Raw genomic sequence first — 63361 nt, 5'->3', positions numbered from 1 at the left:
GAATGGAGTCACCGCGAACGCACGGGGTGGCGAGGGGGGAGACACTTCTCACATCGCACGCGTTTGAGTTGTTGAAAACCGCTCCTGCGGGGTGCTGCGGAGGCCGAGGGGGGAGATTGTCTCAGAAGAGTTTTGACGAAGTGCTGAGGGGCACAGCAGTTCTCAAGCGGAGGCGTCTGGCTGTAGGGTCCAGTCCAGGCTGACCCGAAGCTGTTCGTTGCTGTCCAGCCGGGTGGAGGATCACCCCTACTTGGGCTGTTTGGTTTTTTTTTTTTTTTTTGTCAGCGCTTGACACTTGCCCCAGGACCCTGGGTAGCTGGACCTTTGATCTTCTTAAATGTAGCTGTTACTCTATGGTTGTGAAAGTAGGGTTTGTATTTTTTTCCAAAGTATTTCTTCATGATCAAGAAAAGGAACAGCTTTGGCTACAAGACCCCTTGGTTCCCAGGCAAACAAATCCAAGATGAAGTTAGCCATAAACTTGTAAAATTGAGATTGAATATCTGTTGGAAGGGTTTACTGAAGGACGTGTACGTACTGGAGTGATTCTTTCTGAAGGTCATCACAGACTGTGCTGTAATGTAAATATTTTTAAGCCCAGGACTAATTTTATTACCTCTGTTCTTCACACTAAAGAAGGAAGCCTGGAAGATGTGCTGTTCTGTGCCCCCATCTTTCCCGTAAAGGCAGGCTAGCAGCGCAGAGGGAAGAATTCAAGAGGAGAGGCAGGTAGTCCCCAAGCTGTTTGCTATTGAAGTGCTGTGTGAAAGGCTGGGTGCGTTTTTCTTGGTGGTGGTCTCATGGCTTTACCTCACATGATCTGATGCCTACATCAGGAAATAAATTTTCCAAGCATGTACTTAAAATAGCTGCCTCTTCATTACATCTTGTGAATCTCTCAAATTTGATAGGTCTCCTCTCCCAGGTTATGCAGAGGGAAGTTATTTTAATGCGAACTTTGAGGAGATTGTCAGTACTATAAGACTCAACTGTTTTGTGAAATTATGTATTTCATGTCTGCTAGATTCTGATAAGTTGAAGTAAGAGATAGGGGTTTGGGTTTTCTTTTCAGTGTTTTTGTGTCTGGCAATGGTAACATCGTGTACCAGATGAGACTGATTTACATTTAACTTCATATAAAATAAAAGAGAAAAATTAAAGTTCCCTGGTGGCACATAGCCAGTTTCCACTACCTAGCCCTTTGCAACCCCTGTCATGCGTCATATTATTTTGTACTCATAATTTGCACAGAGGTGCCATGTAAAAGGTAGCTGTGGGCAAAGTGCTTCAAGTTAAAGTTGACTGATACATGACTGCCAAATAGATGCTTTACCAGTGAACCTCAGCAGTATTTCTTCTCCTTCAGCTGTAGCCTGCACAGCAGGTGATGAATATTGTGGCTCAGGCAGTTCAAAAATCTCTGTAGTGGAGCCCTGTGGTCTGACACTCATTGCTGGTAGCCCTGGAGGTGTAAATATGATGCTGCTGATGTTCCACAGTGGAATTTGTGGGGGGTTTTTTGTTTTTGTTTTGTTTTGTTTTTTTAGTAAGGACCTTTCTCTGTCCTTCCTTTACCCCTTTGAATTACACAGAATACATGACTTTAAACAGTAACTCTGAACTTGGTGTATCTCGGTCCAGTACAGAGGTCGCTGTGCAGTCTTGCTTCACTTCCTTTGTATAAATGTTTTCCAATACTGTTTTTACTTAAATGACTGCATGCTGTTCTTCCCCTGTAAGATGAGGTTTTCTCCTGTTACACAGAACTGAAATTTTCTGAAGACTTAATTTAGAGCTTGGATCTTGTACTCCAATTCTGGCAGAAACTGGACAGCAAAGTAAAACTGTGGGAGGAAGGGAGTTTTCTCATTTGTAATTAAGGTAGAAATAACTGGTTTAATGTGTAATTTTAATGAACATTCAGATTCATGAACGTGGACATTGCTGTTCACTCAAATTAGGATAAGGGAGTCTTTACATTTGTCTGGTTTTCTGTTTCTGGTGCATGTCACTTGTCTCTTTGATCTGCTTCTGTTTGAATACACAGGGGGAAAAGAGAGAAATGAATGGAAGTTCTTTTTTCTTTTTGCAAAGCTCCCTGGGTTAGTAAAGATACGGGGAAAGTTACTCCCTCTGTCTTACTGGGATGTCAGGCGAAAACACCCTTAATTTTCCTTGAGAGAGGAAAGGCGATAGAAAAGTTACATTCCCTTAAATTATGTGTTGCTTTGATCAGGCTGATTTGTGCCTCTGGCGTGGCTTATCGAAGTCATAAGCAGTAAAAGCTGTAACAGTGCCAAACTTTTGAATGCTAGGACGTGCTGCACCTTTTGGTGTAATTTGTTACGTTTCAACAGCTGCTCCTCTTCAGAGTGCGAGATGGAGGTTGGCAGGAATGGGCTTGTGGAAGGTATGACTGGTGGAAATGACTGCTTGCTTTTCGCTCCCGTGATTATGCCCTGGAGGAGAGGGTGGGCACACCGCATGGGATCGGAGCGTTTCTTCCCAGCTTGGCATTTCCATGCTCTCATCACTGACCGATGGAAGAGCTGTGGTACTGCAGCTGGGGCCAGGTGTGGGCTGGGAGCTGAGACTACCCTGGAGAAATGGACCATCACCTTAGATGAGGAAAACTTTACCAAGAATCTTGAATGCATGAGGAAGTAAATGAATAAAGAGTAGTGTGGTACAGAGAAGACATGAAGAAGTCGCATAGGACAGCAATGAGAAATGTATGAGCTCTGAATAGATGGGTAACGAGTAGAAGAAATCATTTTCTTTATTTGTTAGTAAATTAAAAATTTACTTTACCCTGCAGATCAGTATCAGACAACTAGTCTGCTACAGGAGAAATTTTACCTAACTTACAAGTAAGTTTCCAAGCTGGTTACGTCTGTAGATTGTAACCTCAGTACCAACAAAGGTTGATGACTGAGGGAATGTTATCTTGGACACAATTCTTCCTTTGTTATCTTAACACTTCCATAAAATCACTTTAATTTGTGTGAATTAATTGAAGACTTAATAATAAATTAATCAGTTCCAGGGAAAATAAATGTATCTTGCTAATATGAAGTTATCTTTTTCCATTAAGGTTATAAACAGTAAAGAGACACATGACTTAATCAAGCTCTTTCTGACCTCTGCCCTCAGCTTGGTTAATTATGTGCTTTTGAAGCTTGTTCACCTCCAGTGTTTTCTGGTTGGTCACCTTATTTTCTGTCAGAACAACGAAGCTCAATTAGGTTTACTCTTCCTGTGATTTTTTTTTTTTTTTAAACTCATGCATGTGACATGTATGTTACTGTGTTTGGGGCCTGCTAAATGAACTAAGGTTAAATTGTAGTTCTGTACAGACATGGGGATGGAACAATAATTAGTTGGAAAATTATTTATACTTCACAGATTGGTGTTATGTGGAAAAATTGTGTGAGCTTTTACTCTCTTGCTGTCTCATCTGTATAACTGGAAACTGGTCTCAGGGGATGCAAATTCCTGTCTGGTCAGTTTTAGTTCCAAGTCTCTGTGCAAAGGGAAAGTAGAAAAAAAGGTATTTAGAAAAGCTGAAATAGGTGAAATCTTTCTTGATACTATTAACTGTCCTCCTCCTCAGCTGATACCTGTAATGACAAGCTGTGCAAGGGCCATACGTTGGTTCTCTATGGCAGAGTTTCTGGTATACTTGTTGTCAAAGACAGTATAGTGCTGATGTTTGTGAAGGGCATAGCAGCACTAGAATATTAGATAACGCTGTGACCTAACCTAAAGAATTACACTGAAAAATACTGCATTCACTAACTGTAAGTCAGTATTTTAGAACAATAGAGTCTAGTGCCAGGTTTAATTTTAAAAAGAAGCTTAGACTATTATTATTGATACCAGTCCACATCTTTTTGAATGTTGGGTTTGCTTTACGTTGCTACTGTAAACATGGAGAGGTTGTATTTAAGTTAGTGTTGGGGGATATTTTTTTTTTAAGGTAAATCTACTGAAACAGATTTCGTAATGTAAAAATTTATTTTTCCAAATCCATACTGACTGCAAAGCAGTATTTATCATCCTGTCACAGACGGTGATTCTCAAGGTCGTGTCTGCTTGGAAGCCTGCCTTGGTAATTGCTCCCATTGCAGTGACCTTCATGGTCCACTGCAAGAATGCTGGAGTCCAGATCCAGCAGTTAAAGTTAGATGGTCCGAAGCTATTTGACAAGAAGGCACAAGAGACAAACATGCGAGTATTCTGCTGTTTCTGGATTTTCAGAGGGAGTTTAACAAAGTTCTTTATTAATGCTTCTTAAAGGAAATGAACTGCCGTGGAGTAGGAGTGTGGCTTTTTCAGTAATTAATACCTGGTTAAAGCGTAGGAAGAACTGTCAGTTTTTCTAGTGTAGAGTAATCGCTAGTGGAGTCCCAGGGGGACCCGTGTTCTGGCGTTTGTTGCTCAATGTAGTTATAAATGATCTGGAAGAGAGGCTCAGTAATGAAGTGACAGCATATGCTGAGAATCACTAAATTAGGGTAGCAGGAACAAAACGTGACTGGAGTTGCAGGAGGTTCTCCCAGTCCAGGGTTGTAAGCAGGTGGTACTTGATACCAGTAGGTATAAAATAGTGCACACAGGGAGAAGCAACTACCTGTGTTGATGTGGTGATGAGCTCTTAAGAATCTGTGCCATTCAGGAAAGAGGTCTTTTAAGTAATGCAGATAAAACTGTGAAACTCTTGGCAGCAGTCAAAAAAAAATAAAAAAGGCAAATAGAAATAATGACAGAGGTCTCTAAGAAAGGGAGGGGGAACAAAACAGAATGTCATGGTATAAATCAGTGGTATATTTGTCTAATGAACAACATGCCTCCCCAGAAGTTAGGGGCAGACACTGTCTTCTCTGCAAAGATTAGGGGAAAACACAGGAGAGCATAATTGGAGCGGCTTTTGGAAAAAGAGTAACCAAATAAACTGGAACTTAGCCTGAAAAATACACAAATGGAGGTAGGATGGGTAAGAGGAGGGATTATGATAGCAATCGCAGCCGTGGGAATATGAAGCAGTTGTTCCTTGTTTATTTTGTCACCTGAACATGGCAAGAATTAAAGGGCATCAAGCGGTGCCCAAGCAAACAGTTGTAATTTTGACAGAGGAAGTATTAAAACATAACCACTTGATTCCACAAACCCTTGTGGGGTCCATGGCATCCTTTGATGAGACGTTTCACAGGTTTGCTGCATGTGTGCTGGTTTTAACCTGCTTCCTGTAGCATTGCTCGATTGCACCTTGTTCTTGTTTTGCAGGAGAAGGTGAGCAGTCAGACCCTATCTACACTTTCCATGCCATTCATGACTTTGTAGGTTATGGTATTCTTCCAAAGTAATCTCTCTTCCAGTCTGCAGTGCCTGGTCCTGATCAGGCATTCCTCGCAGACAAGCCGTTCAAGACCTTTGGATCATTCTTGTTGCCCATCTCCTAACCTTTCTTCTGAGACTGTATGAAAATGTTGGTCTCTGAGTGAATACCTTCCTCTTGCATAGAGCTTTCTGTCAGTAGGTCCCCGCACATTTTACAAAGGACAATAGTGTCGTTGTTTCCTCTTAAGAGATAGGTAGCAAGAGGAACATAGGAATTAGTCCAGTGGTTACGAGAGCAGACACTTGAGAATGTATTATCTGACAATAGTGAGGCTTGAAAGGAGAAAGTATTATGCAGTGGTAATATTAATTTTTGAAAGGCAGTTCAAAAATTTGTTTCTGAATGTGGTGCTGGTCTGTTCTGGACACTGTACACAGTTTGGGTTCCTGCATCTTCGAGTGTGTAGTTGAACCAGAAGGGTTTACAAGAGGGGCAGTGGAAATGATCAAAGGTGCAAAATGGCTTCTGTACAAGAACAACTGAGTAAGAGAGGACTAATAATCCCAGAAAAGAGAAGGCAGAGGGATGATGTGGAATTGTGTAAATTCAGGAACTCTCTGGACAATGTGTGTACAGGTGTAGTGTTTGTGCTCCGTTTCAGTACAAGATCTTGACACGACTGAAGCTGGTGAGTGACGGAATTGAAAGGGGTGGTAGGGAGTGGAATGTCTTGTCAAAAGATGCTCTGGATGCAAAAAGGCTCTGCTGAATCCAGGGGATGCCCAAGAACATAGGAGGGAAATCTTCTGAAGGTTACTAAGTGCTCAGAAACCACATCCAGCTTCACAATTCTCATGAGCTGAAACCAGTTGGAGGCCAGAGAGTGCCCCTAGGAAATATCGTATGGCTTTTTCTAGTACTGTTCCTTGAGCATTGGCATATGGCCACTGCTGGAGGCAGACACTGTTGTTCCTGTGGTCTTGTTTAATCCTGAATGATGGAACTCCTCTAATGTGACTTGTAATCTTAAAATTATATTGTTTTTTAAGCTCAGTGGGGTGATTTTTCTTTTGGAGGTGCATGCTTCACTGCATTACCTACAGAGAGTACCTACCACTTCGTTTCTAGGTAGCTGGCTTATATTTGATGAATCCCACCTCTCTTTTAGGTTTTTGTAAGAATAATTACAAATTACAGACAGAATTCAGAAAAGGACTATAGCAATAACTTTGAAGACATCTCTCTTCTGGACCCTGGCAATCCTGGAAAAAACTAAGAGGTGGTTTGATTATAGTGTGTCAGTACTTGTGGACAAGGAAATCTCTCTTCCTGAAAGCTTTTTAAAGTTATCTTAAGAAAGCCTGATACCTGTTTGCTGGAATCTGAAGTTGAACATCATTAAATTGGAAATAATGACCCCTTTTCTATAGTGCATGTAATATGGAAGCACTTGGGCATATGAAGAAATGTGCTCTGGTTGAAAGAGGAGTTCTTGGTTTGAGTGGGTCAGATCCCCTGACCTGGGTTATGACAGAAGTCAGGATCTGTAGCCATCATGGTCTGTTGCAGTCTCTAAAGCATGAAATAGCTTGGTGCTAAAAACTCTTGAAACTAAACTTGAGATGCCTTGCCAGTGTAAGTGGTGTAAGCACCTCTAATCCTAAAATTCTACAGGTGCAATTTTAAATTATTTCTTTTACTACAGCTGAAATGTGCGCCTGTGTGTCAAACTCTGGCTCGTCATGAGGGTTTAAAAGTTACCACAGCTGAATTCCCATCTAAGTCCTGTGTACAAAACAAGTCCTTTTGGATTAACTATACGTGCTGCCGTTAAGGACATTGAAATGTTAGGCTGTAAATATATCAGAAATACAGGACAAAGGAGCAACTTAGGTGGTTAGATTTTTTTCTTCTGAACTTCTCCAGTATAGAAGGAAAAAGTCTTTAGTCTCCCGTTCAAACGATTTTGGAAGGTAAATTGTGCAAGTGATAGTGAACTGTAAATCATTCCTTTGTGATGGGGTTCAAAATAATTCATGTAAATGGCTCATTGTAACGTTCCCGCTGAATTCAGCTGTGGATTTGTTACAAAAATGTCTTACCACAGCTACTGCTGCTGTGATTCTACCATAGACAGAGCATCTGGTGATGTTTTTAACACTAGATTTTCAGAGCTGTTTCAGTGACTGTAGAGCATGCTGTGTAACATTACTAGTAGTGATGTGAACCCTGTCGACTCTGGCGATGGGTGACTGGGCCATTGGAGCAGTGACCGCTTGGCTGTGTGATCAGAGATGCTTTGGGGGTGAGTGTCAGCTCCTTTACAAGCTGCAGAACAGCTCTCCTAACCGAGTGAGTCACCTTTTCTATTCTGGTCTCCATCCTCAGAGTGTGCATTTGTAGTGTGCTTTTGAATCTTAAAGTTTACCACGTTCTGCCTTGAGCCAGGTAGTAAGAAAAGTAATGATACTTCTCAGGGTCCAGTACCGTTCTATAGGGGGCTTTAAAAATAAAGAATATAAGATTAGAAGATTAATACTGGGTTTTTTTCCTATTACTTGACAAAGTGCAGAAGATTGTCTGAAAGTTGTGCTTTGCAAGAAAACACTGCTTTGTTGTTTGCCTGCTTTTGTCTTCTATAATCAATGTAGTTTGCTCCCAGATCTGCTTTGTTCAGTAAACTGTAAACAAAAATCAAGCCTCTGTAAATAAAAGGATGCAGTTATATGCCGCCTTGTGGCACCACAAGCTCCTCTAAGAGGGTAAGACCTGACACCCTGATTACATAGCTAGGATGTTACTTCTGAAACTGTACTGATGACTGTCCAAATGGCAAAACTGTTGTTCTGTCTGTCTTTCTATCTGTCTTTTGCAAGAATACCAAACGGGATAGTTTATCCTGCCACCTCTTCCCCTAGAAATGAGCACAGTCGCGTAGTGACACCTGTGCTGTGTGCTGGTACAGAAGGGGCTAGTTTATGCCGTACTGCATGGGATGGTGGTTTCTAACTTCTGATCACTAATAATGTTCTAGTACTGAAGATAGAAGTTCAAAAATATTTTTGCCTAATTTGAGACTTCCAGAGTCAGTAGAGGCCTGTCCTGTAGCTCTCTAGAGTTCAGCTTGTGAGTAAGTCAAGCACTGGCTGACAGTCCCATCCAAACAGATTGTCATTGTTCCCTTGTTTAACTCCAGCATAATCTTTGCATGAATAGAATTTCTTGTGTGTCTTATAGAATAACCTTTTATATCATTAGTATCTGCAATAATTTTTCCCTTTGGAAAGTGATTCATGTCATCTCACAGATAGGAAAGACATGAAGCATTATTCTGCCGTCACACAAGAGGCCCTATTCATTCCTAGTTTATATTGTGAAGCCAATCCTGCATCCTCAGGCTTGGAGTTGGTTTCATGGCAGCAGCCCTAAATACAGAATTTCTCTACAGTATATCTGAACTGGGGGCTGTTTAGAGCCACAACTGGAATGAAATGGCAGGCTGAAACGAACAAAGTAGGAATGTTTCTTAAGGCCTTTAGTCTCTCTGGTGTTGCTACTCATAAATAGTAGTTTTTAGTCACCCACCAAAAGTCACAACAAAAGCCCATTCAACGAGGGCTTGAGACCAGGTTCCCAGATCTGATAACAGGAATACTCTTCCCTTAGCTTTTGTCTTGGCTGGGTTTTCGTGCTGGATCATGTTTGATGGATCACTGTAAAGGAAAGCTGCAGGCTGAGCATGTGTTCCCTTGGTCAAGCCAGTGGAGAAATGAGAGAAATAGATTCTACTGGGCATCTGTATGCATTTGTGCTGCCTATGCAAATTTTTTTTTTTGTCTTGCATAACCGGAGTCAAGTACTCCAGCACTTGAATAACCTTAGTGTGTTCTTGCAGACAGTGATAATAAGGCAAGAGGTAAATAATCACTGAGAATACATCAGTTAATCTGGTTGAAAAGAGGATGTCAGGTTTTTCATATTGATTCTCTGATAGTTTCCTTCACTACCACAGCAGTAAAACGTGCTGACAGCAGAGGTGGGAGGTAGCAATCTTGTGTTAGCCTTGAAAAGTTTGTGTCTGGATTGTGTTGATTCCTGGGTGTGATAGCACCAGAGAAATACAGACAAATTGGAAAGAGATGAGAGAATGCAGCAAACGTGGCTGGAGGGCCTGCAGAAAGGGCTGACAATTCATAACACGGCTGAGCAATGGTTTAAGGCATAGGCACCTAAACTTATTTGGGAGGTATGAATTTTTAGTGGTGTTATTGGGTGTAGCTGGAAATACAAAGTTGAACTAAAGAAGAGTCAGTTTAGGCTGGGAATCTGGGAGACCTCCTTCATCGAAGAACTCCTTGTAGAATTGTCTTATAGACACAAAAAGTTGTGTTGGAAGGTGGCTTAAAGGGTTGGAGAAACTGACTTAGTCCCAGTGGAAGGGGTACATGTGTAGGGAGGAAATTACCCTTGGAGTCATATAGGAGAAAGAGACAGCGAGTCTAATGCATTATTTCTCTAATTAAGGAATAACTTAATCAAGATGCAATTATTTCCCAAAGTAGGTATAAACCCAGAGTGTTCTTTGGTGATAAAAAGAAGACCAGTATCTCCTTGCTGTACATGACACAGAGGGAGGAAGGAGCTTTGAGGAAGAAAGTCCTGTGCTTTTTCAGAAGCAATATTAATTCTTCATCAAATCTGCTCTCCTGAAGACCTCTATTTTCTCTGAATATTATCTAATTTTTATTTCAGGAAATGCCAGAATGCTTCTTTGTAGTTGATGGAGGCTCAGAAAAGGAAAAGCAGCAGACTTCTTACCCTGGATGTGTTCTCAGGGAGAGAATGGATGGATGATTAGACTCTTTGGAGTCATAGAAGCATGGGTTTTCCTGTCTGAACAAAGCCCCTAAGTCCTGTAAGACAAAGATGTTGGGGAGCCAATAGTACTTTTTTTTTTTTTTTTTAAACTGTGGCTCTGATTCAGCAAAGCATTTAGCACACCTGATAGTGAAGCCTGAGAGTCAGTGACTGGAGGGTGTGGAGTCTTATTACCTAGGCTTATGCCTGATGGTGTAAGCACCCCGGGGTTTAAAAACGGTTCTGTTTACGCCCTTTATCCCCTGGCACCCTGACTCACTGCTGTGGCTGGGACACACCTCATACCTCTGCTCATCCCTCTGGACGGCCCTCCCACGCCTGTGGGGCTTTGGGGCAGTGCCAGTGGGCGCAGGGGGGAGCAGCACAGGAGAGGCACAGAGCTGCACAGGAGCTGGCCCTGGTACAACGTGCAGCTTGGCCTGCGGGGTTTGATAGGCAGGTGGCAGCCTGTTACAGATACCAGCATGGTGGCTGGAGCAGTTCTTCATCTTGAATGTAATAGTTTCAGTGCTTTATATAATCCAAAGAGCAAATCGGGAAGGTTTCTTTACAGTGTACAGCTCTACCTAATTGCAATGAGCAGACATGGCACACTACAAATTCCGTCAAATACTCTTAAATCGGTGCTTCTCGACTTCAAATTAAGGCTTTAAGATATGTAAAATGTGAATGTTCAGCAGTCTTGTGCTATCCGCAGTCCTTAATTACAACAGCATGAAACTCTAAGGTACTTCCCTTGGGTGTGATACATCTGTACAGGCTTATGAGCTAAGGTAGGTGGGATGTGACATGTGCAGAGGGCAGTGCTTTCATCAGATGCAGGTCTGGCCTTTCACATAGTGCTAGATATTTACCTTTGAAAACAGAGGAAGCCCATGCTGCAGTGTGCCTTAGCTGTGATTTAATCATGTTTTATGAAATGGATTTCTATTTGTACAGGAATAGAGGGTGCTCAGAGTTTCATTGGGGTGTTTTAATTTGATTACTGAAGAAAGATGAAGCAATGTCTAAAATTTAAGACCTTTTCATACTTTTCATGCTTCTTTTAATAACAAAGTTAAGCAGCCTTTGTTTTTTTTTTTTCTGGAGCAATTCTGACCATGATAGGAAATGCAGCTGGAAGTGGCTATGCTAAGTGTAAACCACTCAGTTCCTGGTTTTCACAGGCTTAACCTTTATACAAATGTTACTTTCTGCTCTTGAAAGTCCACACCAGCTGACTTATTAAATAAAATATGCTGCTATTTATGGGTTGCAAGAGAATGAAAAACAGTTATTCCTCCTTACAATATTTTGCCATGGTCCCAGAGACCTTGGTGAAAGGCTAATGGAAGCCAATGTGGCCTTTATTAAAGGCCATGCATTCTTAGAAGCATTCATCTACTTTGCTCCAGGCTGTTTGCAGCTTTTTATAATCCAGAGAGCCTGGAAATCCCAAAAGTGCATTTCTCTTTGCCTTATCTTTAGAGTCTTGGAAAATGAGAGTCGGAAATTCACAACATGATCAAAATGTTTTGCTCCATTAGAATTAAGGTAATGTTTTGTGCAGTCTGGGGAGGAAAAAAAGCAAGTCTGAAAAAAAATTAACAAGTGGTTAAAATAGAGCTGTTAAAATGGCAACACGTAGACAGCCTGTGTATAAATATAGGCTAGCTCCTCAGCAGTGTTCTTATATGGTACATCTGAGGGAAGGAAAAATATCAGCCTACTCTTATTCTGTACAAGCCTGTGTGTTGGTTGTTACTGCCTGGTGCCATATGTTTCGTAGTAGACAAGGCTGCGTATTACATGGATATTATATTGACTTTCAACTTTTTTCTGTTGCAGGGACCTACCTTACCAGTGTGAGAGGAGAATCTCACAAACGTACTGTGGATTTTTTGTCTGTACATGCTACTTGATTATCTATCTTTTGTGGACCCACCCAAGAATAGAGAAGAGTCGTTGAACAAAAATCATTGTCTCGTCACTTCTGCCTAAGCACTGGCTGAATTTTATGACGCCTCCTGAAGGAACTACCTGGACCATTAGAAATGGAGTCTCTGATCACAAAGCTTCCTGCATGGAGTACAAGAATCAAATTACCTTAAGTTAAACCACATGCAAATTGCACTAGTTGTAACTGTACTGCTGATACCACTCCGGACTCCATTAGGGCTTTCCAAGGCAGTAGTTTCTCATGTAGTTTGAATGTTTTCAACTGACGTTTGAATGTTTACGTTACATCTGGTGTGGCTGTGAAAAGTGTATGTGGGGTGAAATTTTTCCTGTTAAGTTCATGGTGAATTTTGAAGCCTCACTTCCAAGTGTGATCCGTGCTATGGCAGCAACCTACAGGCTTATGGTCACTTCTGTGAACTGCTACAGCAGTGTGGTGGTAGACCAGCACTTTCAGCACACCGTGCATTACTGCACAGGGACTTGCCAAGCGTTTAAGCAAGGAGTAACATGCATAGTTGCCCACCACAGTGTCTGCGCAGAGCTCAGTGTCCAGGATGCCAACCAAGACCGTAAAGTTCCCGTTCCTGAAAATGGACTTGCCTTGCCTGGAAATGAGGACTATCACCAAATCCTCCCAAATAATCCAAGAATCAAAAAAGGCTCTTCAGTGCAAGCCTCCAGCAGTTTAAAAGACATTACTGGTGAGGCCATAAACCTTGCCAGTGGTAAAATAAAGGAATTCTCATTTGAAAAGCTCAAAAACTCTTCTAGTCATGTGGCCTACAGAAAGGGAAGGAAAGTTCGGTCGGAATCATTCAGCAGACGATCATTTGATTTTGACTTGATTTATGGGCAGCTCAACAATGATGAGAACTGCCCTCCGTGTGGCTTTTTACAGAGTCCCTCTCCTGTGGAGGAATGGCAGGAGAGCAATGATGCTCCAGAAGTCACCATGAATCCCATGGTTCCCTTGTCCCCTCATTCCTTCTCTGAAGAAAACTTCATTACCCAGATTTTAGAAAAACACAAGCTAGATGGTTCTTCTGGTGGAGATATTAAAGTGTGCTTAGACATCTTGCTCAAGTGCTCGGAGGATCTGAAAAAGTGCACAGACATAATAAAACATTGCATCAAAAAGAAGTCTGCAGGCAGTGTTGGCGGAGGGAACAGCAATGATCCCCTGGCTAATTCAGAAATGATATATATGAACCTGATGACAAGGTTTTCTTCATACCTGAAAAAGCTACCCTTTGAACTCAAGCCACCGGGACACAGGGAAGCTAGTGACTTGGCAGAACTAGTTAACTGTTTTCATGGCTTGCAGCAAACTCCCTTTCCCCCAGTATTTGGAGATGAGCAGCCACCTAGGTATGAAGATATTATTCAGCTGCCATCCTCAGGTGCAGTTCCTCTCAGAGTGCCAGCTGATCAGCGTGAGGTGACAAGCACCTCTCAGTCCATCCAAACAAGTACTGTGAGCTTTACCTCAAACTCCCTTCACAGCATCCTGCAGGAGAGCAGTGCAAGAGCTGTGAAAGATGCTTGTGCCCTACCTCAGTTACCAGCCACGAGCCCTTCTGACTGCACGTCATCCGCTGAGGCTCTGTACATTGAGGAGGAGTCTGATGGGGAAAGAATACCAAGGGAGATAAAGCGGGCAGAGCAGAAAGGGGGCTGGGAGAGTTTGGAGCACGGCTACCAGCCAGCTGGCTGTTCAGATCTAACAGCCGATGCTAAAGCAGAACGTGCCAGAGTGGGAGATGTTGAGCTCTCCCATGCTTCTGAGAAAATGACTCCTTTAAAACCAGTTTCAGATTCTGCATTGCATGGTTCCCAAGCTGGTGTCTCCAAAGGAGAACAGATGTGCAGTAAGGTTGACAAGGATGAGATAGAGAAGCTGCTGCTGGACTTGGAGTGCTTCTCACAGAAAATGGAGAGTACTTTGAGGGAACCCTCTCTAAAGGAGAGGGAACCTGCCTCTTTGCAGGTGTTTGGCTGTCAGGGTAGGCAGGTACTACCTCTGGCTCTTGAACCCAAAAGTAAACCCATTGACTCCACTTCCCCTTTGTCAAAAATCATGGAAACCAATGGTCATAAAATGGAAGAGGATGACAAAGCCCTTTTACTGCGTATCCTGGAAAGCATTGAGGACTTTGCACAGGAACTGGTGGAATTCCAGAGAGGCAGGGGAAGCTTGTCCAAGGAGAGAGAAGTGATGCAGATTCTTCAGGAAACTTTGACAACTCCTTCACAGTCCCTTCTTGCAGGGCAAAAAAGCTGTGCTGGGGCTGCCTCCAGAGACTCTGTTCCAGCTTCAATTCAGCAGGCCCCAGAAGTGATTAAGGTAAGAGAACCAAACCTTTCTTTGATGGGATAGTGGGTAAAACAAACATGGGAGAATGTGGAAAAAAAATAACATCTGTTAAGTGATTCATTGTGCTTTGGATGCTGCAGTGTGGAATAACATGCTCGACCTGTGTTGTGGTTTGACCAGGACAACCTGGCAGAAATGTAGCATTTATTTAAATACAAACAAAAAGAGGAAACTAAAACTCCTAAGCAAACAAAATATGCCCTGATGCGCAGTTTCACCTTTGAGGTTGTTCCTTGCCTGCTGCTGCTCCTGTAGGCCGTTTGCTTGTGGTTTAAATGGGTCCTATGTAATAGAGGGGAGAACCAATTTTTCAGCTAACTGCTTTATTCCTGTGAATGAGTAGCAGACTGCCTCTCACCAGTTCAATGAGAACTCAGTGTTCCACTATTCCCTGTCCCATCCCCAAGCAGACTCCAACAGCCTTTGTTGTCCTCCTCGTCACTAGTTCCTGAAAAAGGAGATCTTCCTCCGTGGCAGAAAGGTCAGAATCTAGGGAGATTTAATTTTCTTTTACCTGTCCCTAGTGCATTGAATCATTATGGAGTCTACATTGCTACGTCTCTCAAATGAGGAGTAGGTTTTCCCAGGAAAAAGGGTCTTGGTAGGAGCCTTCTTTAGAGGGAAGCCAAGGCTGTCTGTCCAGCCCTCAGTGCTTTTCATTGGATAAAAAGAGACAAATTTTCAAGACAAATTGTTGCCAAACTTCAAAGGGCACAGAAAGTATAGAGAGGGCTTCACTTTCCAAAATCTACCTCCTGTGTAGGCACTTAAAAACTGAACTTTCACAGCTCCTTCTGGTTGGAGCATGATGTGCATGTCTTCAAAACTGTCCACTTTCCTGAAAATAGAGGTATTTAGTGCAATTCTGGAACAGGGTGGGTGGGGTGTGTCTCACCCTAAATGACAGTGCTGAGATCTTTTTAGGTTAAGCTCTCCAAGTGTTTCTTATGTTACTCTGGGCATCTTTGCTTACAGAAAATGGTGAGCAAAAACTTGTCTGATATCTGTAGCAAGGGAAAGAGTCTTTTTCACCAAAGAGTGTAGAATTCAGCAGCTCCAAAAGCTTTAAAGTGATCTCTTATAAGAGGTATTCTTGCATTGTATATTAATTTGCGAAATTTTCTAATTTGTGAACTTCAAAAAAAATGTGTTTGAAGTCTAACACTTTGTGGCAGTTTTTTTATAATAGTTGAAAATTGGATGCATTTACGCTGTCAAATAGCTTATCAGTCCAGTCTCTTACTAGCCTCTGTTTCCCTAGTCACCCACCTAGCCCGTGTGTGAGTTTGCTCCCAGCCCGCCTTCTGTGGATGTATAACATGCACCCATACTACAAGAGCTCTTCTCTTCCGTGCAACAGCACAACCCTTACTTTGTATAGATGCCTAGAACCAAAGGTCCCAAGAGAGAATAACTGTCTTGGGGACCCAGAGGAGCTGGAGGGGTCTGGGCTGAGCACTGCGCAGCGTGGATGCGGCTGGCACCCTTCAGAGGGAGATAGCCCTTAGCAGAGTGGGCAGAAGTCACCTGAACTGCTGGCTCTATATTTACTCTGAGGTTTGCTGTCATTGATAGTATGGGTGCGGCCACGCTTTGGACACATGGCCTTCTCTAGGTAGAGCATGGAGGGAATACATCCTTGTTTCTGGATAACGCTGGATCTGGCTGGAGCTCCGTGTGGGTTCTGATTCAGTATTGCACATGTGTGCCTGAATGAATAATATGTAAAGTATTTGTTATATTTTCTTAGGGCTCATAAAACTGTTATCAAATAGTTGTGTGCACACACAGAAACCCCAGAGATCTAATATCGATGAAGATGCAGTGGAGGTTTCATTTGTGGAGGTTGTGACAGGTTTAGTATCCCTGAAATTGTGAGCAGTGAAAAAGGAGAGAGAGAGCCACTTCGGACCGGGCTGTTTGCTGGCTCAGTTGGGCTGTCTGTGTTGAAATCTGTGCGAACTTATATCGGCAACAGACTTTCCCTTTGTCGTCAAGCTGGTTATGATTCTCCACAGAGAACAATAGAATTACTTGCCTCTTCATTTTCAAAACCAAAATATTTAGAAACTAGGAAGTGAATACTCAAGAAGTCCATCAATTTTACAGAGCATATAATGAGCACATCACGCGTCTTTCAGGCAGGCCAGGAAGCATTGCATACTTTCAGACTGTCCAACATTTCCCATTCTGAGATCCCGTTTTCCGTTGCTTATCTTTAAACCTCCAAGTATTTGTTTTAAAATTTCCTGTTCTGTGTGCCTGTCTTCAGCTGTTTTTTTTAATATGTTGTTCATAAATAAATTGTTCCATGAAAACAGTTCGGTAGTCTGTTAGAGGCTAGCAAAAACCCCAAATATTTATCTCTGTTTTTTCTCTAGGTAGGAGGGAAATGAGGAGTCGTGGATGGACTGGCAGGTGTGAGGGAAATGGGGGAAACTAGAACCAGTGAGTACTGAAGAGGGTGCAGATGGGTTTCTTGGGATTCTCTGACCTGATCTGTGAAAGTGCTGAGTGTCAGGGGAGTTTTTGGAAGATAAAGGGTGCTTCCTTTTGAGTAAAATGTTGTCTCATGCAAAGTCCTAGGTAAAACTGGTGGTGGATGGTTTTGACCTTAACCTCTCTGTGCCCTTGGTCTACCACCTGTACAGGACAGCCAATTCGGCAAAGGATTTAAATTCAGATAATGCTTGCAGAGTACTTGGTACTAGAGTGAAAGTACTATAGAAAAGTCTGTAAGAAGCTTAATCCTTCTGTTTTCAGAATCAAGTTTGAGTAGTGCAGGGCTCTACTCCAAGTCTTGCTCATGGATTTTATTTTAAGAGCTGTTGGATAAAGTTTGTGAATAATTTTGGGAGCAGAGACCAGGACCAGGGTTTGATACAGAAAGAGGCCTCTTTTTTGTCCTTCCTCTGTTGGGTATCTCTTCTCAAAAGGATTATTCGTGGTGTACTGAGCCAAAAAGAGCAGTCCTGCTTCCCATTTCTCTCTTCCCCATGCCTCCACATCCTATTGCATGCTTCTGAATCTTTCTTTATACTATGATGCTTGTGTACAAGATATATTTAGTTAGGTTTGTTTTCTGCCAGATTAAGTGGAATCTTTCACACCGAGGTCAAATGGGTGATACAGCCATTTCTGGACAGGGACTGTGCATCTGGGAGCAGAGGGTTTACGGTTTGCAGCGTTGATAAATGGTTCAGATTGCCTTGTGTAGCCATATTGTATCTGAGATGGTAGAGCCCCGAGTTAAGTCTCCTGAGGCCATTCCCTGCTGCCACGTTTCCTCTGAGCTGGCTCTAGGTGGCATCTATCTAATCCTGCCTCACGCGAGTGACTGATGGGTGGATATTGCTGGGGCTCTCAGAAGCATTCCTAACTCGCTGTGCTCTAAAACAAAGTCCTGAGGCCACACACTTTGGTTTTTTATATTAAAATGTCTGTTGCGTGCTTGAACGATGGCCCAAAGATGGCTTTGAGTGGAATTAAGACTTTTGTAATCATACAAAGTTAAGGTTGACCTGGCAACTTCATAATTCTGCCCCTTCATAATGCTGCTTCATAATCCTGTGTGCTTCTTCGTTTGGCAAATGTAATGATATGCTTCTGGAGGATCTTGTTTGGGGAGGCTAACTGTAAAAAGTGTCTTCTGTTACATCACAGTGACTTGAACTTTGTCATGAAATAATCACATTTTCTCAAAACGTATCCAAAATCTAATGGAAGCCTTTTTCTGGAAAATCAGCTTTCATCTACAAATATTACAAATTGATTTGATCAGATATTGATCGTACATGTCAATTAAGCTGTGCACACAATCTGTGCTCTTTTCAAACATTGCTTTTTTCTGTTGTTTGGGAGTAGGTATTGGAATAAATGAGAATAGTAAGTGGATCTTAAAGTGTCTCGGGATCAATGATGGCACAGGAAAAAAATTAAATGAGATGAAATTAAAGGATTAAAAGAACGGATACCACACACTTGAAGACGTGTTCATGGCTTGTGCGTACCTGTTGGAGTCAGGGCAGATACAGTCTCTGCTTGTGTGAAGTTGGTGTATCTTGAAGTAGACATCTAAAGGTAGGTGAAACAAAGCCTAGTGATACATGTTGAGTTTTTCAGGCTCATTGACTCTAAAACCAAGAAAAAGTCACGCTGTTGCTAGAGAAGTTTAATCTGTTTTGGAAACAGTTGAAGCTGGTGCCCTTCCCCGCTCTACAGAGTGCACTGAATTGCTGCAGCCAGGCTTTGAGGTACAGCTAAGTCCTGTGCTGATGAAATCATTCCAGTCTTTTAGTACTAAGCCTCCAGATTTAGGGACAGGTGAGATTCTCTGTGTTCTGGTGGCTAACAAAGGCAATCTGACACCTCTTTAGATTTGACATCTCTCACCTTCACACTTTAAACTGGGTCACGTAGAGCAAAGAGGAATTTCTGAGTTTGACCACAGTTTGTTCAGTTGATCTGTAGGCTGTCGATACCAGATTCTTCTGTTGTGGAGTTTGTCCAGTTGACTTTGAAACTGTTGATACAAGATTCTCTTACTGTCAGTTTTTCCTAGAACTGTACACGTTTGTTTTTATTTACACCCACCCCATGTGTTCTGAGGATAGGAAGTACCATACTAGGAACCTGCTATATTGAGAGGAGAGAAAAAAAAAAAAAGAAAAAAAAAATAATTCAGACACAGCAAGCCTGTCTCCAGATTACTTGTATTTTTGCAGGTTGTCAGTGCAAAAACCCCCACGCTTCTGGGATCTTTTGTGACTGGTTAATTTGTGAAGGAAACATATGTGTCTGTTTTTTCTTTAAAGTAACAGCTAGTAGCTGCTAGGTTAGCGTGTCTCTTCGCTGAATACATCTGTGAAAGCCCAGTGTAGGTAACCTGGGTGCAGCTGTAGCTGGGAGAGGTCCTTTGGGCTGCATTTCCTCTGCAGCCTGTAAGAGGGTGGCAGTCTGTAAGCAGGGTGAGAGTTCAATAGTGGAAGCTGAAGTAAGGACACTTGCCGCAGATGATTTAAAATAAATCACCTTCTGACATGCTGCTATTTGAGATGTGTAGGACTCCCTGTGCAGTGGAGCCTTGTGCGCTCTTTAGGAATTACTTTAATGTTTAGAAAAAATTTAGAGTAAAAAAACCAAAATTTATTCCAAAACTTGTGCATATGGATCTGTCTATACTTCACTTAGTGGCAATTCTAGTTACAACATTCCTGCCTGCCTTATTCTTTTTTGAGGCTCCTCTTCTCATTCCCCTGCTCATCCCACCGCTCCATTAGGCTGTGTACTCATTTGCTGGGCACATGGCAAAATGAGCCGATGACATTGTAATAACCTTGTGACTCTTTGGACTTGTAGCCATGAATATGCATCTGGGCTTCAGAGCTTTTTCAGCTCCCAGGTTGCACAGTTCAGACATAGCTACCATGACTTAAAGAAATGAAAACTATTGCTGCAGTCTTGTTCGAAACTTTTGTAAAGAACTGTATTCCACAGCTCAGGTTGTGGGACAATGGCCTGATGCTTGAAAAGCAACGGGAGAGAAAATAATCTTGGAGGTGTTGATACAGACTTATGAAGACATTAAAATATTCCTTTTGTGAGTGTCAGCTGGGGGTCTCTCATAGAAATGGCCGGTTTAACTGCACAGGAGCAAATCTGTGATGGAAAGAGCATCCTTTGGGATAGGCTGTTTCTGTGTCTGTCTGTCGTCCAGTCACATTAAGTGATGCTGTATTTGAATTGCCTTCGGGCAACCAGGAAACCAGGAAAAGGAGGACATCAGAGGCGTGTGTCCAGTAAAAGCTTTTTGTTCATAAGGCTCGGTGAGACCTTTTAATTTGAAATGCAGTATCTTGATAAAAGCAAGCCCTACTAGCTAGAAATCAGATGTTCTGTGTTACTAAGCTTAGAAAGTAAACTGGCAAAATAGCTCGGACTTCTTAAAGTCATAAAGCAGGACATGGGACTAGGTGTTTGTTCCTCTCGTGAAGCAAGAACTGGATTTAGGCCTTTGTTCAGCACTGTTGTCGTGATAGGAGAGGGAGAGCACACTTTTAACAAGCCTAGACAAAGTCAGAGCAAGACTTTGAAGTCTGCTTGCTGAAGGTTGTATAGAGAAAGAGTAGACTGTTGTCCACTGAGAATTACTTTGCCTTGAGAGTAATGGGAAAAGTGAATAAAAAGAATGATGCGTTTTGGTGTCTTTATGAAAGGGTTTTATTAAGAACTGCTTTGGAATTCCTGAGCTTTTCATGCAAGATCATCTTTATGTGCTTGCTTGGTGTTAAAGAAACTAGATGACTTGCTTTTTTCCAAGCAAGGAGGAAAAAATGATGTTTCATGAAAATTACAGCCTTTGGTCTAGAGTGGGAACTAATGCTGATCTTCTGCTTCATCAGCTCAGAAGCAGGGGCCTCAAACCACCACCAACATACGCGCACGGGCCTTGGCTGAGAGCGTGCGGTTTAACTCTGAGCCTCCCTGGTGCAAGCTTGCACCTCGGGTTTCAGCGCTAAAGCACATAAAGTAAGAACTATTGGGGAAGATGGTATATTTAGCCACTTCTGCAGTGCATCTAATTTTAGCGCTCTTGGTAGTGGTGGTGGGTGCTTCCTTTCCCATGTTACCCCTGGCCTATTACAAGCCAAGGACAGATTGTCTGTCATGTAGCCAGCAGGGAAATAGATTCTGTTGTAGATCATGTTTCTCAATTAAAGTATTACAAGAAGGCAGAAGATCCTGGTGGTACTGAGAGATACTTTGAATATCAGTTAAAAAAGGGAGGTCTCACTTCAGGAGTGAGATAAAATCTTTAGATGATGGCCTTGTGAAGAGAGAGAAGATGTAGTATGTTGAAGCCATTTGCCATTTTTTGCCTGTAAAAATCAAAACCAAGAAAGCAACGTAGAGGTCTTGCCGTGGTCTCCTACAGAACTCCTGTGCCCCTTCTGGAAAGGGCAACATCTGCTTAGGAGCTGCCCAGGATGATGATCAAGGAGAGCTCTCTGCGGAGGGACCCAGACTTAGGAGGGGAGCTAGCTTTCCTTGCGAAGGGCTGTGACTTTGTTCTTCCATCTCGATTCAAGAGGAGGTTGAAGTCATTCCAGCAGGCCCAGGTTTGAACACTTGGCATTTATTTTTCTTTTTCTGTTGCTTTGTATTTTTTATTGGATCAGAGAATCAAACTGTCTCCCTTCTAGGCGTGTCTATTTGCAGAAAGTTATTTGCAGCTAGATACCAGCAGGTTTAAAAATAAACCTTCTAGGCTTAGATTGCAGAGTTAAAATGCCTTTGTAAACAAGGGGAAAAAATTAAGAGCAAGGGCGGTGATTTAATAGGGAGAGGCAGTGTAAGACTATTAAATTTTTTGTGTTTGTTTTTTTTTTTAAAGAAAAATCGTATTTGTGTATGTGATTGCTCTGAATGTCTCTTGTTGCATGTGGAAGAACCACAGCATTCTGCAGTATTTAGTGGGTTGTGCTCTCTACAAATTTATACACAGACCAGCCTACCTGGCTTTGGCATTTGTGATTTCACCATCACAAGGTGCTGCTTTGTTCTGTTTCCTCCCACCTCTGGGCTGTCGCTGAAGGAGAAAATGGAATCATAGGATCATTTAGGTTGGAAAAGACCCTTAAGATCATGGAGACGTAGCCAAAGAAATGGAAATTGTATCACAGCTGTATTTCTTGGTAAATCCCAGCTGCTGTACTTGCTTTCTGGGACAACTGGCAAAAGATTGGAGTAATTGATGCTAGGACACCAAATGGGCATGTAGCCACTGCAGGTTTACGGGGGGTCACAGTGTGCTGAAATCAGTCCATCTTGAGCTTCATCTATATTTAAATAATCAGTGACCCAGTGAGGAAGTTAAAAAGTTGAAATTATGAGTGGTGCAGCTGTTTCCTAAGAAACAGCTATTAAAATCACTCCAGAGTATATCGCAGTATGCAGCACATTTTGTTTTCATGATTTCTGGTGGCAGGTTAAAGTACGTATATGAGGTTAATCACTGGAACATGTTTTTTCACTCCCTAGAGGAGAATTGCATGAAGTAATGATGTGTAGTAATAGCATGGGCGGGGACCATGAGCAATTTAGAATAGACTACCAAGAACGATGCCGCACAGCTAAGTTCACTCTCCTGAGTTGGTCTGATCACCTAAGGACATAATCAGGGTATGGTTTGCAGGGACAGATAAGGTCTCCTAGTAGACCAACTGGAAAAATTGACAAGCCTTTGGTACGTGAGCCCTCTGCCTGGTCTGAAGCAGGACCAGCGACCTTCACTGCTAAATGCATCAAGAATAACTGCTCTGGGGCTGCAGATCTAAGGCAAGGGAACTAATGGAGTGAGCAGCTTAAAAAAAATGGTCTTCTTTCTTCCTGTACTTGTTCCCTCTTGTTTCCTCCTCACCATGTGTCACCCCTGGCTTGCACTGGGAGCCACGGGCCTTTCTGTGAACTGGCTTATCTCATAACATGGTAGAATATCATCCAGCAACAAAGCTAAATCCATTTTCTACCTTTCCAAGCACTTTAAATCAGTTCACAGAGGGGTCTCACAAGCTCTGGAGCTGCCACTTGGTACCCAGTGACAATGTTTGGGAGTGAAGGACAGAGATGGGAGTTCTCCCTGTTGGCAGCAGTGAGGTGTTAATTTTTGTGCCTTGTGGGGCTCTACCTTGTGGCTTGGGTGTGTGAGTGTTAGATGACCTGAGAGGAGAGGTAATTGGGCTCGCTAAGTGCTAGCAGGAGGAAGGTTGATGAGGCAGCGATGGGCAGCAGAGATGAGTGGTAGGTGCTTTGTGAACACATAGATGTTGATCAGAAAGGCAAGGGAGGAGAAGGCTTTTTGTAAAACCTGTACCTCTTTTAAGAGCTGTAAATTTCCGTTCATGTGCTCATCTTTTGCAGGACTATTTAGGGAAGGATCAGAGAGCCTCCCATAGCTGTGTTGGTGGGAGGGGAGGTAGGGAGGTCTCTAATCCAAACTGTCACTTGTAGGAAGACTGTTCCTAACACTAGGTCATATTAATGCTGGCTTTCTCCAAGTCTTGAAAACTCCCCAAGGGTAAGGATTCTCCCTACCCCCTTCCAGTGAGCTCTTTCAGGCTGTCCTACCTTCAGCTAAAGTCATCCTCCTACTGCCAGCCTAACCCTCCCAGGCTGCCGTTTATGGCTGTTGCCCCTGTTACACCATGTACCACTACAGAGTTTGGCTCCATTGTCTCTTGAACTCTGCTTCAAAGAGCTGTAGGCTGTGATCAGCCCATGCTTTAGCTTCCTATTTGCCTGGCTAAAAAGGCCCAGCCCCTCAGGCTCTCCCACCGTGTGCTCCTGACCCCAACTATCTGATTTACCTTCTGTAGATCTCTGGTCTCTCCCCATCCCTTTTGAAGTGAAGGCCCAAAACTGGTCACAGTAATTGAGATGCAGCCTCGCTAGTGTCAGGCAGAGGAGGTAATACCTGCCCGCCTTCTCCTGGTCCTACTCCTAATGCAGGCTAGTACATGGTTTGTCTTGTTTGTGCAGCCTCACGGTCAGCCTGGTGCACGCCATCTCCCCCACGTCCTTTTCAGCAGGGCTGTTGCTCAGCCAGTGGGTTCCCAGCCTGAACTGATGCTTGGGGTTGCTGTGTGCAGGTGGAGAACTTGGCACCTTTTCCCATGGAAGTAGTTGAACAGTTTGTCAAAGTGTCTCACTCCTGAGGTTCTGCCTTTCATCCTGCCAGCCTTCCCCCTAGGTGAGTGTCATCTGCAAACTGGGAAGGGAGTGGGGGCTTATGCCCACTGTTGTCCTTCTGCCGGAATTAACATAGATGCACACTGGTTGTTTTCTCCATGGAGTTTTCAGGGAAGCTTTTGGAGTGTGGGCTGGAATATATCAGCCATGGGAAGGGCACATGTAAAACCTATAGGCACATTTGTCAGTGGAGGCATGCGAGGTCCGTGTTTTCAAAACTCAACTGGCTAATGCCCTGAGGAACTTGATTTAGCCTTAGGGTTAGCCCTAAATCCTTTTGTGATTCTGTGTTGCTTAGGTAGGTTTGTTTTCATTTTTATTTTGCTGCGATTGGACTTTGTTTCTGCTGGTGAGTTTACAATTTATAGTAGAAAAGATTCTATCCAGAAATGCATTTTCTTATACCCTCTCTCTGTGCTGTTGGGAGCCATGTGCAGATGAAGCTTTCCTGTCCTTACTGTCCTTAGAGATGGCTAAGAAAGAGGCAGCAGAAAAAGTAATGATAGTAAAGGGCTTCAGGGAAGGAAAGGAAGAGAAAGCCTCAGGCGATAGGTACAAAGCAGCTCTGGAGAACTGATGATCTTTGAGGATGGCTTGTGTCCAGTTACCATCAGACTTCAATAAGGCAGGAACTGTAAAAAATGGAAGGAGACATTAAGTCAGCACTGTGGACTGCGAGAAACCAGGCTGAGTCACTGTACCCTAGGAAAGAGGATTACAGAATCCTATTGGGGAAAAAAAAAAAAAAACCAACCCAAGAAACTGGCAAATTTATTATCTGGGATCCTGTTGGAGATTTGGGCCAGGAGGAAGGAGTAGAAAGTATTTGGCACTAGATGTGACACTGCTTCCTTCTGTGGAGTTTTCTGCTGAGAGACAGGCCTGGATGGCAGAGGTTTAGTCTCTGTGCTTTGTCTGCGTAGCTACAATGAGGCTGTAGTTCTGCTGGTTTATTTATAATGCACATGTCACTGTTTTAGTCTGCCCATGAATAAATTGTATGACTCGCAAAAGGTGATATAGCGGACAGAGAGATTTTAGTTAAGGTAAATTACCCTATGCTATAGAGCAGTATTTAAAAATGGGCTTTAATCTCACCTTCCTCTTTAGCCAAAAAAAAAAAAAAAAACCCCAAAAAACTCTAATAGCTATTGGTAACAAAGCTAAAAGATCTATCGTATTTGTAGTTTCCTTTCCTAGTTGTCCTTTCTGAAAATACTGGTCCTTGTTGAAGTGTGTTCCACTAAGTATGCAGCATTTAAAGTTAACTTTTTGTAGCAAGAAACTGTTTTTTTCTGAGGAATTCCCGCAGAATTTCCCCTCTGATCACTTTCTTCATTTTTTCACCAAAGGTTGTAATTAACCCCCTGCTGTGTCTGTAGTGGGTGAGGTCTGGGTATACCCATCCCAGAGTATTAACCTGCAAGACCGATCTAGGGAACAGGATCCTCAAGAGCTAACTGCTGCTTCTTGGTTTCTCTTTGTGGTGTTGTAGACAGCTCGTTTCTTATACGAGAAGGAAGAAAACCAAGTTCAAAAATGTTATTTCTGTTCCTGAAGTAGAATCTTCTGAAAAGAAGCCATCCATGAGCAATGCTTCCACCTTGTTTGACTTGGACTGAGCAGGAGTTAGTGATTCAGTCTCACTGGGACAGTCAGCTGCAAACTCAGAACTGGCTCCCTACTTGGAAGCTGAGCAGCATTCCCTGTTTTTCTTCTATAGATGTCTAACCTTCTGGCTTGTGTTGTGGTCATGGATCAGGAAATTAATGTAGATTCTAGGGTCCTGACTTGTGGCTTATGTGAGCCGGTACCAAGCGTTGCTGACTTTGGCAGTACGTGGAGGAACATGCTTTGCAGAAGGGGGAAGCCAGAGCAAAGTGGATGAGACAGGATGATCAGCTCGAGGCTTGTGCCGTATTGGGATGTATGTGGTATGTAGAAGACAAGGAAAATTACACAGTGCTGATGTGGTCTACTTTGGGGATACCTCTTTGCCTTCCAGGAAAAAAAAAAAAAAGGCAATTTTGTCATTCTCTTGTACTGCAAGGGAAGGGCATGTATCATTAAAGTGAAGAGTCAGTGTTCTTTGAGAGAACAATATATTCATTCACTTCAATCCGTGGACCTTTTGGTTAAATTTGAGTAATTTCTTCTAGTTCCTCACAGTCCTGGCAGCCAGGAGTGCATGTGTGCATTGAAGAGATAAATGAGCAATAGACCTGTTTCTGAGAAGTGGGTCTTCAAGACAAACTGATGTTAAGCCCTATTATAGAAGACAAGTAGCTGGAGTTGGCATCTCATTGTCTGTTCCAGCTTTGCATTGTTTGTATGAATATGGTGCTGCGAGAGACCAGCAGGGATTTCCCCTCTGCTGGGATCCAGAAAGTGAATACTACTGAGAGGAGTTGGGTTGTGGCTGGAAAAGCCACTAGCTGGGCAGGGCAGGCAGGGTGGGAGGCAGACTGTAAAAGCAGAAGTGGTGGTGGGCGAATTTTCCTCCAAGTCAGATCACTAGCTTGGCTTACACACCAAGGTCCGAAGTATTAACCCGCTATTTCCCAGTCAGATGGAGGCTTCTGGAGAAGGACTGTCTCAGGAGCTCTGTTCACCCCTCGTGCTGAGCCTCCCTTGCTGAAGCTGGCAGCCATGGGAGGGGGGGGGAGCTTCATCTGCCTCTAACATGCAGCAGTGGCCTCTCTGGGGCCATGTGCTCCCTTCCCAGATGTGCTCAGCCTGTCTGGGTTTTGCTTTTGTTACTCTGAGTGAAGAGCAGAAGGAAGCCAGGAGAAGGTTGTCTTTTAAACCAGTGAGCTGCTGCTCCCAGAGTGAGTGAGCAGCTTCCCCCCAGCTAAACCCCTGCCACCATTTCAGGTCACCTACTTGCATTGTCATGCTGTGGGACAGAGTAGCCAGGGCTGATCCTTACCCTGTCCCACATCCCTCTTCAGCCCCAGAACCACTTTGAGCCTCAGACCTGGCCTGCTTTGAGCTCCAGCGTCACTCAGGATCAGACACAAAGCTGTGCAGTATGTGAGGGAGTAGGAAAAGTCAAAGAGGGGAGGAAGAACAGATGGTGATAACCAGGCTTGTTCTCCAGAGGTTGAGAACTATCTTGAGGACCATATAGACTCTGAATGCTTGTACTGATAGACTCAAGAAATCCTGAAGGCTGAATGTGATCTTCAGCTTTTCATGTGTTGCCAGATGCAGGAGAGGAGGACTTAAACCCAAGCTCCAGGTTAGTGTGTTCTGTACAAAGCACTTACAGTACAAAAGTGTGCTGCAGCTGGCATATCTGTGCAAGTGATTGTCTTCCTGCTCCTGAAATGGGACAGCGTTTGGGAGAAGGAAGAGGTCCTCCCTGTTTAAAGAAAGAGCAGTGAAGCAGAGGAGTGAAGAGGAGGAAGATCCTTCCACCTCTTGGTTTGCAGGTCTCTGAAGAATGGGTTATAAAGTATTCTAAACTGCAGGCAAAAACAGGGCTTAAGGAAGCTTTTACAGTTCTGACTTCTTCACCTTCCTGAAAGCAAACCCATGGTAAGTTGGGATATTCAGTATGTGTTGAGAAAAAAACTCCAAGTTTTCAGAAAAGAACATGGCAAAGAGTTTAGTCAGTTCATCATATACATTCTTCTGTATTTAGTGAACTCAGACTTGGCTACTTTATCCTAAAACCATTTTTTTTGGAAACAGTTAAACAAACTGAAAGTTGCAGCTGTATTTACTTGACTATTGCCTTATTAGCCTCTTATCACATATGTTGTTATATTAGTAATAACTCCTGCCTGCAAACCGTTGTGCGACAGGCAAGTTTATCGCCTTTTCCCAAGAAACTCTATTCACAGGGGAGTAGGGAATTTCTCATTCCTTGGCATTCTGGCGTCTGAATTCTGCTGCTTATACTGTAACTAATTTTTAAAGTTTAAAAAATATTCCCTCCCATATCTGAAAAATTACTTATTTTAGGATCTTATGTACTTAAATGAAAAGGCAACATTTGTATCTATGAAAAGTATTGATGTGTAGCTAGAGGACTGCAGAGATCCATTAGAAAGGTGATGTAGTGGGGATCACCCTATCAGCCCTATGTTTACCACAGAGAGGAGAGGATGGTAGAGCTAATGAAAAGAGAGATGGTAGGCATGGGAGGAAAGACCACCTGCAAACAGGCACGTGAAAGGCCTAGTTTCAGTTCCCAGTTTTCTCCTTGTTTTTCAGCAATGATGTAGGTACTTATCCAGTGAAACCTCTGGGTGCTTCGCCTGCAAAATGACTCTTTCAGCTGGAGTTGTAAACTGACCTTTTGCATTTTGCACCAACTCCGTGTCCTTTATTGTGTGGGTACCCAACAACAAACTGTGCTAGCTGCTCCTAATTCCGAATATAAAACTGGATGTGCCAGTACCTTGAACAAAATCACATCTTAGACTGCTCAAGTTGGACATGGAATAAAAGGCTTCCTAGAATTTAGAAGATGGTCTTGCAAATCTTTTCTTAATTGATCTGTGAAGTGATACTTTGGCAAAACTAATTATGTTACCAAGGGATGGCAACTGATGTTACAGATATAAGTTTGCTTATACATGAGGCAAGATGCTTGTGTGGGTGGGTGTCCTAGTTCTAAGGGGAAATACTAAAGACCAGATTTTGATGCTCTGCTGTTTATGGGGCAGAATGACAAAATAGTGACCAGCGTGAGAAGAAATAACGTTGTCTTTGTGCTATGGTATTGCTGAATTGCGGAGCGTGTTCTCTTGTGATTCCATAGTATATTATAATCCACAGCTACATATATAAAATGCACAGAAACTACATAAAAGTGGGATGTGATGTATCCTTAATTTGCAATGTTTGATACTGCATAATTTTTTTAATTGGCTACTTAAGACATGCATTTTTATGCCTGTGCTATAATTTAATTGTTGGTGGCTTTTAGTTTTTTCCTAATCAGTGGGAGAAGAAACTATTTTCTTCTGCTCGTTATGCCATGCCATTTAAAAGTATGTGTTATTCATTATATTTTCAGGTTCAGAGTAAACAAGAGAAGAAACCTGGAACTTCATCCCCTGTCCCTTTGAACTCTGTAGTTACCCCTTGCACTCTTCTGCCTGTGCATAAAGCCACCAGCAGTACCCCGTTGTCGATAAACATTCCACGTTTCTACTTCCCTAAAGGACTTCCGAATGTCTGCACTAATCATGAAGATATCATTGCCAGGATTGAAGAAGCCTTTACAGAGTTTGAAGATGAGAAAGCAAACATCTGTGAAATGGGAAAAATAGCTAAGGTAACTATTCTCTAGGTTTCTTATTTTTTTGGGAGAAGGACTTAGTCTAAAAATAAAGTATCTCACAACTGTTCTTATTTTTAGTGAAAAAAAGAAGCAACATCCTTTTGCTCTGAGTGTTTTTGTTTAGATTAAGAAAATAGTAAACAAAAATGAGCTCAGTTTGCTGAGGTCACACCTGATGTGTTTGCTCTTTCTTGCTTTGATTTGCAAAATGGTTCTTTCAGATTTCTTATCAAATACAAATTGCATTTTTGTTGCTTGAGAAAGCAATTTCCAACCCCCGCTGCCTTGGACACAGAAGAGCAAAATGCTTAGTCAACCCTCAGCCACTGTGATGCATACGTTCAATATCCATAATGCAGGTGTCAGCAGACTTGGAGTTGTTACAGTCTGCTAATGAGTTGCTGGCTTCAGGGAACAAAACACAGCACTTGTGTGGGAGCACGATGCAGATGGGTGGTTCTATTTTCTTCTCCTTCGACCATGGTTTTCAGTAATGCTGATATAAAACTAGCAGTTGTCAGACACATTTCATATGTTCAGTTTGCCCTGAAAGCATCGTTGGCACTGTAGATGGAGCAATGATGTTTTGTTCAGGAGGAGCACTTTATTTCCATGAAGGAAGACTTTTCTGAGAGGAGAGGCTAGGTTGGTTTTTTGTTTGTTTCTTTTTAGAGGAATCAAGTGGCATCATTTGTAAACCTTCTCTGAAAACTTAAACAGACCAAAAAAAAAAGGTTTGAAATTTATTTTTATTAAAGGATAGGCAACTCTGTGTTGGCCTGTCATGTTCAGACTGGTAAGAGCAGAGGGGTGGTGTAAAAGAATCATAGAGTCATAGAATCATTCAGCTTGGAAAAGACCTCAAGGATCATCAAGTCCAACCGTCAACCCCAAACCACCCAACCCACTAACCCATGTCCCCAAGCACCACATCCACACGTTTCTGGAACCCCTCCAGGGATGGTGACTCCACCACTGCCCTGGGCAGCCTGTTCCAATGCCTGAGCACTCTTGCAGTGAAGACATGTTTTCTAATATCCAGCCTAAACCTCCCCTGGTGCAACTTGAGGCCGTTTCCTCTTGTCCCATCACTTGTTCCTTCAGAGCAGAGCCCAGCACCCCCCTCCCTGCACCCTCCTTTCAGGCAGCTGTAGAGAGTGATGAGGTCTCCTCTCAGCCTCCTCTTCTCCAGACTGAACGCCCCCAGAGAGACCCCTGCCTTTCTGTGTGGCCTCCAGATCCGTCTCTATGTGGATGTGCTCTGTGCCATTTAGCAAGGCTTGCTTCTGTTCTCTGGGATTGTCAAAAATGGTGCCAGTTTTGGGGCTCTGAAATAAATGTGGGAGAACCCGCTACACAAAGACAGTGGAAAGCAAATGTTCTTGGAGCAGCTGAACAGCTGTAGAAGTACAGTCGCCTGGCAGAGGGATGGCTAAATCTGAAAGCAGTTCTTATGCTGATTGGGGTTCCCAAAGAATCATGCAGGCCCAGCCAAAAAGTTGAGAATGGATTTGAGGGATAGTCTTCCTTAATAGAAGAGGTGAAAGAGGCTTTGTGGGAAAAGCAGAAGGAAGTGATGCCTCAACTACTTCTTCAAAATGTTCCTCCTTCCATGTGGTGTGATATCTGCTTACCTGTGCCTGGCCTCGGTCGGCTGCGCTCCCTCCAGGGCCTGTGTTTTGCAGATGCTCTGATACGTTGGGTGGAGTCCCTCAGGGGACTGGAAGGATCTTTGTGGTGAAGAGGAGGTGTCCTGAAGGTGTCAGCAGCTGTTTTGAAGCCTGCTTTCTGAGGCATTAGAGAGTACAGAATGCTTGAGCTTTCGCTGACAGACGTTCCAAAGGCTAGCAGCTCTGCAGAGGCTGGTTAAACAGTTGGGCTCAGGGAGTCCTTTTGCTGGACTCGGCCTCTCCCCACTTGTGCTTTCGTTTTTTGTTATCCTGCAAAGATCTAGCAGTGACGGGACAATGGGCCGTTCTAGGTCCCTGAAAACCATGGGATGGGAATCATTTTACCTTCAGGCATTTAATCATTAATTGACTGTAACTAGAACTGAAGTCCACTGGGCTGTCAATGGGAGGTCAGTCCATACAGCGGATGGGTCGTCCTTTCCTAAGGCAGCTCAGGGAGGTCGCTGGTGTGAGTGCTGTTCTGGAAGGAGATGCCTATCTCTCCCCACTTTGCAGGGAATCTTGCTAAACAATTCAGTTAAAGACAGACCTTAAAAGCTTGATTGTCTCTGATCCTTTTCCTGTCCTGATAGGGCGTTTTTCTCAGCTACGCAAAAAGGCAAATGATGAAATAGGAAGTTACTGGTGGAATCTGAACCTTAGCATCTGAATTGTTTTTTGACTAACCTGTGTGCCATTACTGCTTTATTTCCCTTATGTGAAAGTCTCAGTGGTGAGTTTGGTGTGTAAACAAGCAGGCTCTTCTTGTGACGGCTGTTGTATTCCTCTTTGTTCTGGTGTCTCCTTACAGATATGTGGCTGCCCACTCTACTGGAAAGCACCTATGTTCAACGCCTCAGGAGGAGAAAGGACAGGATGTGTATCGGTACACTCATTTGTATCTATGTGGAGAAAGTGAGTATAGCAAATGCAAAATTCTCTTTCTGGAACGAGAACAGCCTGCTGTAGAACTCTCTTTTTTTTCTTCTTTTCTTCCAACAGACTTTTCAAATCATTGTCCCTTCTTTAGAAGAAAATAAATGGCTTTAAAATCTCCATCAGTTTAAGTTTCCTTCCCCAAAACTCCCTGAACACTTGTTTCCATGCTGCATCCACAAACTTTGAAGCGATTGTAAAGATGATGAGATGTTTTGGTCTGGTTGGCATATAAAATATATTAACACACTCCCTAAAAATGTGTCAGCCTTTCATGAGGTAGCTGGTAGATGGCAGTGGATTTTCGATGTATTTGTCCGAGGCCTTATTGCTGCTACACTAGTGCACTAAGCGAGTGCCAGTTGGGTGTGGGGAGAGGAGGCGTGTCATAGTGTTATAGGACAGGAAGCAGGGATGTAAAATAAAAAAAGCATCATGCAAGTAGATACTCTAGGAGGGTTAGTAGTTATTACCTTCCTCAGGTACGCTGTATAACAAATCTGTGGGGTTTGACAGTCAGTTCCCCATACCATTGTCAAAGCTTCTTTGTGAAATCGAGAGCTCTTAATATATTGTGCTTGGAGTCAGAGGTGTGAGATGGAACAGACTTGCTCTTTTGCCTAATCTTTTTCCCTCCAGGGTGATTCAGGCTTTAGTCTACCTTGTGAAACACCTGAACAACGTCTCCATCTCATATCCAGAGAGATTTCTAACTTTTGGCTTAATGATTCCTCTTCAGATTCTTGAATTAGCCTTTAACCCTGAGTTCCCAAAGAATTTCCTGTGATAATATTGTCCAAACAGCTTCTAGTTACCCTGGCAAAAATGCAAAAATATTTCTTGACACAGACAACATTTTTTTTCTCTCCTTAGGTTCCTCCAATTACTCCTAATTAATCCCTTGTGTGTGATACCGCATATTTTCACTCCTCTGACTTTCACATCTTTCAGATATTTGCAGTCTGTGGTCATGCTGCTCTTCTGTGTTCTTTTAACCACACCATTTCCAAGCCAAGTTTTGTATGCTTTTCTCATTGTAATAGCTCTTTTAGAAAGATTTCCCCCCCCTCCCCTTCTTTCCCTCTGACAGTTGCAAAATTTTTTCTGGAAACATGATGGACAGAAATAAATTTAGTGTTCCTGGTAAAGTTAGACTACAGCTATCTGAACACAGCCATAATTTTAAAACAGGTACCTTTAATTGCGAAAGACTATTTTCAAGCATCTTAGGTGCTGACCTGACTTTTCAAAATGCTACATGCTCACTGATCTCATTTGAAGTAGATAGGAATTGCTGGGTATGGAATACTTCTGAAAATCAGATCTTTTTGTTTGTTGCTAAAACCTGGCTTTGAGATTCATCTTTATGTGCCTGTTTTGTTTGGTTTTGTTTGGTTTTTTTTTTTTTTTTTAAAGCTAAGACATTAGCAGCACTTTTCTGCAGCTGATTTAGAATGTATCTGTTAGTTGACAACTCACATGATGTGAATGTCCAGCTAACAGGATTGCTTATGAGCCACTACATCTTTTTTCTCCCCTCCCTCCTGAAGATTTCTTTTAAAAAAAACCTTTTTCTGTAAAGCCTTCTTTTGGTAAAGAGTGATGAGGCCAGAATTAGCAGCAAGCCAGTTACAGTGTGATCTCTGCAGGGAAACTACTGGAGTTTCAGTCCTCTGCTTCAGTATAAGTTCATCCACTTTCAGGAGAGGAGGGGGGTGAATAGTAAATAGTAATTACCAGTTTGAATAGTAATATGAGTAATATTTACTCATAGTAAGTAATTAACTGTGCATTTGTATTTTCACAGTTATTAAAGAACACAGGGTAATTTTCTGAGTAATTTATTGTTCCCCTTATACTATATGAAGAACTTAGTGTTTGATATATCCAGATGTTCTCTTCTGTTACAGGTATTCAGTAGTGATTTGGTAAATATCCATGGAATTTCCATTTTCATGAATATTTCTCTTCAGTGTGAATTAAGTGATTATGATACCTTTGACCAGCGTAGTATTTCATATCAGAAAGCAGAGACAAAAGTTGGTGTCATAGATGCAAACTGTCAGCCTAAAGCACGAGCTGACATGCTTCTCTAGATACTCGGTCCTACTAATTCTGTCATTAGGCTGTTCTCCGTGACTTCAGTGTGCAGCAGCCAGCCGTGCCATAATTAACAAGGGACGCTCTCTTTTTCCTTTCTGGGGGGTGATTTTTCTGGTTGAAAATTTAGTCACTGTCGTTTACAATATTTCAGGATATTGCCAAAGGATTAAATTAGGGAACATGTCTGTTACGGCATCCCATCAGGTTAATCCTGTTGGCTTCAGGTGACATCAGTGAGTGTGCAGCATTCCGAAAAGTCAGGTTACTTACCAAGGTGCTGTGGGATCAGTGAACAGTCTTCAGTAAGAAACTTTGTTTACCCCAGCAATGTTAACGTGACCAAAAGCTCTACTGGGTGGAAGTACGTTGGTGCTGCTGAAATATGTTGAAGAAAATTAGTGCTGATAGTCTGAGGTCAACTTTGCATAATTCACAGTGTAGATGTATTGTGTGGCACGTGATAAGGCGCTTCGTAATCGTGAAGTTTGTGATTGTCCTGTGAGGTACAAAGTGGTTGGAGTAACTCTTCATCTCTCTCGCAGAGTCCTGCGTAACTGCCATGATGACGCATCCAGATTCACCTACCTTTTAGCGAAGCCTAGCTGTGACTACCTAGAACAGGAGGACTTCATCCCACTGCTTCAGGTACCTGCAGCAGCTCAGCAGGGAATGGATGGGGAGAGAGCTCTGTGTTCATTTTGTAACTTATTTACTTTTGTGTCTTTAAATGTTTACCAAGGACATACAGACCTTTGGTTTGAACAGCACCTGGGTGGGATTTATTTGGATGTGAAATAGAAATAAGCATCTCAAGTGGACGGTTTTGCATAAGTGCCGACCACCTACCTATCTTGCTAAAGGCGCTGAGGATTGCTAAAGCTTTATTTAGTCTCTTGTGTCTTGTTAGGATTTGTATTTATCAGTGCCTGGTGACCAGCCTGAAATTTGCCCCATTTCTCTAGGTGCTAATTGGGGAAAAATGCATGGCGCTTTTGATACTCAAACACAACATAAAAGCTTATTAGAAAAGTTGTAAAAGTTGCTTGACAAGACAATTATAATTTAATTTGTCTACAAGACTACCAGATACAACATCACATGGAAATCTTTGCAAAAAAAACTTTGCCGTTCCAGTTGTTCTGTATGTGCATCTAAACCTACCAGTACACAAGTCTCGCTGCTGGTTTTTTCCCTAATATTTAGGCTAAATCTGTGCATCCTGATTTCATTTCTTTCTTTTCCTTTTATTCACATGTGGTATTTTTAACAAAGCAATGTATCGTTCTTTAATTATTTGTGGCCATTTAGGCAGGCTTTAAATAGGTTTAGGCTTTCTTTGTAGTTTCTCTATAAATCAGGTCCATCTGCTCCTCTGATCATCTGTTGATACTTTTCCTGAGCTTTTCCACATATCCCTAGATTTCTCACAGTGTGTTGCCCTCTGTGCAAAATCTCTGTGGAGAGGCTTTGTTGGCAAAAGATTTTTGTGTCTGTGCTAGATGTTTCGATGTCTCAAACCAAACTGGGACTGCGATGAGTAAATTTTCTCATGTTCTTTCTCACCTTTTCTCCACTGGGCACATTGCCTTTCCTGATTGATAGCAGCTCTGCTTTTTAATTCCTGATGCCATCAAAGGCATGTACAATCTTGTTTGTCAGTCACCCAGAGACTGGCAACATTACACCATATTACACCATCGTCTTAAGACACCAAGTTAGACTGGCCCAGACCTGGTCATATCACACCCCTCAGGGCACTGCCTGCTCTATCCCTTTGCCATGTGATGGTATAGACAAAGCAAAACTTTGAACACTTTGGGAATTTTTTTTTTTTTTTTTTAAGGGTAGAGGAGTCAGACATGTAGAAATCACACAAACATTGATTCATTCAGGATCTGATCTGGTTCATTCAGGATCTGAGCAGTTTCTCCACGTTTTGGTCATGCATTTCTTGGTGGATTTGGCATCATGACCAGTGTTTGGCTTACAAAAAGCTGATCTTGAGAAAGAGGCATCTCCACAGGTAGTTCAGGTAAATTTTGGAAAAGCACTGATCATCTGTATACGTTCTGAGGCTCACAAGAGCTTTCATTGTTGTGAAGGACATAAAAGGCAACTTTGTCAACCTTTCAAAGAATGTTTATTTCTGACTCTTACATCTAATAAATGTTAATATCTTCAATGAAGACAGAAAAAAAATATTGGAGAGGAGATAGATAGTTGCATGGTCAACTAATTTTTTTTTCTCATTCAGTGAACATGAGTTTTCATCTACTCACTAACTCTCTTCCTTTGTTTTTCTGTCCTTAAGTAAATCAAAATGGCCCAACAGGTGCGTATTGCCAGAAAATGTATTCTGCTTATAATTCTAGAAGGCTCACTTTATAGATAAAGAGATGTGATTTCAATTTGATTGTTAATGCTGCAAATACAGTTTCAAAAGTAAGCAAAAGTATTGGCTTGTAAACCCAGTAACTTCTAAACACTAAAAGGAGAAGAAAATCTATTTCATTTTATTTGGTCTTGTCTTGCAGGATGTGGTGGAAACACATCCTGGCCTGACGTTCCTGAAGGATGCTCCGGAGTTCCATTCCCGGTATATTACAACGGTAGGCTGGCTCCTTTGATCTCCTGTGACATCGCTGTACCAACCTTCCCTTTGTGATTTGTCTCTGTTCTCATCAGCAAATCCTTCAGCTATTAAAAAAAAAATAGGTGGTTTTAATGTTACTAGCAATGAGTTAAAATAACTACTAGTAGTTAAGAACTACTTCCAAAGGAAAAATTAATCTGCCTGTGTGTGCAAGAGGTTATTTGAAAGGTTAATAATCATTCTTTCTGGTCTTGAGCAAATATATAAAAACCTTTTTTGGGGGGGGCCTTTAATCCTCATGAAGGAAAATGAGAAGTCCTTCTCTGGTCTTTGACAACTGCTGAGTTACCCCTAATTCTGCTGGGCTGCAGAGACATGGAAGGCTGTATGTTTGAAGATTTCTGTCACTTGGGCATGGAGAATCCATGGTACAAAGCATCCATTGCTCACAGGAGTCTCCTGTCCAGCTCTTCTGCCTCTCATTCCTGACAGAAAGCCCACCTACTCTCTGAGCTTTTGTGACTACTGTTTGTTGTTGGGTTTTGTTCTGTAGCTTTGTTCCAACTTTGCAGTAACAGTTAGACTGGTGCTTTACCTGAAGGACTTTGTACTTTTTTTAAGCCTTTAGCTTGTCTCACGTTGGGTATGAATCTGAATAAAAGGTATAAATGTTAGGATGTTTTATCTCTGCGGTGGTAAGAAAGTCAAATAATGACAGACCTGATGGGAGCTGTATCCCAACAGGGCTAAAGAGCTTAAAGTTTTTCCTGTTTGCTTGCCAGAGTCTGCATGGGGGCCAGCTGCACTGCATGATGGCAGCTGAGAGATTTCTGGCAGACAGGCTTGTTCCTTTCCTGGAGGGAGCAGATGGCAGAAAGGCACTGTTGCTCTGGGCAAACCCTGAACTGTCATACTAATATTTTTATGAAAAATACATAACAAGAATCCATGTTAAATGTTTAGATGCACTTGAACATGATGGTGAACATCAGTGTATTATCAACGTATTTAGTCTGCGTGGAGCAAGGCAAGAGATGTGTGAAGCACAATAACTGGCCAGAGTGGGTATAACAGTGACCAGGGAATTATGGAGACACTGTGGCACCTGCACCCTGGTATTTGGTGTTTAAAGTACATGGAGGGGTGAGAGCTGAAAGTTTTAAGGTTGCACTAGCATCGGTTTCTGACTGAGCTATCAGCCAGTTGCTCTTTCCTGGTGAGTGGGTCAAGGTACAATGTGTGGTTGTCCTCGTGCTGGCTGTTGGGTGGCGACAAAGGCAGTTCTGTGCATCTGCCTTTCCAGGTTCCTCTTCTCAAGTCACATGCTGTTCCTGTATTTTTCAGGGTCTAAGGGAAAGCATAAAGGCAAGAAACAAATGTCTCTGTAGAGTAATCCCCCAAATGATCACCCTTGGTGTCCCAAAGCAGCAATTGCTGCAGTGTCTGGACCGCGTTGGAGCATGGTGTGTGTTCTGGTCTGAGAGACCAGCTGTGTGAAGCTGAGGTTCCACTTCAAGATAAGTGAAGTGCAGGCTCCTACTAAAAAGGGCAACACCTTTTCCTTCCTTTTTCCTTTTCCACAGCTTCACTTGCGCCTGGGCAAGGTCCTGTGTGACCACCATAAAGCAGTCACAGAACTGGACCCTTCATCAGTCCATGAAGCTCCTCAGTGCTGCTTGTTTCAGCTTGTGTCCCCACTGTGCCTTGCTACTGCAGTCTGAGCCTTTAGGCACCCTTGCTTGCAATGCTCTGGCAGAGGTGGCTTCCCAGGCTTGCTCCCAGGCAGCCAGGAAACAGCAATGCTGGTGGTTGAGGCACATCTCACAAAGCTGCGCTGTCCCTCCCAGGCTCCCCATGCTGGCAGGACAATGCTGTTCTGGGTGTCTCTGGCGACAGAGAGGTTCCTCCTGAGCTCAGTGTTTGGCCGTGGCCAGATCGCTCACTTGGAGCAGGATCAGGACACTGGGAGACCGACTGAGTTGGGTTGGGTTGTTCCCATCTGGAGTGGCAGTAGGTGGCCCACTGCAGCAGTGGCTCTCCTTTCTGACACCAGGAGTTCCTATTTCTCACAGCTCCTTTCACAGTCAGTTTGGTACTTCTCTCTCTTTTAATGTTACAAAATTTAGTATTTCTACCAGGAGGTAATGAAGGAAACCTCTTTGTCCTTGGATCTTGAGACTACTTGGATCCTTTTGATCCCTTCAAGGTAGAGTGCCTTATACCTACTCACAGTGACAGAATGCTGTATTTGCTGCCAGCGCCAGAATTACACTGTAGTTTTGTGTTACAGATGAGGGCCATAAGGAGACACTTTTGTGTTCCTTGCTGGATAGAGCATCACTTGATTGAAATCACCTGGAGAGTAACCTAACAGTCTAGTATGGGTAAGATGTGTATGCGTGTTTCACTTTTTTTTTTTTTTGCCTATCTCCTCACCTTTTAGAGGTGTCTTTTGGATACAATAGGCTGTACTTTAATCTGTTTCAGTATTTGTGAGCTGTTGTATTACCAGTATACAGAACTACTTGTGTTTCTTTCAACAGAGACCAACTTCTGACGCTGGTGAAGATGATGCAGAATGTCATGTGGCACTTATTGTAAAAGCTTTAAAATGTGTCTTCTCCCACAATGTTCAAACAAGGCTGCGAGTTAGCACTGCACGCTGTTGTTGAAAAGCTGAGTCAACTAAGAACAACTTGGCAAAACATCTTGCTTGTTGAAAAATGCTTCAGCTTATGCAGTATTATCAATGTGAATGTGTAAGGGGAGGATGGCCTACAGGGTTTAATAAAGCTTTTTGGGTTTTTCCAGAAATGCCATTGCTTTTATCCTTCTATGGGAAGATTGGGCAAAGGTCTAGGATTGACCCATCAATGGGTTGGGTCCTGGAGGTAGATTACTTGAGGATAATGAGCAAATAGGAAGGGGCTCCCCCTTCCAAAGGCTCATGTCCTGCATTCAGAATAAATATTCCTCCATGCTGGGAATCATGAAGCCAGTTATTGCTTTCAGTAAGGCATAACTGACAAGTGTGGCTTGGATGCTGCAAATCATCTCCGGCTGTGTGTAATTATGTTCTAGGATGTTTCCCAAATGCTTTTTTTGATGACTTGGTTTTCACAACATGGAAAGGAATTATGAGTATTGGCATTTTATACTGATGTATCCACTATGTGCTATCCATTGACACTGGACCATTATTTGAATAATAAAGCCTGCACTGAGTGACTGGTCGGGGTAAAAGAGATGAGAAGAGATCCCGTTTTACCTCTGAACGCCTTATTTTTACAGCTAGGTGAGGAGAGAGCAGATGAAACATCTTTATCAATATGGTCTGATAGAGGAACAGTTTCTTACATGTCAAACAAGGATATTTTATCACCCTGCAGGCAGAGGAAAAGGGGGGTCCTTTTTCTGATTCTTGGGATAGTTATTTTTGAGTCCTTGGGCCAGTGTGAAAACCCTGTATCTTTAAGAATCGCTACAGTTGTCAGGTGTGATAATGGGTGATGTATGAGGTGAGACCTACTTCAATCTCTGACCTGTTGTGCGATCGGGAAGCAAAGGCCAAACAAAGTCCAAAAATAGAGTCCAGAATGGTAGCGGCTGCCAGAGGCATTAAAAAAGAAACAAACATACAGCTTCTTCATTGTGCTTAGGACCAGAAAAGATCATTGTGATTACCTAGTCTGACCTCTTGCATTACACAGGCCATAGAACATTGCCTGGTGTTTATTTAGGACTGATTTTTTGTTGTTTGTTTCTTTGTTTATTTTTAATTGAATTGACACACAACTCAAGACAGGCATCTATCCTAGATTGAAGTCTGGAATGATAAAGAGCCTGCAGTGTTCATTTGGGAGCTGTCCTCCTGGTTAATCAGTGGCAGTGTAAGAAAAAAAAAAAGTGCACTCACCAGTCTGAATTAGGCTGGTTTCAGTTTCCAGTTACCTATTTCATGGGAGACAAAAAGTCCACATCTCCCCCTGTAGGCTTTTAAGGACCAGGATAGCCCCCAATGTGTCTCGTTCAGCTAAGCTGAATGTATTATTTCTCCCTTTTCAGGATACATTTTGAGTCCTCAAAGCATACTTGTTGCTCTCAAAATTATCTGTGCTTGACAGCACTGACTGTCTCACCAATCTGTGTATCCAAAGCAGACTTAGCAACAGTCTCGTACTTGGTTCCAGATCTGTTCTGGACTAAGAACCAGCCTTTGTGTGACTGAGTAGAAGCATGGCCCCACTGAAAGCTAGTTCCACCTAACAAACCCATCCCATTTGTTAACAAGATTAATCCCTATAATGTCCACATTGTTGTGTGAAGTTAATTTTCACGTTGGAATAGCATACACTATTAAGGTTTACCAGAATTCCAGGATAATATGAGGTAATAATATAGGTTTGGTTGACAAGAATTATATTCCATAGATTTCAGTGCTGGTACTCGGATTAATTATATTTCTGATTTCTCTTGTTGAAGATGTTTTCCCCTGTTATGTGTTTATTCTTACATGGGCTTGATCACACACTTGCGTTTTCCTGACTTTGTGATATTTGACAAGCTAGTAAGGAGCAGATGAGGAAGGGCTCAGCTTGCTTTTTTAGGTACTTGGGAGTCCTCGGTCTCATGCGCTGAACTGTTTCTCCTGGGTTCTCAGAAGTCTGTGCATTCCCCCCCATGCTTTTTACTCACTTTCACCAGATGCAGATCAGTAAAGGAGATGGATGAGATGAACGCTTACCTAAGATAAGTGCAGACAGATAATCCCTGTTGCTTACTTCCAGTGGAGCCACCAAGAGGATGAGACATTGTTATAAACACAATGGGTCAGACATCAGTTGTGGCTTTCATTTACATGTTCTATTTCCTCTTCAAAAGTCCTGTGTTGTTCTTTTTTCTGAAGAACAGAACATTATTTCAGCTGCGATCCATGCAAGTTCTGCTGCCTAAAGCCTGAAAAACTCCATTTCAGAGTGATTTGCCAGCACCTTGAACATACTCCCTGATGTAAATAGTCCACCTGCATGCTCAAAGATGTGAATTAAGAGCAGTGAAAATATCTGCATAGTAGAAATGGATAACATTGTTTCAGAAACAAACATTACTGATTGCATACTGAATTAAGGATAGTAGTATCTACAAAAAAGATCACAAACCAGTTTCCAAAAGAGAAGTCCCCTTAGGATGAGTGAATAAACAAAATGAAGTTACTGCATTTAAACTCCCAAAGTGGTATATTTCAGAAGTTGATTTCAAGAGCACTGTTCATGTGTTGCAGGTTATACAGAGAATATTCTACACAGTCAATCGATCCTGGTCTGGGAAGATCACTCTAACAGAGCTGAGGAAAAGCAACTTCTTGCAAGTATGTTGGTTTTTTCCTGAACAAGATGTAGAATGCATCATACCTTTGTTCCTAGAGCTGTGTCCTGTATAGCGAGGGAAGCCAGATGCTCAGGGCCAGGAGAGTGCTGGAGCTAGTGGAGGAGTTGTGTCTCAGTTGAGATGAGAGAAGACCAGGGACCAAGTAGCCCAGAGTGCACTGATGGAAGGTTGAGGGGCGACTGTGCCCCCGCTCTGAAGCTGCAGTGGGCAGAGTGGCTCTTGGCTCCTGATCTAGCTAAAGAGGGAGGGAAGCAAGACACAGCAGTGCACCTACGTTAAGTGGCTCATTGAGCAGCCAAGAAGAGCTGGTGCATTGCCTACAATATGCAGTGGGTAGGACAGCCAATTTCCTGGCTCCCAGCCAGCAGTCGGCCCACTGAGAGTTGGTCAGGCATGTTGTGCTGCCCAGCTGCTAGACTGTGCATCTCAGGAGCCGATTCCCACTTCTGCAGTAGGCATCTTCAGAAAGGTTAATGAACGAAGCTTAGTTCTGGTTACAGTCCCTGCGATCTATCCTTATGTTGGGCAGAGGCTTCAGGGTTTGGACCGCTGTTCCCTGTATATTTTGCCCAAAAGCACCAGGTTAAAACTGTCTAAGGCTGCTTAATTCCAGCCCAACCTAAAAAGCAGGAAAGTCTTTAGGCTGAAAGGTCAGGGACTTGGCTAAAGCGTGAGACTTCCCTACTGCCTCCTGGTCTCTCTTCCAGATGTAGTGTGCTGTCCTCCTTAAACCTCAAGCATGGATTCATGCTCCTCCTGCCCCACTCATCATACCAGCTAATGAAAAAAATCACTGCTCACTTGGATTGTCTCAGGCCCATCCAAGCCCTCTGATCCCAGTTCCTTCCTAACCTCTGGTATAAACAAATCCTCCCAAGTTATCCTGTCACTCATTTTCTCCCTTTATACGCTCTCCCCGTTTTTCTCCGTGCATATCTACTCTGCCTTTCATCTCCTGCAGAAGGGAGGTTCAGCTCTGGAACCATAATTTTGCTTGGGCAGCTCTTTGCTCCATGTGTAAATGGCATATTTTGGCACGAGCTATAAAAGAAAAAAATAGCTATTGAAAAACTTCCTCAAGTGGTTATCATCTGCACAGAAATGGAGTGACCCACGAAGCATCTGAAGAGGCTGGTGAGTGATTGATCAGAGGTTTTTAGACTTGAGTGTCAGGGAGTCAGAACAGCACGGGTCTGGCAGTGCCATCCTGTTGCCTCGCCTGAAACTGCACTGAACCTGGTGGCTAGCAGGATGCGGGAGATTTGCTGAGACTCATCTGAGTTCCCAGGACATGGAGATGACTGAAAGTTGACATTGAGCTATCAGTGTCTATGTACAGCACAGCATCTGGCTTTGTGGTTGTGGATAGAAGGGCTGCTAAGGCTGTCTGCTTAGAGAGACAGTTCTGGCATAGCTTTTTGGCTGTGTGTCACCCCCTCTTTTCTGAGAGGCGGTGAGGGCAGGGGAGCACAGGCCCATAGCTCACTCAAGTCTGTTAGCCTTTTCACATTCCTGCAGCCAGCGTTTATGAGACTGAAAAGGCTGTCTGTGGCCTCAGCACTCAGAGAAAGGCAAGGTGGAGGTGTGATACCTTCCTGTCGCTGGGAAGGACAGAGTGGGTGTGAACTGGGAGTGAAACAAGGACATTGTCACTAAATGTTTTCTAACAAGAAACGTTAACAGATGGTTGGAAGTCTCTCTAAGCCTCCCAGTTAAACCAGACTAATTCCTGTCAGCAACAGCCCAGGAAAATCCCTGTGATTGGTTTGATCTGCTTGGGATCCATTCTTCCTTCCCCACTCCAGGTGTGAGTGTGGAGCAAGACTTGCTTTTGCCCTTTGGGAGCCAGGCAAGGATGTGTGATGTGTAAGGATATATCTCAGTTCCTGCAGAGAACTGTGGACTTGCTATGGTAAAGGGCTCCAGGGGTCTCTGGTGGGGGTCAGAGATGTTTCACCAATAATGGATCCCAGATGAGACAGTGGTGGTCTTGTTTCCCTGCCTCACCCTTCGCTCTAGTTGAACAGAAATTGTTCACAGGAGTGGCAGAAGTATTGTGCACATATATGCTAACGAGGACAGCCAAGGCAGATGCTCTGTAATTGCCTCTTAAGGAATGCAGCAACGCGGTCTCTTACAGTGGAGAAAGGCTGCATTTCGGATTAGCTCTCAGGGCTGTGCTCACCCAGCTTCCACAGAGGCTGGAGGACTTCAGCTGCCGAACTGCCTCTTTCTCTAGATTTAACTTCTCACGTTATTTGTACTCTTTCAGACTCTTGCTCTCTTGGAAGAAGAGGATGACATAAATCAGATCACAGATTATTTCTCCTATGAGCACTTCTATGTTATATACTGTAAATTTTGGGAGCTGGACACTGACCATGATCTTTACATCAGCCAGAAGGATCTGGCTCGGTACAGTGATCAAGGTATGCTGCCTGCACGCTTGGTGGGATGGAGGGGGGTTGCTGAAAATAGAGTGTTCCCACTAAGGAGTAAAGGCTAGCTTTAATTTGATACCTCAAAAAAAACCCAAATGGAGCCATCTGTCTCTTACACGAATGCTGATTTACAGAGCCAGTTGTAGGGGCTTAGACACAGAGAAATGCAGTGCACACTGTTTTCTGCATGAGTAGCTGGGGAGGGAGCTTCTGTTTGTGCGTGGATCACTGCCAGGAGGACAGGCTAACATAGTGTCTCAAAACTTGCTTTTGCTAAGGGTTTTGCAGAAACTTGGAAGTAAGGACAAGAAGGACAGGCCTATGTGAACTTCAAAGGTTGCTGAAGTGCAATCTCGTTATGCATGAGAGAACTCCAGAGTCCAGTGAAGCCTGGTGAATTTCTGTTTGCCGATGCACTCTGGAGAACGTCTCTTGAATTCAGTGTGGAACTCCTTTCCACAAGTTGAGCAGATGCTATGAGTTTTCCAAGGTTCAAGGACTGTGGATAAATTAATGGAATATAAATCCACAAAGGGCTAGAAAATCCAACGGCCCTTGTTCTGTATGCTTATACTAGATCAAGGCACTCAGATTGTCTGTTTTTAGGATTATCCATGTTCTGAGAGCATGATATGCCCCTGTGCTTACCTGTTAGGACTCAGGACGTAATGTCTTTGACAAAAGCCTGAGTTATTGACTAGCATGTTTAATCCTGAAAACAAAGCGTTTTGGACTCCTCTGTGTGGTTGCTGCACTTTTTGAGAAAGTAGGTCTGGGACAGACAATCAGATTTGGGGAAATGGGGTGTTTGGGCACAATGTGTGGCTGGAGGTGGCAGGAAAGCCACCCAGAGCACTGGGTGCTGGGGAGTTAAAGATAGAGGGGGTGCTGTGGGCAGGGTGAAGGGGAGAAGCCATGGGTGCAGTGGTACAGCAGCCTGTCTGCACTGTGCCAAGGGGATCTGAGGGCTGGTGCAGGTGGGGTCTGCCTGGCTGGCGTGTCGGAAGTGTGCCAGGACTACAGAAATGATGGAGCACGTGTCGAAGGACCCGAGGTGGGGGTCTAAAGGAAGCGTGTCAGCAGCTTGGGAGGGTGAGGTAAGTGCAAATCCCGCTCAAGACTGGTCCTTGCTGCTTGGCTGGCATCTCTCTGCCATAGCAATCTATCCCACATGTTTCCTGGCTGGCGAAGCCCTCCCACTCACCTAAAATAATGCTTGGTTTTCATTGTCCTTCCCTGCAGCAGGATTGCCACAGGTTGTGCTCTGCTATGAAGTGTTTTGTAGGGATTTGATGTGTGATTTTCACTTGGTAGCTGAACTTCTTTTGCAATACTCACTGAAATTGTCTCCTATCAGCAGGATTTGCTTGTACAGCAAAGTAGGAGTATACTGCCTGTGTCCAAGAATCCAGATCCCATACAGTTGCCACATTTGTGGAGAATTATGGTGTTTGGGAGGATAGAAAGGCACACACACTGGGAGAATCATCTCTGGTTTTTACAAAATGCTGCTAAACAGAGACCAGTCAAGTGGCTTGACAGGCAGTGTAGATGGAGCTTTCTTTTAGGAACGGGAAACTGCTTTCTGTGAATTCAGCATAAACAACTGATGGTGGTTATTCCTGTGACCTGTAGCTTCATTTTCTCCATGTTTTCTTTGTTTCCAGCTTTATCAAACAGGATTATCGAGCGAATATTCAGCGGCGCTGTGGTGAGGTGAGGAACAGCATACTGGTTGGGGATAGAAGTGAAGGGAATTTGTGTCAGGCTGATTAGAAATGCAAGATACTCTCAAAAATCCCCACTGGTCAGAATGGTTTCCAACATGGTGCTCCAGTTGGAGCTGCCTGAAAAAGGAGTGAGACTTCTGGGTATCTTAAGAAAACAAATTTAAAAATCTCATAGGATGACCACTTACAGACCTCATTGTAGAACAAGCTGGGCATAGCCGGAGGGAACATGTGTTTTGTGCCCCACAGTGGCACAGGGATAGCTGGAGAACACTGCTTTGAAGTCTCTGAAAAGTAAAACAGGAGGGGATGTGGTAGAGCTGCAGCTCTGCAGTGACAGCAAGGCAGCAAGTGCTGTGCCTGTGGGGAAGGGCACGAGGACTGGTGCTGGGGAGCACAAGGAGTACAGGCTAAATGGGTGACAGTGCCCCATTTTCTATCACCTATGATTTGGGGCTTTTAGAAAATATGTTTGATAACATCCTGAGTATTTAGGAGCCTGGTGTTTTGTTGTGTGTTTTGTTTTTTTTTTCCTCTCATGTGTCTTCCAGAGGCAATGAAGTTCAAAAGGAAGGCCGCATGAGTTATGCTGATTTTGTGTGGCTCCTGATTTCAGAGGAAGACAAAAGGAGTGCTACAAGGTCTGACTGATTTCTGTGTCTTAGTAAAAGAATTAAGATGAACAGATAGGATTATAGAAATTTCTGTGACCTACAGCTTTCTACAAGAGATGGCAGCTTGGGTTCCAGTGATTATTAGGAAAAAAGCAACTTACTGTTGTCATTTGGTCAAATCATTTGCCTTTCTTGAGGAGAAATTGTGTAGAAGCAGAGTTTTCTTGTAATGTTAAATGTCTTGATAATAATCAATGCCTTTGGTCACCCTGTGCCGTGGAACACTGGCTCTAGGGGTCAACCCATGAGATGTTGGCAGCAGATAGGTGTGTTCCCTTCATGCGTGTAGCAAGTGTGGAAGAAGGGTTTCTAGGGAAACGTCACGGTGCCACTTGGTAAAGCCTGCCCACGTGTCTGGCTCGTACAGCCAGTGGAATGCTGTTGTGCAGCACTGAACTAGATCTGCATGCGATTATTAGGACAAGGAACCTTATGAGTAAAAATGAGAAGAACAATTAATAGATCCAGGGTTGGACTATCCAGAGGTGATGGGATGAGGAGGAGTGTAACTGCCTGAAAGCATTGCCTTCTATATAAAGGAGTAGAGGAAATCAGTGCACCCTCACCAGGGTAGCTCAGGCACAGCCAGCGTTCAGAGTTCACTGTATTTAGCCAACTTTGGCTGCTGAATCAGACAGGGACACCCTAACCTACGTGAGACGGTTGAGCCGCAGCACACTGGACGCTTGCTACAGCTACTAGGTGAAACAGGTCATGAGCATGGCTGTGCTCACAAGGAGGTGTTCTTGAGTGGTGGCTTGTGCCCTGATCCTTCACAAAGAGCATTTTCATCCCTGCTTTTATGCCAACCTTTGGGCAGAAGAGCATTAGAGGATGGGGGAAGGGGAACGCACGTTGCCGCAATCTGTGCTGTATGGATTTCCCAGCGCAGTACTGTGTGTTCACTGTTCCTGTCTCTTTTTCCTAGCATTGAGTACTGGTTTCGGTGCATGGACCTGGATGGGGACGGAGTGCTCTCCATGTACGAACTGGAGTACTTTTATGAGGAGCAGTGTGAGCGGATGGAAGTGATGGGCATAGAACCACTGCCGTTTCGTGACTTGCTTTGTCAGATGCTTGACCTTGTTAAGCCAGAGAGGGAAGGTAGGTCTTGTTTAATGGGAGTTTCCATCCTCTTTGATCTACGGTGGATTGGGAAAGCAATGTCACTGTGAAACCCATCTATAGGTAGAGCCTTGTGTTAGAATCACAGGGATTAATTTATTGTAAAGTAAGAGTCTGAACAAGGGCTGTTGTGCCATAATATTATGCGTCAGGAGATTTGAAATAGTAAAGCAAGAGACCTTGTGAATTAACTTGCTGGAACTGGAGCAACAAGTCTTGTATATTCCAGCTATGGGATGTGTTGACAGTCTAAATTATGAAACTGGACCGTCCCCATTCACATTCTTTAACATTTCTTTAACATTTCTTTAACATTTCAGTTTAAGCCTAACAAATGTACCCATTTTTTGAATAATGTTAAAATCCTTGACTGACTTGGGAAGAAATTTTGTAATATTGTAGCATACTGATGTTATAATTACAACTTTGATAAGACTGACAAGGAACAGGTCTGATCTCTCCCTAAGAACTCAGCACAATACTGTGGTGGTTTTTTCTGCAGGAAGAGTAACCCTGCGAGACCTGAAGAGGTGCAGAATGGCTCATGTATTCTACAACACTTTCTTTAATTTAGAGAAATATCTGGACAATGAACAGAGGGATCCCTTTGCAGTGCAAAAGGTATAAATCACCTTTATTTCTAAGTTGGCACGCTGATGGGATTGTCAGCCCTCCCCGGGGCTGTCGCACCACTGGTGTTGTCAGCCTGCCAGGTGTCCTGCAGCGCCAGGGTTGTCAGCCTGCTGGGGTTGTCACACTGCCGGGATGGCTAGCCCACCAAGGTTGCCGCATGGCAAGAGTGGTTAACCCAGTGGGGTTGCCACACGGCCAGGATTGCCGCACCGCTGGGGTGGCGGTGGTTGTTGTTGTTATTATTTCTAAATACTAGCCTTCTCAAACCCATCTTTGGAATTCAGTGGGATGCAGGGAAAGTCCAACTAAATATAAGAAAACCTTTTTCACAAGTAGGGCAGTCAGACACTGGAACAGGTTGCCCAGAGAGGCTGTGCAGCTTCTATTCTTGGAGGTTTTCAAGATGTGACTGGGAAAAGCCTTGAGCCCCCTGGTCTGACCTCATAGCAAACCCCAGTTTGAGCAGAGGCTGGGACTAGCGACCTCCTGGGTCTCTTCCAACACAAATTATACTGCTGTGCTATGAATCGGTTGCCATCACTGATCCTGCCACCCCAGCGCTGGCAGTGCAGTTTGTGATTCTAGAGAAAATGACTGGAATGCGCTGAGTTGCACTGACTCAGCAGGCTGAAAGGGGAGGACTCAGCTGCACCAGAAGGAAAAGTGGTTTGCTCAGTTCAGAAAGGAGCTGTGAGATTCAAAGATTGAGATCCCATTTGTCTCTTCCTGTCTCCTACACAGCTGCAGTCATAAATAAGTAGGCTACATGTGAAGATGTACTAAACATCCGGGTTGGAGTCTGATCCTCCCAACAGCACTAGCAGTTTCCCATACCCTAAGCAGAACCGAACAGACAGACCTTCTCTACAACACAGGGGCTGAGGCAGATGAGATGCCAACTCTGTGATCAGGCCACACATGTGGCAGGCTGGCTGGAAGGTTTGGATATTGCAGATTGTGCCTGGTTATCAGCCTGGAAGCTCTGTTATTCATCCTCCTCCCTTCCCAAGCAGAGAAAGTACAGGAGGACATGGTGGCTTTTGTATTGTGCAGTAGTTGCTCACCACTAAGTGTTCAGACCGTTGAGTTTTGTCAGCTGTTGGTGTAAAGTCCCTCACTTCTGGCTCCCCCTGCAAATCCAGTGAAACCAGATGTGTCTGCAACTATCTCCAGAAGGCTCTGATCTGGTCGAAGTACAGTAAAGTGGTGGGAATGCCAAAACCAACTCTGGTTCCCTCCCAGCTGTTTCCACGTAACCTGTAAGAGGAACTTTGTGACTCCATGATTCAAGGCTTAAATATATCACAATCCAGACCCACCCTACCTTTGTTTGTTAGTTTGTTTAAACTAGATCATTGTAAGAGCAGTCAAGTGGGGCTGGGGGGTAACTTATTTTCCCCATCTTATAGTAAATGGTAGAGGGCCACGTTTATAAGAATATTATTCTGTAACCTTCTCTCAAACTCACCCAAACTTAGCAAACTGTGAAGACTTCCTCAGAAGATCAGCTACAGTTAACATTTCATTAGTGATTTTAAATGATGCTGAGCTTTATAGACTAGGGAATGTATTTTTTCATAGTCATTTATGCGCAGATGTTAAGATAGCTTAAGGTAATAGTGAATCTTTCAGTTAAGGTAACTTTTGGCTAGCTGCTTCTGTACAGTTGTTGACTATTCCTAGAACTGCTGTTTCATGTGCACTTGACTTTCTGCTCTCTTTAGGACATTGACAGTTATGGCCCTGAACCCTCTGACTGGGACAGATACGCTGCTGAAGAGTACGAGGTTCTTGTGGCTGAGGAGTCTGGGAACGAACAGTTACAAGAAGGGTAAGTATAGGCATTGCACTGCCCTGGGGACACACACTTTGGTTCCAGATGAGCTTTAGTAGGAGCACGTGGATGCCCCTTTTAACAGAGGTAGGTAGTGAATTAGTGAACTTACCCTCTGGACTCAACACTGGAGCATGTGACGCCTGAACCAGTTGCTCCCAAAGGCAGTACTGATGTATTGGTGACAGTGGGCTGCTTTGTGGGCAGACATCTGAATCAGCTACACAGAGTTCAGGAATGAAGATAGCTGGGAAAAAGGACAAAGCCTTTTTCTTTTGGAAACCATACAAGAAAAGAGATCAAATGACTTCTAGTCTTGGCCACGTATTGACCATGTCACACTATCATAAATTAGAAGCTGTAGCTCTGTTACATTTATTATACCTAGTGGAGACTTCCTTTGGTCAAATAATTTTGCTTTCTGACAAACTTTCTGCCTTTTAGTCTGTGCTCTTCATAAGCTCTGTTTCAACATTTTCATTCATTTTGTTCAGACTTTTTTCTTTCAAACACTGATGGTTTCTGCAATACCTACACTCACTTTTGCAGCTTTTATTTCTATAAAATCATGGACAGGCACTCCAGCTATCCTTAGTGTCAGTGAGTTTAGGCAGAGCAGCTGCTCCAGAACCTCTCTGTGTGCAAGGGCTTCCTGCAGAGGCTCCTAATGGAGACTCAGTATAATTATCTTTTAGATTTGTGTCTATGTTAGTATCTTCTTGAGAATATTTGTCTAGAAGTCTCCAGGTTAATATAACAAACATCCAAAGAATGCGTACCCCATGTTAATCTTGCACGATTCACTATTTCATCCATTCTTGAACAGTGTTTGCAGAGCCATTAAGAGTACTGAGAAGACTGCATAATTTTCAAAACTTCCCACGCTGGAAAGTGCTTGGGATAACAGTAGCACCTACTGATTAGCCACAGAGATGTGCAAAGCTTTTGAGAGCTATGTTTGCCTCTCTCCCTGTGATGGGCATCCAAGCAGCTATGGGCTGTTCCCTCATCTCCTTTGAGCTGCCTTGCCTTTTTGTGGCCTTCACAATGGAAGATGAGGTAACACAGGATGGAAGATAAGATTGCTGTGTTCCCTGCAGCTGCCTTGCAACACCTGTGTCCTCAGCGCAGAAAAGAAACCAGAGTCTGCCATAAAAGCTTTGCAGGACCATGAATCCTCGAGCTCACCAAAACCAGAAAAAAAGTGGCAGGTGATGTCAGATTTTTGATGTCTGTTTGAAACAGCTGTGTCTTCCTGTAAAGAGCATGTCAGCAACCTTGCTGCTTGCTTTTAAGAGCCCCTGAAAAGCTCTGTAGTCATGGCAGCAGGATTAGATCTCATTTGTGGAGCATAGCAACAGACCACGCAGGAAAAAAGGAAGGGAAAAAGAGAAACAAAGAGCTGGATGCCCAGACAAATTTGCCAGAAACAGGCATTGAGTTTTTGCACATACATTATTTCTGCTGTCCTTTGAGGATGACAGAAACAGGGAGCGGAGACAAAACCAAGACAAGTTATGAGCTCTATGAGAGACCGGAACATTTTTGGCCAAGTTAGTTGTCAGAATCTGAAATCTGGTATTTGTCTTACTAAAACATTTGAAAATAACCATCATTCAGCAACCACAGAGGAATCAGTAAGTGTGTACCCCATTTGTGACTCAGCCCTGTCCATGGCTTCTCTGGATGGAAGGTTTCTGAAACCAGCCAGTGTCCATCTGGCTGCCTGCAGGCTTGCCCAGGAGAGAGCACTGCTCCTGGAAGAGGAACCTCATCAAAACGTAGTGGATACTCAGAGTGACTTCAAGGATGCTGTGACTCTATTGAGAGCTACAATCACTAAAAATAAGAGAAAGGTGTCGTCTTGTTCAAGAAAACAATGAAGCATCATGTTTCACTGGAAGCTTAAGCTGATCCAAACACTTCTCAGCCATAGGAAAGAACCCCCTCCACCTGAGCACCAAGGAGCGAGGGCACAACGCAGGGCAATCCTGCTCAGGGGCAGATAGGTGGGACAAAGACATGGGATCAGAGGCTGTTGCTTTAGGCAGCTTAGACCGTTTTTCTTGTCTCCCTCAACTCAGCTGATGGCTCAGCTGCTCACTTTCATGAACCCAGCAGCATAAGGAAGGGAAAGGGGTTGCTGACCCACCCAGTGACAAAATGTGTGTGTTTGCCAGAAAAAATGGACAAAGAATCTCCTGGAGTAATTTGCCTTCTCTGAACAAGCTAGAGTTGCCATAGTTGAGTCTTGAGGAATGGGCGTTTAATCCACATGAGCCCAGATGTGTGTTCATGGGACTGGGAAGTTTTGAAACTGGCCTGGTAGGAAAGAAGGTGATTCTCTTTAGTGCTAATCTCATGGAAAAGCTGTCCCTTGGCTGCTTCCTGGCCATAAAGGTGGGAAGCATTTTTTCCAAGATGGGAAAGGCAAGCACTGTTAAAGAGCAAAACAGTGAAGTGGGAAAGTCTCATATGGGAAAAGCCACTCGGGAGCCCCTTTTGAAGAAGACATGAGAAGGTTTAGTCCAGAAGCAAAAGGCAACAGAAATAAAATTATACTGGAGCTCCAAGTGCTGGTGGATGTGCAAGGTAAGCAAGAGAGGAAAGAGGTCCCATTCCACATATAGGAAGAAAAGGAAGAAAGCCAACAAAAACTGGTAACATTGAAGGAAAAGGGGGCACAAAAGGAACATTCTTAAGAACAGCATTCAAATGGAAATGAAAAGTTTTCCTCAGCTGCATCATCTTAAACCAAGGAGACAGTAGAGAAACTGAGGCATGTATCAGCATTCCCAGCCCATTCCTGGGGGGAGTGCAGGGAGGCAGGGCCGTGCCGACCCCCGACAGGTACAGCTTAAGCAAGGAGCGTGCACATGGTGTACCTCTGGTGTCCTTGCAGGTGTGATTAGAACAGTTACTGGGGTAGGATCCAGACCATTGTTTCCCGTCTCCCACTTACACAAGGATCCAGAAGGTGGCAGAATTACTCAGCAGGTGCTTTCCTTTATGGAAGAGAAGATTAAAATGTCCAGGAAGATGTTTGTGCTCCTTGTCTTCTTCACATAGGGATCACCAGAGACTACAGCATGGAATGCTCCCCACAGCAGGACAGACATACTGACAGACTCCTGAGGATTTGCTGTGCCTGCAGATGGGTTAGTGAGGGGAAAACAGCACAAGAAGTGGTGGACAATGCTTTCTTGGCAACATCCATGCTGAGCTATCACGGGAGTTCACCTTCTTGCCACACGGTTTATTACTGAACAAACTCGAGCTATTCCTGTGCTTGCCCTCGCAACACCTGCTGCAACATTTCCTTCAGAAGCAGCATTGCTTCCAGAACAAAAGGAAGAATTTCAATTTCTTGGGAGCCCTGAGAAGCTAACCTGTAGAGTGCTGAGACTGGAGAGGAAAAAAACCCATCATTTCTCAGGAACAGGAATGGGACAAAAGCTCCAATGCAGAGAACAGAACCCAACCAGCCCAAACAGTGCCGCTGGCTGGAGCTGAGAACCCCCAGCCAAACTCCCCAGGCCACAAATGCTGACACCTGGATATTGAATTTCAAATCAAGTGAGAGAGGAGCATGACAGCATGGCCACAATTGTTCTTCTGGGGATGTCAAAACATATCGTAAGCCAGAAGATGCTTTGGAAACCAGGTGTTTCTGAACAAGTCTGAGCAAGCCACATCTCCTCTAGGGCTGGGATGTGTGGCTGGATGACTTGATTTCTCCACTTGAGTGATTAAGGCTGCTGTGAGCTACTGACAGTTGTTACCGAAACTGGATTCAAACTTTATAAAGCTGAACACCAAACAAAGTTGTTTTGGAACTTATCAAACGAGGATGGATGGGAGCAGAAATTCATGCCAGCTGTCAGAATATTCATTACTGTTCTCAATGCCTTATAAGTATCCTCCTCAAGTTTAACATCTTGCGTGCCCCTGTATTTTAGCCAGCTGCTTTAGTAGCCACTGAAGTAACTCACCAAAATATGGCTGTTAAAGACATGCCTTTTATCTTTGCAGATCATTTGAAGAAGACTATGACACAGATGAAGTCTTATCTCCCTCTGAAACTGGAGACAAGTCAGACAAACTAGTTATCTCAGACCTCTCAGCATAGAGACATGGAAGACATTTAATCAATATCTTTCAAACTGGATAGCATTCAGTCCCAAGACACTTAGGGATTTTTCTTAAATCAGTCATCGGAGCAATGTGCTTTATTGTGTACACTGTAACTTGAGAACCCTTTTTCTCTTCCTGTGTAATTGCAATAAGGTAATTTCTATAAAAAGGCTTTTTACAATGTGTTATCGTGCACACTCATTAAAAATGGTGATTGCACCTTGTTTCATTTATATATAAATTCTGTTATGTCCCCAGATGTGCAATAAATGCCAGCATCTAATGATCGGCTGTAACAACGGCATGCAACATCTACAGTGGTCATTTCTCTGTCACTTCAGTCCTTTGCCGTTCTGTCCCCTGGACTTTCTACCGGGACTGAGAGAAGAGCTGCCATATTAACTTAATTTAAATGTGTGTCTAGAAATCTTTTACAACACAAGTCACAATGAAGTTCTCTTTTTTTACTTAGTGTCCTGGAAACCAAGGCAACATGCCTGCGCGTGGGGAGAGTGAAGTCCGCTTTTGCGCTTTAAACCACAAGCTCTCACAGTTGATACTGGACATATTTTACTTGTATGAATCTGTGGACAGATAAAGCACTCTGATGTAATGTTTCTCTAAGATTTTGAGATACAGTTAACATTTCTACGTATTCTCTTGTGCATAAGATCTTCCTCAGGCTAGTGTTTGGTCTCTATTTTCTAGCACATTTGCAAAAAAATACATACATGTTGTTCAGCTGGTGTGTTGAAACTGCCGTGTCTTGTGTGCACCAGTTCTGTCCGTTCCCTGTGATGCTGACCTGCAGCCTGCTCCAAGAGACAAAGCTGAGATAATGAAGAAAAAACCCAACACTAGCCTACTGTGCTAAATTTCCGTTACCAGAGGGATCCTTTAACTGGTAAAGGAATTAATCTATAGTATTGCAAAAAAATTTATTTTCTACCCATGAAGTAGGCCCTATTTTCAGGGAGGAAACCGTGTAACTAAGGAATTCTTGCTTCAAGTGCAAAATTAAACTCACTTTCCCCATAGAATCACAACTGGTGTCTCTAGGAATAGCACAGGCTCTGCTGCAGGAGCTGTTCCTTCTTGCCTGGTAGCTGTGATTCAGCACAGAGGTGATCATAACACATTCTCACCAGTCTTCAATTTTAGCCATCGTAGATGCACAAATAAATCTGGTACTTACCTTCTCCAGCTTGGGACAGGGTTCAGCTGTCGTATTTTATTTCAGCTATCATGATTGTGCCCAAATATGCTTGGTTGGTACGTATACACTCACAGTAAGAATATCAAACCCCGAGGGCACGGCTGCGTGAATCCCTGCCAGAATACCCGAGAGACACGGCCAGTGCCGGGATCAGGTCTCCAGGCAGGCAGCCCCTGGTCTGCACTGAAGGCAGAACCCCTGCCACCAACAGATACCTTGTGCAGCCACACGCACACGGTCACCCTGGGGCATTCTGGCCAGAGATGCTAGCACAGTGGAACAGGAATCCCTAGGTGGCACCCCTACGTGATAATAACCAAGTAAGTAATTGGCTGATCACTACAACGCAGCTTCAACTTTTCCAGGAGCCTTTGAAGCCTGCCTCCCAATGCCCAGGCGGGATATCCCACTGCCTTGCTGAAGTCAGTAACTCTCTCCTCAGGATCAAAATCTGAAAGAGAGGAAATTTTCAGTTATACTGGGCTTAGACATCTGTTCTGTTTTTCTTGATCAAAGCTGCAATTTTATCCAGTTTTATCCAATTTTATTGCAATTTTATACACACCCCAGGAACCTGGATTTGAAATTCGGGAAACTTCGGGATGCCCAGGTTCTTAGCAAAGGCACTGCACGGTAGCTTCCATTCCATAATAAAAGAGGTCAGCAGGGAGCACTCCAGCCTCACCAGGATCAGCCTCTTTGAATGCAACAGGCACACAAGAGCGGCTGTGTTCAACCCAAGGGTGTTTGAATCGCATCTGCATCATCACTGTAACCCCGGGAGGAAAAACTTCGCTGGGGATGATTCCACAAAGGCCCAAATGCAGAAGAAACGAGGAAGCGATTGCAGAAATGAACACAGGGTGGAAGTTGCACAACCACTAATTGTAACCAGCTCTGTCCACTTTGTACCTGAAAGAACCCAGGCAAAGCAGTTCACCTCTTTTTCTTCAGGTCCAGAGTGGTCTTTTAGTTTGATAAAATTTTACATCTCTCCAAAGACAGAGATTCCTCAAAGGAACAAGAAGAAGCCAACCCCATTCTAGACTGAAACTGAACCTCCAGGTTACTTCAGCACTGCTAGCTTTTAACTCCAGCAGCAGCAGTACTGGAATGTCCAGTTTGCCGATTTTGTCAAGTCTCATTCCAGAAAAACTTAGTGATTGTCTCTTTAAGGTTTTAACCTGGGCTAGCCCTGACACCTCCAAGAAAAGCAGCTTTCCTAGTGCTGTACAGAAAAAATTTAACAATTCAGGTTGGAAGGGACCTTTGTAGGTCATTATTCAACATCTTCACTCAAAGGCAGGACAGCTTCTCAGGATATAATCCAGGTGAGTTTTGAAAAATCTCCAGAGATGGTGATTCTACAACCTCTCTGCGTATTCCTCCTCCTCCTCTGTGTTGGAGTTCAGAGCAACATCCTTTTCCAGGAAGTATATTCCTGGGAAGGCACAATTTATCTTTTACACAAGGAGGGAGTTAGATGAAGGACTCGAGGACTCGCCAGCTGAGCAGGTGACACCCTGTTCTCAAGCACCAGATGCGTGTGGGATTGTAGATGCAGCCGCGATGGCCTGGGATGAGCTGGTACTCCAGCAACCGTTGGTGCATCACTCTTTTGGTCTGGCATTTCCCTTCTTGCTAGGTCATACCTGGAGCCTCCTGCTGCTGTTCCTGCTTTCTGTATTCACCCACCACTTCGGGATCTTTCATCTTTCTCCTCATATGCCTTTTGCAGAGGGGCTGTAACTCAACCCATCAAATCAATTCAGAGTTCCATCTCCCACCAGTCTGCCTGAACTGGTGCTTTTTTTTTTTTTTTTTTTTTTTAAGAAGTCGGTATCCTGAGCCTGCTAAAAATCACCAGTTACCTTTTCAAGGTTTGGCTTCAATAAATGGAGAGAGAGGCTTGCAGCTGCTCTGCTGAGCCCTTTGGCCCCAAAGCCAAGGCCCTCTCTTTTACAAAGGTTCACTGCTGCCGTGACAGAGCAGAGTGATTCCAAACCCAATTCATGCTTTCTAGTAGGTCAACACAACAACCTATCACACACACACAAAAAAACAACTTACAGCAAATGTTTTGCCTTATATGTGAACACCAGACAAGCTACAGAAGCCACTGCCAGCATGATGCCAGTGCAAAACTTGCAGTAATTTGTATTATTTACTCCAGGAGTAGAAATCCATTCTCCCTCACTAATGCATTTGCAAATATCCATAATTCAGCATCGACAGATGAATGGGTAAAGGAGGCATCCTGCACCCCAGCTGTGCCTTAGCCCTGGCCACAGCTTCTCTAGCTGGACGGTTTCTAAAGCTGCAGTGTGTAGGCGAGGTGAATCTGGAAATCCCGTCCTACTTCTTAGCTTTTCTTTCTGGGGTAGTCGAAACGTAAGAAGACGGGGATGTTGGTGCATACAGACACCAGGACCTGCTCAGCTGCAGCACACACCAGCTGTGGAGGTCAGCACGCTCTCAAGAAGGAACCAGCCCGAAAATCACCGAACAGACAACTTGCAGAAGTCCACTCTGAGGGTGCTCCCCTCTGCACCTGCCAAGGCCACTTGAGATGTTGCATACCTTTAAAGACAGAGTGTGCATTTTCATTGTAAATCCAGCTCAGAATGAAGGCTGTCATGAGCTGGATTCCCTTTTCCTTACGAGTAGCCAGAAAAGTGAGTAAAAGTCAGTTTTGCATGATAAAATACATTTGTGGTTTTGTTCTCACTCATCTGCTTTTGTCTAGCAAAATTAAGTCCTGTGCCCTTACAAACCCCCTGCTTTTTATTTTTATATTCACAAATAATCTCTCTGCAGTACTAAGGAGATATGTCTCGATACAACCCCATGCAATTACTGTTGGAATGGTACTAGCTTGGTTTTTTTTCTTCTTCTAAAATCTCGGTAGCAATGGCTACACTGGAGTTTTCATCAGCAAAACCCAGGCGCGGGCACAGCTCCCCTTCTGCCGGTCTGGCACCCTGCGGCAGTGCTGCAAAACCAGCCCAGAGACAGCAAAACACGAAATTCCAGCCAGGCTCAGCCTCGTGGAACACACTGCAGAAAACCTTCCTGCGCTGCTGAGCTAAGGATTTCAGCAAGCTGACTCGAGATACTCTAACCAGGTACTGTGCTTAGTTTCTGAAACAAAATACACCTGAAAGGCCACAAAAAGAGGTCAGTGAACAGTCACTTGAGTGGGATGTATTTTTGGAGTATGGCGTTTCTAAATCACAGCATCTTAGGTCTATGCAATCAAAACTGAACCTCCATGAAGAGCATGAGCTACTGTAAGAAAAACACGTAAACAGTGCTTACTCTTGTTCTAATCTTTTCTCTGTATCACTGGGTGATGGTTTTAGAAACTGAATATTTAATAATAAAGGTTCTCATACTTTGTAAAAGTAGTTTGGAGACATTTTGTGCTGGCATGGTTTTATCTTTGTATTTTTACTTTGTATTTTCTTCTCTTTTTTGGCAAATAAAGGACTTTTAAATTCAAAAGGTAAAACCTGTGTTGTAGTGGTGGGGCAGTGTTATTGCTCACTTCACCTCCAGCTGCTGGCCCAAACTCGCCTTCCCTGCTGCTGCTGAGCTCGCACCATCCCGTTACCCATCAGCAAGCCTGCCAACATCAGAACTCCAGGCTTTCCTCTCCAAAATAGTGGGCAAGAGAAGCAATCCTACCACTTACCTTTCTAACATCTTCATCCTCACCACAGAGCACTGCCCATCTGCTGACTTACCAAAATGCCAAACTCCCTCCTTTTAACCTGTCCTGAAAAAAAAAGACATCTCCTGGATCTTCTGCAAGTGAAATGAAGAAAAAAAAAAAAAGAAAAAAAAAAAAGACAAAAAGGGGCAAGAAAACGTAATGCCTTTCCTGATTTCATTATATGCAAATGCTGAAGCAGAATCACTGTATTATCATAGAACGTCATCTGTGAGACTGACGGGTGTGCCTAAATCTGTCTATAGCACGGTCACCTTCAGGTGGGCTCCTCTGGGTTCCTTTCCTCAGAGACGCTTCAAATTACATAGTTCAGACCAAAGATGTGCTTCCAGTGTCATCAGTACTGCATGACATTATAGACCTTTCAGAGTGGATGTCATCAAGCCACATCCTTGGAATGATTCTAACATACAAAGCTGCTCTTTTTTTTATCATTTCACTTCTTAAAAGATTTTTTATAAATATAATTTGTATAAAAATTAAATACCTAAAAATGTCTGGGGGTGTGTGCTTCTTACATACAGTAAAAAAAATGCTTTTATTCTGGATCACACCAGAATCTTTGCACAATTCATGTGCCACATCCGTATGATATTTTTCTTGAAAGTCCGGCGGAGTTTGATCAAACAAGCAGCTTCTTGCTGTGCCAGAAGTACCTGCCTTGGAAAGCAGGCTTTTCAGGTTTCATTTGAGGCTGCTGGTACGTTGTTAACTCTACAGGTTTTCTTCTGACAATGCAAAATTTTTTGGTGCTTGCAGGGCAGCCTGTAAGATATAATGACGACACAAATGGAAACAGCTGCGCAAGACGACATCTGTTACCTGCCCCATGGGTTTGTGATAACGTTTTAGAACTCATTCCACATAGGACATCTGCAGGGGAGCTCAGAAGGAACAGAAGAGTCTGTAGCGGCCCCAGTGTTCACAGGCACTGTACCGTAGGTCAGACACGTCAGAGAGCAGGAACATCGCCTGCGGGAAGGAACTGATGGAAGAGCAGCGAGGTCAACACCAACCAAGTGTTCATTTCCCTGCCCCTCCTCCCTCTGGGATTTAATCCCAACCAGGGCTTTCACTGATGGAGGATGTGTAGAAAGAGCCTTTCCACTCAAAACGGGAAGTCTGGATGTCTTCTCTTTCCTGAAAGAGCGTTTTCCACGTGTTCAGACTGAGATGGTCAGAAGCACTAGACTGATTTTGTGCTACTACACATCACACCACCATCAAAATCCTGCCCCTTCCATATGGAGCTCTCGTCTTTCCATCTTTGGCAGGAAGACTCTCACAGCAAAATGTTTCATGAGCTGCTTTTCTTTCTGATGCAGCTCTAAAAATTACAGGTTTTTATTAAAGTTTGGAAATTAATTGCTTTTTCTGAGAGGATTGGGAAGAAAGCTCAGAAATATCTGACTTTACGCTAACACTGAGAACAGTGCCCCAGGTCCACAGCACTGCAGGAGGAACACCAGGTAGACAGGCAACTCCCGCCAGCCTAGCCCGGGCTAAGCTGGAGCTAAAATGATCCTGGCGACTGCCCTCCAGCAGCAATTCATTCCCCAGTGCTCCCCCACCGGCGGCCAGCAGGGAGCAAGTTCCGGCTGAGGGCTGTGTGGGACCACAGCCAGCGCGGGAAGGTCCCAGCACCGTATGCTGCTTGTGCTGCTATAAAATGGCAACTAACGCTTCTCAAACGAGAACCACTGCAATTATTTACAGCAACATTATGATCCTTCCCGTTGCTCAGCTTATTCAAGAACAACTAGCCAGGAGGTTAAGAAAACCAAAGCAAGCCAACCCTAATTTAAACAATTACAGAATTAGTCATCAATGAACTAAGTAGTATTTAGACAATAAGTTCAACATATGCAACACTGATGCCCTTAGCAGTTGCAGAATAGAATTAGAAAACTAACATTTATTAAATCAATTTGAATTTTAATATACATTTCAAGAACGTGGCAGCATAAAAGGAAATGTTTTTAGAAACAACCTGAATCTACCATTTGCAAGTTTACATCAACGATCAGGGCTCTGCTGTTGACAGTAGCAAAACACACTTGACCTAAATCTCCAACTTTTGGTACCATATTTAATGCAGCAGTGAGATAGTAAAGATTCCAAGTACTCCCACATTTCTGGAGCAAATGTACTATGTATTTAATTTAATGCAAGTCCTAATAAATGTACCACCAACAATCTCAGCAAAACTTAACAGCTCTGCAAAAGCATTCAGAAACAACCCATGCTGTGCAGTTCCCTCCCTTTAAACCAGACTCCGGTTTGGCTACGTACACGTAGTAGACTAATAAACAGATTTACATTAGTAGGTCACGATCAAACCACCAAATTAGAAAATGGTAGGATCCTTTTGGGTCAAAACAAAAATCACATACAAGTTTAACTAAATACATTTTAATAGGACATCATTAAATCTCATGAGGGCTAAAAAACACAGATCTTAGGTACTTGGGTTGGCAAATAAAGACAAGAATACTAAGAAGCATTTTCCACCATTTACTCATTATCAAAAATATTTTTCAACTCTTCTTGCAAAACAAAAACAAAAAAGTACAGACTGGACACATACATCACATTTTTCTTCCTATGGCTTTAACCCCCCACCCTACCCACCCCACGAAAAAGACGGGGGGAGAAACAAACCAAAACCAACAAAAAGATCTGACCACGTTCACAGAAAATGACACCATGGTACACTACAAAACAAAAGGAGGTGTCATTTGTGTCCAAAGGTTTTTGCTTATTTCTTAGGTGAGGAACCGTCATTGTACATGCTTTGTGCCAAATCAAAATACAGCTACCATCGGGTCAGCAAGCGCTGTGGGGTTCATCGGATGAGTAAAAGGAAAGATGGAGGCAGCAAAGTAACTCAAAACCTTCACATACTATTTAACATGCTGTTGAAACGGGAATCGCCTTTTAAATCAGAGGGTAATGTTTTGTGTTCTAGTTAGACCATGTGTGAATTTGTGCTATATCCTTCAAAGAGGAGAAATTTCTGCTTTTTTCACCAAGTAAGCTTTTTTGGGCTGCCAATGAAGTCTTAAATGCAAGACTGGATTCTTCCACTTGTACTCGTAACTTGGGGATTATGCCGAAATGAACCATTCTTGCATAAAGCTGAATTCCTACAAAGGCGCTTTCATCATAACACTTTCTGAGTTCTCTTTGACAACATTGTGTTAGTTTTCCATTTTAGGGCCTTTCAGCCCAGGTTGAAAAGCACTGACCTTCCAAAGCTACTGTCAACATATTAGAGAAAAATTGATGGATTCTGGGTGGAGTGAATTCTATCACTTATTCTAACAAACATCCAAGTATTTGACCTTAGCAGCTGATCCTCTGCCCCAGCTGAAAGACGCCTGTTGGCAAAGAACTACCCTCAAGGTCTACTGGGGTACAAACTTAAACACACCCCCCCCACCGGTGATAACTGCTGTGGAAGTCTCTGTGTATCCCAGGCACTGACCAGCAGCAGGGCGGGGGTGGGAGTCAGCCAAGGAGGATCTCTGTAGCTCACAAAGCCCCTCTCTAGAAGGAACAGCAGTAAAATCAG

General features: G+C 43.4%; 1 protein-coding gene across 2 annotated transcripts; it reads left to right on the top strand.

Moving 5' to 3' along the window:
• Positions 1-12539: 12539 nt before the first annotated feature.
• On the top strand, positions 12540-55127 carry PPP2R3A (protein phosphatase 2, regulatory subunit B'', alpha). 2 transcript variants are annotated; one of them, XM_010078592.1, is made up of 14 exons: positions 12540-14504; positions 29311-29571; positions 32059-32162; positions 34829-34931; positions 36821-36895; positions 42161-42247; positions 44540-44696; positions 46376-46424; positions 46990-47079; positions 48041-48216; positions 48740-48858; positions 50595-50701; positions 50755-50759; positions 54748-55127. In XM_010078592.1, exons 1-14 carry the CDS (start codon positions 12540-12542, stop codon positions 54831-54833), a joined length of 3384 nt encoding a protein of 1127 aa, XP_010076894.1. In that variant the 3' UTR covers positions 54834-55127. The 2 variants fall into 2 exon arrangements, with proteins under 2 accessions (XP_010076894.1, XP_010076896.1); XM_010078594.1 differs by lacking the exon at positions 12540-14504 and adding an exon at positions 21308-21652.
• The last annotated feature ends 8234 nt before the right edge of the window (positions 55128-63361 follow it).

The sequence above is a fragment of the Pterocles gutturalis genome, unplaced genomic scaffold (genome assembly GCF_000699245.1).
Source record: "Pterocles gutturalis isolate BGI_N339 unplaced genomic scaffold, ASM69924v1 scaffold8478, whole genome shotgun sequence".
In the NCBI taxonomy this organism is placed as follows: Eukaryota; Metazoa; Chordata; class Aves; order Pterocliformes; family Pteroclidae; genus Pterocles; species Pterocles gutturalis.
The sequence above is the reverse complement of the archived record's forward strand: the minus strand, read 5'-3'. Positions and strand labels throughout refer to the sequence as shown.

What these genes read in the sequence shown, in the direction of transcription:
- PPP2R3A (XM_010078592.1), top strand. Translation starts at nt 12,540, where the DNA reads ATGGCAGCAACCTACAGGCTTATGGTCACTTCTGTGAACTGCTACAGC. An exon ending in GACAAAAGGAGTGCTACAAG is followed by an intron (nt 47,080 to 48,040) that starts GTCTGACTGATT and finishes TCTTTTTCCTAG; the next exon opens with CATTGAGTACTGGTTTCGGT. An exon ending in ATCCCTTTGCAGTGCAAAAG is followed by an intron (nt 48,859 to 50,594) that starts GTATAAATCACC and finishes TGCTCTCTTTAG; the next exon opens with GACATTGACAGTTATGGCCC.